Below are 60,948 nucleotides of genomic sequence, written 5' to 3' on the forward strand. Positions count from 1 at the left end.
TCTCACTGCAATAAAGAACAAATCGGCTCATAGCCGCCCAAAGAAATTCCCTCATCGAGGGTTAAAGAGGTAGGTTGGCCTAAGGCGTCCTGGCCTCTCCTCGACGGAGAGCGGGCCGAGTTTATTGACCACTCGAATATTGTAGCACAGCGTGGACAGCGACGTGGCAGAAAACAACAAGCCTAGAATCAAATACAAAATGCTAATAGAGGAAGATGGAGACAGTTCCAGACCGCTTACCTCCCCACTGACCAAGGAGGCAACCGGAGCCTGAGGCCATCTTGTCTCCCCATGGTGGAGAGAGAGATCAACCCCGTGACTACTCAAATAAATTTATGCTAATAGAGGAAGATGAGTATAGTTCCAGACTGCCCAGACAGTTTATCTCTCTGCGGACCAAGGTGACAAGTCAAGCCCAAAACCATCTTGTCTCCCCATGGTAGAGAGCTAGATCAGCCCCGCGGCTACCCGAAGAATAAATTTATGCTAATGCAAGAAGATGGATACAGTTCCAAACTGCCCGGACAGCTTACATCATCTCGGGCCAAGGAGGCAAGCCGAGCCCGAGGCTGCCTTTTCTCATGGCGGCAAAGAGCGGGATCAGCCCAACTAGAAGACTACACCGCAAAGACGGGGTAAAGTAGAAGAATAAAAGAATCAGGTGAGGTAAAGCCCAACTAGAAGACGAATAGAGAAATAAAGCAAATCAACTTAAGGAGAATCCAGGGAAACGTCGGCCTCGCTAAATGAAGTTGCCAAGGTCCTAAGAGAATGGCTACACAATAAAGGCGGACATATGCTGGGCACTGGCGAGGTGGACCGTAAAGTCTTATATGGCGAACCCTTGCGGCCAAACCTCCCAGGCCGGCCACAAAAAAAGGAAGAAGGAAACATCAAAGGAAAAATGCACAAAGATACATTGCCGGACACGGCAAGATGTAAGGCGATATCATTAATTATCACGAGTTACAACATAAAACCATATAGTTGTAAGGAGCAAGATACAACATAGCTAAGTGCGACAAAAAGTTTAAAAGCAAGGCAAACCAAAATCTCATCAAGTAAAATCACATGGAGATCTCGAGATGACGACTAGCCAGTGAAGGTGGACGAACACAGCGTAAAGGAATAAACGGACGGCAAGCAAGGTAGTCAAGAATCCTTCGATTTCCTACACCAAATTCCCCCAGGCCGGCCACACAAAAAAAAAAGGTACAAAAGAAAAGGAAATGCACGAAAGGAAAACATAATAAGGACAAGTAGCCCAACATGACAAACGTGCGAAATACTTTCATTAATTAAAGTTATATACAAGTCAAAGGGCGACACCATGCAGGTACATACATTCAACTAAAAAGAAAAGGAAGAACGAAATAAAAAAGTCGCAGCAACAATGGGGAGCTAGGGTAGGGCGACTTTAGGTCTCGGTGCCGGGAGTACCAATCTCAAGAACGTCGGGAGTAGGGTCACTCAGCTCTAGAGTAACGAGCTCGAGCACGATCATAATGATTGGACTCAGAAAAGCATCAGGGATCTCTTTCCTTCCCACATCACGACTAAACGCAAAGGCCGCCTCGTTGACAAGAATATTGGAAAGGTCGAGGTCCTGCAAATAGTTTGTGAAAGTCTTCGAACGTAGTTGCGAACTCCCCAAGAAGTGGTCCAGTATAGACCTACGCCCTCGACACACCCATGCCTCCACGCTTGATCACAAATGCCCGGGACTAACTTTAGTTGCCTATCCAGGTGGGAGGCGGTCTCCTGCGCTTGAGATAGGTCATCCCGAAGGTCAGCGATAAGCCACTCCAACCACTGGCCATTCTCCCTCGCTTCCCTCGCCTTCTTCTTGAACTTTTTCTGGCAGTAATCAAGTTTCTTATTCTTCCTGCACTCATCCTTCAAGGCATGTTGTACCCTTTTCAGCTCTCACTCAAACTATTCTCTCTCTTCCCTCTCTCTGCAAGCATAGTGAAGGGTGGCTTGGGTCATCGAACGAAGGTCTTGGTTCCCTTGCTCAACGGCCTCCTGGTCGTGCACAATGAAAGTTGCTAGCTGAGAGATACCCTGAAAACAAGAAGGGCCGACATGCAACAATCAATAAAGGAAGATTGGAAAATAGCGAGAGAAAGGAAAATGACAGAAGGAAGTAGCCGAACCTCGTAGAAAAAGCTAGACAAACACTTAACGACTTGGTTGATAGTCTCTGCACGGCTCCCTCCCTTTTCCAGCTGGGACAAAGGAGGGATAACTTCTACTGAGCCCTCGACCTTGGACCTTCGCACCAACCTCCTGGATCAGATTCGTCTACAACATTTAGAAGGGACTCACTTTCCATTGGGCGTTTCGCCTAGATAGGCGGGTCGTTGCACGAACCCCTAGGACCCGAGCCGACTATAACATCCAAAAGGGACTCACCCTCCTCTTGGCGCTCTGCCCAGGTAGGCGGGGTCGTCGCACAGACTCCTAGGACCTGAGCCGACTACAACATCCAAAAGGGAGTCGCCTTCTGCGCTGCACTCCATCTCGACATGGTTGCTGGAAGTAGCAGCGGCCGCCCCTTCATTAGCAGCATTCAAACCTCCCGAGCAAGCCTTGGCCTCGTCCCAAAATGAGTAACTAATGACAACAGAGCGAGTTGAGGAAGGAGGAGAAACCCACGAAGAACGCTACTCCTTTATAGCCAGCCTAGGGACCTCGACCACAAAGATTCCTCGAAGTAGGGCATCTATTTAGACCACGTCCAGGGGCACCTCAGCAACACCAGTCAGCGGTGGCATCACGGAGGGAACATTGGTTGGAGGACCTCTTGCCAGGGCATCCAAGGGCTTCGAGGAAGAAGGCTCTACCAGCACCTCCGCTGGCATCACCAAGATGGCGAACCTCGGGGGTAGCTAGCTCTTGCCCTGGAGGAATCAGGGCTCCAGAAGGGAGCCTGCTATTGGCCTGGATACCTTCTAAGCGAGGTTCCTTCCCCTTGCCTGATGGAAAAGGGTTCGAGGGACGCTTTCGAGCGGGAACAGCCAGGGGCCAGGCAACGGTCATGTCGTCGTCGAAAGGAACGTGGCTAAGGGGAGGCAGAGAATCCCTTAGGCTCTTCTCGAAAAGGAGGATTTTCAAGAAGACGCTATCGGGGTTCTTCTACACCCACACTCAAACAGCTACAATGCGCCGCACCTCGTTAGAAGTAGCTGACGAGCGCACCGCCTTGTCCTTTGGAACCCTCCTCTAGTTCGTCCACATAGGGAACTCGCAGCGGCTCACTTGACCCACTGGGAACTCCCACCCATGGCTAGACACAAAGAAGAACTTCGTAGACTAGTCCTTCACCTTGCGATACCTCGGCTCTAGTTTAACATGGGCATGTATTGCCCTAAAGCTATAGATGTTCCCCTTTTGTTGTAGCACCTTGTGAAGAGGAACTCATGGTCGGTATGGTCGACGTCATCTGGGTCAATTTCCAGCAGAGCATGCCACCAGATAATGCTGCAATGATGAAACGATAAACTAAAGCAGTCTAGCAAGTCGCAAATAGGGCAACAAAAAGGCAACCTCAAGCCGTACAAAAACATGGAATAAAATAGGGTCAGTCGTGAAGAATGACCCTCAACATCGACAGCACCCTCGTTTGGACCAGGGACCTCGAAAAGCACTGATTCCGGCGTCTGGTAAGTGAGGGCTAGCGAAGCCAGCATCGTCACAGAGGCATTGGAACACCAACTGTTGCCCCCGAAAGATAGTCCAGCGTCAGTATCACCCCCACCCGAAGCCCTAGATTGAGTGAATTTCTCAGAAGCCATCAATGTAGAAGTAGAAGGTAATAGGGGAAGGAGAAGAGAAAAGGCAAAGAAAGAAAAAGTTGGAAAAATAGGGATGGCAATAGAGCTACATCACGATGAAAGGAAAGGGAACTCTAACCCCAACCGTGTTTATATAGGGGAAAGGCAACGATTGATCTCCCACATCCCATGACAGAAGGGAGAAGTATGAAACGCTTCGACGCGACGCGAATGCAAAGAGCCACTTGGCACCTTCAACATTAATGAACTTGAAAAGACGCCATCAAAATTATCAAAAGGAGAGCCAACAAGAATGAAGGGGAAGCGTTACCAGGATAACCAAACGACAAGAACCTCTCCGAATTTCGAAATCGTGTACACGTCAGCAGAGGGATCTCGACCTCAGAAACAAAGCAAGCTCAAGTAATAAATAATTCCTACCGTACTCGTCTAGTGGGAATTAGCAGGGTAACTGTGAGAGAATTCCCCTCAGTTCCAAAGGGCTTGAGAATAGCAACTAGGGGAACTAAAACCAAAGGCCCAGCCTAGAACAAATAAAGTCTCCAACCCGACCAATAGGCGGGCTCCTCTGGACGCAACTTGCATGAGGAAGTATGCTGCAGGGGATGAGACTCATCAACCTGGAAACCCCTCAAGTAGTGTCCAGCTCTTAAGTGCTTGTCCATATAGTGGGCATAATATACGGGGAACCCTCGATCTTCTGACAGAAGGGATATCAACGGACCACCAAGGATGCTAGCGGGGAGGGGGAAATCGGAAATCACGCCGCATTAATGACACCATTACCCGAGCTACACCCTACATTAATGACGACGTCGCAGAGCCATTCTGACAAATGGAACAGTACGAAGGACACAGACTTCATGGGGGCAGACATGATCTGTCTCCTATAATTATGGTATAAATAGCAAGTCTCAGGTACGAGAAAACTCTCTCTGATCCTAAGACTCTTTCACTTATTTATAAACTTCTAAAAGAATTCACTAACTTTGGCATCAGAAACTCCCTGGCCCCAAGGCCGCTCTCTCCTAGTTGCTTCATTCCTTGTCTTTTGCAAGCCTATTCTTGAAGACCTGAGTTGTTGAAGTCTGGCCTAAGGGTGTGCGAAACACGACGTTAACACACGACAGCTGTTAGAGATCAAGAAAAGGGCAAAACATCAACTTCTGTTAAAACCACCTTTGTTTACACCTCAAATCTGAATCTTGGAGGAGCTACAACAGCAAAAATTGTAATTGAACAAGAAACATAAAAATAAAAATAACCTTAAAAAGATTGCAGTTGAAGGAGATTCTCAAGTGATCACAAAGAGAATTGCTACAGATACAAAGAAATTACATAAAAGTAGACTCACAAACTGACGTGACTTCACATGATACGTTAGATCTACTTTATACTAAAAGTAACTTTACAATCTAATATACTGTATCAAGCTATATCAGTTTATGAATTTACTTTTGTACAATCCCTTTGTGGCTAAAATCTTTCTCGATCACAAATGCCAAACTCCATCAAACACTTTTTAAACATTATGTAATATGCACCATTAATGTCGGTATGCAGAACGTGCAGAGACGTTGATACAGCACGTTCATTTCGTACTCATACAAAAATATAACAGCTTTAAAGTATATTAGTTTCAGGTATATGTGGGGAACCTTAACAAAGACGTGCTCACATTCTCTAACATTCAAACTTGTACTGTCTTTTCAGTGTCTGTTTGTTCTTTCTACTTTTTTATTTAGTTGACCAGAATACATAATTTCCCACACATTTAAATTGGTTCAAAGAATGTAGAGTTGGAAGGTCTATGTTAAGGCAACATGCAAGGGTCTTATTTCGGAACACAAAAGAAAACAGAACACAAAAAAGTTACAAATTTTCTTGAATCTATTATTAGACGTACGGCTAACTTGAAACCTTCGATTACTTTTCATTCCTTCCTCACCAATTTCAGCTCCCCCACCCATTGTCTGTTTCTCTCTCCTTCGCAAATTGACATTCCAATTGCAACTACTCCTTTCTCTGTCTTCTTCTTCTTCATTGATCCAACTTGTCAATCCTCTCACCAAGCGAAGCCGAAGAGACAAACACATTTATATATTTTGTTTCTTCATGGTGTGCATGAACATCTCAGAAATAGTGGCCGGTGAGAACTCGTCGGAATGGGTTCTTCAAGGCATTGAGATTGATCAAATGGTGGATGTTCCCATAGAAGACGACAGCGACGACGAGACGGAGAGCATAATGTCGAAATCTTCCAATGAAATACTCTTGAAGAGAAGCAACCACAGTGTAAGGAAGAGGAATGGAGTCCAGGGCAGTGTTCCTAGGATGGGAAGGATGGCATCAGGGGCTGCAAGAGGGCTTAAGAGCTTACGTTTCCTTGACAGGACAATAACAGGGAAGGAAACCGATGCATGGAAGTCCATTGAGAGACGCTTCAAACAGCATGCAGTTGATGGGAGGCTCTCCAGAGACAAATTTGGAACCTGCATAGGTAAGTTCATCAGAAACATGATGTACATGTTTGGTATCTTCTTCTTCTTTGTTCTTTGAATAGAGCACAAGGTGGGACTTTCGAGACTTTCTGTTTTGCAGGAATGGGAGCAGAATCAAAGGACTTTGCTGGGGAGTTATACGATGCCTTGGCTAGGCGTCGGAACATTAGTGCAGCTAACGGGATTACTCTGGGAGAATTGAGGATCTATTGGGAAGACATGACTAATCACGACATCGATTGCCGGCTTCAGATATTCTTTGACATGTAAAAGAACTTTTTTTTTCTGTCTTTGACATGGCCACAATTAAGACACACAAAACAGAAGGATTTTAATGTTTATGGGGGTTTTTCAGGTGTGACAAGAATGGAGATGGGAAGCTGTCAGAGGATGAGGTGAAGGAGGTGAGTAAATGCACCATATGAAGTTCTTTGTAGTTTTATTTTTACTCTTCCAATGGTCTCTGTGTTTGATTGCTAAAAGTCCTTATGGAAAAGGTTATAGTTTTGAGCGCCTCAGCAAACAAACTAGCAAATCTTAAAAAGCAGGCGGCAGAATATGCAGCTTTAATCATGGAAGAGCTTGACCCTGACCATCAAGGGTATATAGAGGTATTCAATTCTACTCGAGCCCTTTTTCTTCATGTTCTTCTTGTTATTGGCGATCTTGGTGTGTAGAGGAAAAGAATCTCCCCTAAATATTTGGTATAAACAGATGTGGCAGCTAGAAACTCTACTAAGGGGAATGGTGAGCTCCGAAGAAAACAAACAGCTTGCCAAGAAAACACAAACTCTAACAAGAGCCATGATCCCCAAGAAATACAGAACTCCTGTTAGCAGATTTGTATCCGAAACTACAGAGCTTATCCATGAAAACTGGAGGAGAATATGGGTTATAACATTGTGGTTGACGGTTAACTTAGTCCTTTTTGTCTGGAAGTTCAACGAATACAGGCACAAAGGGGCATTCCAAGTCATGGGTTCTTGTATATGCTTTGCCAAGGGTGCAGCAGAGACCCTAAAGTTCAATATGGCTCTCATCCTCCTTCCTGTTTGCAGGAAAACCCTAACTAAGCTTAGATCAACTTTTCTCAGTAGCTTATTTCCCTTCGACGATAATATAAACTTCCACAAGCTTGTCGCTCTAGCAATAGCAATTGGAACCTTTGTTCACATAATAATGCATGTGAGTTGTGATTTTCCAAGATTGATTTCATGCCCACAAGGGAAATTTATGATAATTCTTGGGTCTGAATTCAATTACAAGCAGCCAAATTATGTAGATTTGGTGAAAAGTATCCCAGGTCTAACCGGCATTCTAATGATCGTTATAATGACTTTCTCCTTCACGCTGGCACTGCATTCGTTTAGGAAAAATGTCATCAAGTTACCATGGCCATTCCACCATTTGGCGGGGTTCAATTCCTTCTGGTATGCACATCACCTGCTGGTTCTGGCCTATATCCTCTTGGTCATACATGGCTATTTCCTCCTCCTCACAAAGGATTGGCACAGTAAGACGGTAAGTAAGGTTTTTCAGTATTAGATTGTCTTGGTATTTTCAATCACGAATTTTTAAGTAACAGAGGACAATCCTTCTATACCGATGACATGCTAAGATTTGATTTGCCATGTTTAAATTTCTCTTACAAATCAAATCATGTAATGTTATCGATGCAGAGGGCATGCTTGTTGATGAATAATCTCATATTGTTTGCGGACAAAGTCTTGGGCATATTTAAAAGGAATGAACAATCCTCTTTTGTTGAACCGATTTTATGAGATGAGTTAGGTCCATGAATTTCTTCATAATATCAGAGTTTGCCACAGGACGAATGAGGCTCATATTACTTACTCCGTGACAAGGATCCAGAAAAATATTGGCCCGCACATGAGGGAGGGTGTTGAGAAATAATCTCACATTGCCTATGGACAAGGTCTTGGGCATGTTTATAAGGAATGAACAATCCTCTCTTTAGAACCGGTTTTATGATATGAGTTAGGTCCATGAATTTCTTCATTTCTACATTGACTTGTAAATAGACATTGTTGTTCCCCTAATCTTTTTCTAGTCTTAATTTGAAATTTATCTTACAAATCAACTTCTACCATGTTATCGGTGCGGAGAGCATGCCCTTGACACCGGCTTTCAAGTATAGAACAACTTTTGCAACATTTCAGGGTTGTTGTTCTCCTAATCACTTCTCAGTCTTAATGTCTCCAAAACTCCTTTTAGATCTCACAAAATGTTGTTTCTTACTTCATACACACAATCCATATTCTAAATTATCCCCAAGAACCACTAATTATCTAGTTTGATACCTATGCCTGATTGCAGGCCATAGCTGAAAAGTGTGCTGAAAACATGCGTATGATCATTTCTTTTCTCTGCAGACATGGATGTATCTCGTTGTACCTGTACTATTCTATGCTAGTGAGAGAGCTTCTACAATAATTAACGAAATCAATCACCGAGTCAACATCATTAAGGTAAGTACCATCAACATCATGACAAAGTTCTCCACTAACTGAGAAAAATACATCGTACTGATCCTGTTTCTTGTACGTTGCAGGCCATTATATACACAGGAAATGTTTTAGCACTATACATTAGCAAGCCTCCAGGATTTAAGTACAAAAGTGGAATGTACCTTTTTGTTAAATGTCCAGATATATCAAGTTTTGAATGGTAATAAATAAGATTTATATATATATATATATATATATATATATATATATATAGTGAAATTAAACATGCTGCAACAACTCTTTAACTCACTCCAGTTCTCATTTGTTACAGGCATCCTTTCTCCATCACTTCAGCTCCAGGAGATGACTACTTGAGTGTCCATATACGGACCTTGGGGGACTGGACTAAAGAGCTCAAAAACAGATTCGCACAGGTGATTTGTGTATATTATCATTCCTAAACCGCAATACCAAGTTATATTTCCTGAGATGTAATCTGAATCATAATCATAGGGTTCCAGTGATTCCTTGTGCTTGATTTCTTCACCTTGTCAAACATTCCTCAAAAAAATGCAGGTCTGTGAGCCCCAAAGTACCCAAGCGAGAAGAGGAAGTCTCGTGAGAATGGAAACTAAAGCACATCCAAACTACGAGCATTCACAAGCAGGGTGAGCAGAGAATCCTAGACAAAACGTTTCACAATTCTTGGTGTGGTATCATAGTTCAAACTTCCTCTGTTCTGTCACAGATATCCAAGGATCCTCATCAAGGGACCATATGGAGCCCCAGCTCAGAATTACAAGAAGTATGACATCCTTTTGCTCATAGGTCTAGGTATCGGGGCTACTCCATTCATCAGCATTATAAAAGATCTCTTAAATCACATCAAGCCAAATGACCTTGAAGATGTAAGTAGAAATGAAAATCCGATATATATATATATATATATATATATATATATATATATATATATATATATATATTGATTCAAGGTGTGTGAACGTATATGGAATTGACATTGAAAAAGAGACTAAACTAATGCAGGATTCAATGCACAGCAATTCTTTGGGAGCAAATAAAAAATGTCCTGAAAGAGCATATTTTTATTGGGTAACAAGGGAACAAGGCTCCTTTGAGTGGTTTAAAGGTGTCATGGATGGTATTGCAGAGTACGATCACAATGTATGTTTCCAACATAGAACACCTCCGGTTCATATTTCCTCCATTTACATTAATCAATTGACTAGAACCTTTGTGTATGTTGCAGCATGTAATAGAAATGCACAACTACCTGACTAGTGTCTACGAAGAAGGAGATGCAAGATCTGCCCTTATTTCCATGGTGCAGCAACTACAACATGCTAAGAATGGAGTTGATGTTCTCTCTGAAAGTCGGGTATTGACTCAGTAAACAAAAACTGTCATGTCAATGTCACGCACTAGCAGTAAATTTCATACATGTTTTTTAACATGTCATTGCCGCAGATACGAACGCATTTTGCAAGACCCAACTGGAAGAAAGTCTTTTCTGACTTGGCAAACACGCACCAATCTTCTCGAATAGGCAAGTATTTTTCGGATGATTTAAGAAAAACTTATAAGAATTTCTCTGGAGCCTCAGTTATAAAATATTACTCCTAATCGGTTACTTAATGATTGGTATTGTTTCAGGTGTGTTCTACTGTGGAAGTCCCACGCTTACCAAACCAATAAAGAAACTTTGCCAAGAATTTAGCCTAAACTCGTCAACTCGCTTCAATTTCCACAAGGAGAACTTCTAGTTTAGCTATTTTCAAGCTGCAAAACATTTAGCAAACAGGACTTTTTTTTTTCAATTTAGTTAAAGATGTTCCGCCTGATCTTGTTATTACTACTTGACATTCGACAAACTAGATGTGTACAAAGCAGAGAAAAATTTTGATTAGGATTTTCTATATGGTTTAGCGCCTTTGTGTTAGCTTCTGCTGCTAAGCTCACATTCATGGCCCTTTAATATTCTCTGAAAGGTTTATGAAATATCTCTTTTGAAAATCATGGTTCATACAGAACAACAGCGGGCCACACTTTTGTGCAACACCGCCATGCGCAATAGTAGTTTGTTAGTCCTATAAATATGTAGTTTTTACTGCACAACTATTCAAGACATTATTACATCAAAGATATTCATATTCAACTCGTTCCTTCAAGCTTCAAACTAAATAAATAAAAAATAAAACAAACCTTCCTTCACGATCTACATGAACCAGAACAGAACCGACTACCCAAAGTCTTCAGATCCAGTCCAAAGCAAAAGAGCCTTTCCTTGTTCTCAACTCACTTTGAGTTAATAAAACTTGCACAAAATTGGCCCAACTCCCCATGCTATTGACTGCTCCAAATTGTTGCAGGTAACCCATTTGAGAAATGAAATTTACAGTCATAAAATGTACAATGCACTCTTTTTAAAAAGAGTGAGTAAATATGAGATTCATATGAAAAAATTATGAGTTCTGCTAAATACAGTCACTTTTGCATACTACTTATACATTCTACTTATGTGATTGGCTGAAATAGTTATTTTATATTAAAAAAAGTGATACAATCAATTACATTAGTGGAGTGCGCAAGGAGTACGAAAAAATGACTATACATAGAATTTCTGAAAAATTAATTTTTTAATGATGGATCCCACTCTTTTTGAAAAAGAGTGTGTGGCACAGCCGGCGCTTGCATAATCCATAATTTTATTTATCATTACTCGACCCGTTTTGACCAGGTTCCACTTCACTTTTCGCCCTCTGCCTGATCAGTTCAAGATTTATTTTTACAATCATTATTAGACGTTACTCTCGAAGTAGTTGATAGTTTTTTTCTCATTTTACACAAATTCTTGGATCGTTTTTCTAATTAATCTGTTTTTGCTCTATCTGAACAAATGATCTCTACTTACAAATTAACATTAATCAAATTAAGTACGTTGAAAGTGCCTAAGTTGCCAATAAGAGGGTTTTTCTTTAGCAACGCCGGCACATGCAAATAATGCTGGCGTGGACGAGAGTGAAAGTTATAGATCGAAGGCAACAATCTTAGTAAGGGAAGTAGGCCGTAACACAATATATAGGCGTTATTAAGAGTTACCACAAGCCGTATTAATGTTGGTTGTGGCAGCTGACCGCAATGCAGAGATCTAGAATATTGATAATTGAAGTGTATGATCTGTCCAAGGGTGGCGATGTGTGAGACTACTCGATTGATCAGTACTACTATATCTCTCCATTAATTCTCCCTTTCGCATGGCCTTTTTTTAGACCTCAATTGATGGAGTGCACTTCATTGTACATAATCAGGATCGAGCTTCAATCTGCTGATCTATCGTTGTTGGAACTAATAAATTAAATAATTAAAATTATCTCTTTCTATTTGTTTAATCTTTTAAAACCAAAGATGGTTTAAGATAAATATTGATTTAATGGCCGTCAACTAAATTTTAGTATATACATGATTTCCCTTTTGAATCTTAATTTTGAAATCGGGTTTGAGTATAATTACTCTTCATAGTTATACCCTATAACAGTAACCAGTAAGGATAATGATAGGCTTACTACTTCCTACCATCTATTTACTACTCATTTTAATTTTTTTTTTACTTAATGATTAACGAAGTGATTATTAGTAGTTGTATATTTTTTTAATTTTTTTAATGATTAAAGATGTTAACAAATTCTTAAAAGAAAATAATAAAAAAGATAAAAATTTCAAATATATTATAAAATAATAAAAAAAAATGTAGGAGATAGTATACCTATATATCTTTAGAGAAATGATAAACTACCAGCTATTGAATAAAATAATATTTTTTTAAATTTGATTTTGCTTTCTGATTTTGATTTGATGTATCTAAAATTTGAAAAAATTATATTTTATAAGAAAGTAGTAGATAAATTGTAAATGGGTTGTTAGTGTATCACTACTCATATCTTTATCCAGCTAGTAATGCGTTGGGCCATTGACTTGTCTTCAACAAAAAGCTGATCTTGACCATGTCTTAAGTGCCAGTTTACAATATATAAGGCAGCTAAGATGCATGAGCTGAAAATCAATATATAGGACAAAAAACAAAAACGAAACGCCATTATCAAGCCCATTAATGCAGATTTCAACTTTTGAAAATACACAGTGCAAATAGGTGGTGCTGCTGGACAAGTACTGAAGTACCCCATTACTAATTTACTCATTAGACAATTGAGATCTTTCTCACCCTAGCTAGCGCCTAGAAGAGAAGCATTACGGAAACCAAGACAAATAAATAAAAGTCAGAGAGAGAGACAGATGCAGGAGGATAATGACCAAGAAATTTTAATACTAGAGACAATCTTGCTTGGATGTGGCACTGCACTCTTCTTTGAGATTGGTGGCTGTAACAGGGAAGAGTTCAAGGGTCTGAAGGGGTCTAGTGCAACAGTAGGAGATTGGACCCATCTCCACCGTAGCATTCCCATCATAGCCGTACGTTGTAATCGTGGATTTCTCTATGATCTCGGCCCTCTGAGGGATGTCTACCTTCCATGTATGATTCATTGGTTGGGTCGATGCACCTGCAACTCCTTCCTATTCCAAAATATAACCCGTAAAAAGAGTTCATGGAAGAAGGAACGCAATCACATGTTCTTTGCCTTTCTATACGAATCTCTTCTTTCAGTCATTGCAATATATCTTTAATATTAAAAAAAAAATCATAAGAAATAAAAAGGAAATGCAGGTGTATGCACTGCGAGTAAATAAACATGAAACACCATGTTACAAGTATCTAAACATACTTCTTGTGGCCATGTGGGTATAGGAGTATTGATAAAAAGATCATGCATAATTAATAATCGGAATGAGCAACAGAAGATTTTATTGATGTTCTCGAGTTGTTCCCATGGATTTCACTTTATAATAATGAAAACATGAAAGAAAAGGCCTTCTGAAAAGAGAATCAACATAAAAAGCACTCAACAGAGTGTTCTTGCATGCCTACGGCCCACAGGAAGAGCATGCAAAAGACTCTGCTCGCATGTCTAACCTAATTCATTATTTGGATGGAGTCAGACGTACTGACAAACGCCAGTACTCTCAAATCAATTTGAAAGAAAAGTTTACCCTTTCCACATTATTCCCCTGCAATAGGTGGCAGTAGCTAATTCAATCGAATGAGAATTATATTGCTTTACCGACCCTCATACAAGATGAACAAGATGTGTAGCTAACTTAGCAACTGAAAGTTGAACAAGTTAAGAACAATAAAAAAAGATTAATACCTGAGGAAGAAAGTTAACAGAGCTGTCAAAGAAGAAAAGTTGGGGAAGAGCAGAAGAACTAGGAGACTCATAGTAGCCAGGAAATCGATCATTTGACTGATTCATGTGGTAATAATGATGGAGTTGCTGTTGCTGCTGTAGTTGCAATTGCCTACTGACTTTCCTTCTGAGCTTCTGTCTATCCCTTGCCTTGTGGTTCTGAAACCAGTAGAAGACATTCTTGCCTTCAATCTTGCCATAGAAAGAGAGGTTGGCTGTGATCTTTTGTATCTGAGAAGCATTGGGAGTTCTAATGCCACTCCTGTACATCTCTTCCAAGATCATGAGTTGCTCTGAGGTTGGGCACCATCTAGATGAAGCTACTGGGGACATCTTAATTTCGTGCTCTTGAATGGTGTTAATTTCTAATTGGGAAGGCCAGGGGTAGTACTGGGGGAGGGTTGAAAGTGATGAATAAATAGATGGCAGAGATAGAAAGGTACAGTAGAATAGGAGCCAGGTGAGAGACAAAAGGGTGGGAGATCTAGAGGTAGAGAAGGGCAGATGATGATCATGGATGAATGTAAAGAGATGTTAAATGAGAGGAAAAGGTGGCAGTAGTACTACTGCATGCTGATGGATGTTTCCCTAGCTAGCTAAGCCAGCCAGCTAGGGAAAACCCATGATGATCAGTGAATTTAGAATTCTTGAATGATTCTGTCATCATCACCTTGTTATTATTTACTGTCTCAACAGAATGAATAAGACGAGATAAATAGGGTTTTCTTTTTCTTAGCACTCGGCAGAAAGTTAGTCGGATTCAGACGAAGGTCTTCTTAAATGCTAGTATATGGTACTTGCTGTTGAAGCGCGTAACCACACGCCTCACATAATATATCCTGCTAATGATTTGACGCCTCGACAAAATTGTGAAAAATGTTCGGCCCTTTATAGAAATATTTTTAAAAACAAACGACTTTTATGGATAGACAAAATCATCTCATCTTATCATTATAATTTTTTTAAATTCTCATACAAAATATAATAAATAATTCAACTTTTTTAAATACTAAAATAAAAATTATATTAAAAAATTATATTCTATAAATATTTTATTTAACTTTCAATAAAACATCTCATTTCATCTCATCTTATCTTAATTGTGTAACCAAATGAGGACTTAATCCTATCAATTTATAAATATAATTTTATAAATTTTTTATGTAAACATGTCACTTCTCTTCTCTACTAAAAAATTAATTCCTATTATGCAGTAGTGCATGACAGTCATGTACATGTGTTAGTTTGTTTTCTATCCAAGAGAATACTCTAGTCACAAAGTGTTTACATAAAAATAATTTCGCAAATTGATATATCTTGCTGTGCTCTGTCAAATTATAAAGTTAATTTTATTATAATGCAGATATGATGACTCACATAAAACCACATCAGTTTGCAGGATTAGTTTTGTGTAATCCCTTTATGAGTGTAGTGCTCCTCTTTACCCAAGGTCCATATGATATTATAAATGAGCAATGCTACGTACAGTCTCCAAATGGAGATTGAATTGCAAGCCTAGTTACTTTTGTCTTTAATTTTTTTTAAAATTACAATAATGTCCTTATCAAAATGGTACTTTTTTTCTATTTAATGAAGGGTTTGCATATGCAGTCTCTAAATAGGGACTGCAAATAGAATTTCTCATTATAAATTATGCTAGTGGATCAAGCTGCTGATCTTAGTGTATTTCTTTTTTTTTTCTTTTAAGTATTTTTTTAATATCTTTATTCATTAAGAAAAAATTTAAAAAATATACAATTTCACAAATAGTTACTTTCTTAACCATTAAGTAAATTTTTTTTTTAAAAAAATTAAAAAATTAAAAAGAATAGTAGAAATGTAGTAGAAGAGTAGTAAGGCTATCTTTACCTCATGCCAGAACTTTCAATTCAAGATAGTCCTACATATTATCTCCCCCTTTATTAATAATTTCTAATTGTTTTGATCTAATTTTTTTTTTGTATTAATTTTTTAGAGTGTTTGATATATTTTCTACGTGTTTAATTGAGCTCCCACATGACACCAATCTGGTACGATATATACTAGTAAAAATTTCACATGTAAGGCACGTATGTCTAGTTGAAGATGGCGTAACTAACCAGTATGTCGGTCGGACATGTCTTGCTTGATAATCCCTGTAAGAGTTATTTATTTGCGATGCTCGAAATTTTCAAGTAGTGTGTCCGTCGCATTGGATTTGCTCAATGATTTGGAGCAATGATTATTTTCTTATAATGTTTAAAATTCTTGAGCAATGTGTCAATTGGACTTGCCTTGCTCAGTGATCTCACACAAGTTAAATTCTTTCCCTACTTGCTCAAGTATCTGTCGTATTGGACTTTCTTAGTGATCTTAAGCAAGAGTTATTTTCTTACAATGCTCAAAATTATCGCGCAATGTGTCGATCGAAATGGCCCTGTTCGGTGATCCCAAACTTGCTTGGTGATATCAAGCAAGGTTTATTTTCTTGTGATGCTTAGAATCTTCAAGCAATATGTCAATTGAACTAATCTTGTTCTGTGATCCCAAGCAAGGGCTAAATTATTGTGCAATGTGTTGGTTGAACTATGATGTGCAATGCATGTACATCCAGTATAGGTGTTGCCCTATTTTTTATATAGGAAAATATAATTTTTAAAATTCAAATCAATTAGCACTAATTATTAAGACCGAGAATTATTGAGAAAAAATAATAATTGTTAATATAATAAGAAACTAAACAATGTGAAAGTATTTTAGAGTTTTGTCAATTATAAAAAGTAATTTTAAATCAATAGTAGCAAAGGTAGCAAACCAATGATGATATGTGAATCAAAACATGGTTTCTGAACAAGCACTATAAGAAAATCTAGTTTTTGCAGCTAGAATTTTTTCTGGTGAATAAAATTTTGACGCAAAAAGGTATTTTAGTCGCTTTATTTCAGACGAAGAAGAGTTGATAGTGAAAAAACTACTTTTTGCAGCGAAAATAGTGTCACTGCAAATAATTTGGACGGAAACAACTTATTGCCACGATTTTTATTTTTTTACGGCAACATTATTCTACCACTAAAAAAGTTTGGTACACTACAATGATATTGTCCTCGCAAAAGATCGCGATTTAAAACCTAACCTGAAATCTCTCTTTTTTCTTCTCTCTCACTCTGTTCCTCTTTCTCTCTTGCGATCTCCTCTCTGCCCTAACCTTTCCCATTTCCAAGAAACCCATGCCCTCACCCAAAAGCTTCTAACCCTCCACCCCCTTTTTTGTTCTCCCTATGTTCCTCTTTCTCTCTCGCGATCTCCTCTTTGTACTAACCTTCCCCATTTCTAGAAAACCCATGCCCTAACCCAAAAGCATGAGCTACCATTCCACCGCCACCTTTCGCACCAGCTATCCCCCTTTTCTCCACACTTTTCCTATGTTCGAAGCCTTCTCCCACAACTCTCGGCCACCCCTGCACTGACAAACACCTCTAACCCATTCTCACTCACCCTCTATGCTGAAATCCCTCACCCATGCCCTAACTCAAAAGTTAAGTCAAGAGGCATATATACAACCATTGTAGAGTTTAGTGCTTGTTAGCTACGTGCATGTATTTGTTTCATATATGATCAGGTTATCAAGGAGATAATTAACTTCTTTGATGAAGATAGAATTTTTTTTTTTTTTTTTTTTGGGTTCATAAAATTGATCTTCCCAACTCATGTATTGTTTTTTTACTATAAGTTTTACTATAAGAGTTGACATTGTTTGTATATATGAAGATGATCTTGAAAGCTGAATGCTTTGAACTAAACTAATGAAAATGTAAAATAGAAATGAACAAGAATAGAACGTCAGTTTGACATTCTTTAGTAAGCTAACTCTTATAATTGGACCACATTTTTTTAAATGTCTACGGACAGAAAAATTATTAGATGGTCTTATTTCTAAATAACTCATACCATATGGTATTATTCATAAAAAAACAATCGCACATGAACCTAACCTAAGCATGTCAAGGGACAAGGGGATGACCAAATTTACCTAAAATTTACTCAAAAGAAATCTCAAAGGTAAAAATGTGATTTTATTTAAGAGACAAAACAATTTAATTAAGGCAAAATAGACAATAAGAAAAAGATTAAAAAAAAAAAAAAAGAAAAGAAACCGGAGGCACTTATCATGTAAATGAAAAACTTGGTAATTTTTCTTGTCAAACAAAAAATATTCAAAAATGCTTGAGTCACCGAATGTTGGGTCTCGACAAATTTATTTATTTATTTTTTTACTTAGTGATTAAGAAAGTATTTTTTTAGTGATGTTGTGATTTTTTTTTAAAAAAAATGTTTAAGAATATAAAAAAATGAATGAAAAAAAATAAAAAAAACTTATTGTTCTTACTGGGACGAGTCTCGTGCTGTAGCACTGCTCAAAAATATTTTAGAACCTCATAGACAAAAAGGTAACCCATCAAACACATTAGAATCTCAAGGACAAAGAGATAATTTTGGTCATCAAACACAAAACTGAAGGATAAAAAGTAATTTTTCTTTGTTTATGCAAACCTCATTGCTCAAGGACAAAGAGGTAATTATACCTATCAAACACGTTAGAATCTCAAGGATAAAGAGGTAATTTTGGTCATCAAACACAAAACTTAAGACAACAAATAATTTTGCTTTGCTCATCAATTAACACAAATAATTTTTCTAGCAAAAACAAATTACGATTCTTATCCGATAGACTCTTTTATATATTAATAGAATATATAGATATATTAGGTCATCTCACTTAATGCGTAAATATTCAATTATTATGGGTAGTGTCATATCAATAATAGAACATATAAAAGCAAGATATAAGTTGTATACTATATTTTTCATTTTTAAAAATACTGTTATGAGATATATATTTTAGTATTGTATATTGAGAATTGCTATAGGAAAAATATATTTAATAAAAATAAATTTTAAACCTAACATAATTTCATATGATACGTTAAACTTATTTTATAATAAAAATAGTTTTATAATTTAGCGTAATGCCGTAACATATCACATATAGTTTTTAAATCCTGCATATTTTGATTACAAGGAAGATAGCTAGCTAGGGAACCCGTTTGGATACAGAAATGATTTCATCTCATCTCATCATTGCAACTTTCTCAATTCTCACACAAAATATAATAAAAAATTCAGCTTTTTCAAATTTCAAAATAATATTAATATTAAAAAATAATATTATAACAATATCTTATTCAACTTTTAACTTTTATCTAAAATCATCTCATCACATTTCATTATTCAAACAGGCTAAGTGTTTTCACTGAACAAATGATGAACATAGCGAGCATTAAACATGTCGCAATCATTCTCTGCGAATCATGCCTAGTCATCTAGTTCCCTAGCCATATAATATTGTTTAAGGTTAACTACACTTTGCCCCCTTGAATTTTCATTCAATTCATAATGTGCCTTTGAAACTACTAATTGCATCAAAGTGGACTCTCAACTTTCAAAACTTCTCAATCACCCCCTTCCATCTACCAGCATCGTTAAATCTAACGGAAATTCATTGCATGTACTGCTCATGTGCATAACATTAACTGTAAAGATGTAATTTTCATCTAATTTATTATCATCAATCATATAAAATATAAAATAACATATGCTATTAATTAATAATAAATCACAAATCATTAAATAATTTTTTTATTAATTTATATATGGTTAATGAATATCAAATAATTTCATTGTGTATATAGATTATTCATACTTGCTTGTAATGTAAGTATAAAATAATTATATATATATATATTTATTAATTAATGATTTATTATTAATTGATATCATATATTATTTTATATTTTATATGGTCAATGATAGTAAATTAGATAGAAATTATATCTTTGCAGTGAATTTTCGTTAGATTTAAAGCTGTTGGTAGACGAAATGGGGGATTGAAAAGTTTTGAAAGTTTGAGGGTCCACTTTGATGCAATTAGTAGTTTTAGAGGCACATTGTGAATTGAGTGAAAGTTTAAGAGGGCAATGTGTAATTAACCCTACTGTTTACCACAACAATTTGCTTTACCACATTGAGTTCCGATTCCATGTATTAATTAACACTTCAACAACTGCACACCATATATTTATGTGAGTTATACTATATACAATCATTTTTACGTATTTTTTATGCATTCTACTGATGTGTTTGGTCAAAACAGTTATTTTATATTAAAAAAAGTGATGCAACCAATCTCATTAGTGGAGTACGTAAGGTGTACGCAAAATTAACTGCACATATAATTTTTGTATTTATGCTGACTTTAGCATTGATTAGTGATATATATATATATATGAGAAATGATATTTGCAATCATTGAGTATACAAGCATCGCACACTTATTTTGAAAAACGTAAATAAATATGGGAACCCTATTTTTTTTCAAAAGAAGTATTCGATGTTTGCACAATTCATGACTGTATTTAACATTATTATATATATATACACACACTATACACACATGATAGTTGAAGCACGTGCGTACTGCGCGCATAGGTATGTGTTTGCCGACTTAGGTGGTAATGTAAAATGTTAGAAAAAGTCTACTCATCATTCTTATATATATCACACATTATGCATTATTTTTTTTATTCTTTTTTTTTTATCAAATATATGGTATATGAATAATGAGTAGAAGAACTCCATTAGTTTAGTAGAAATAAAAAAAATTAAAAAAAAATTAAAACATGTGTGGCCATGTCATGTCGTATATATAGGATGATGTGGAGGAAAACCCAAAACCTAAATATATCTGTCGCCCTCATCCATTCCCTTTCACACACTAAATAAGTTCATGACCAACTACCGTAAGAAACGTAAGCTTTTGGATATGCAGACCTTTCAAAATTCCTAAATGCATGCATGGAGATCCGGTCGATGCCTGCCTTTTGTGACTCTGCATGTTATGTCAACATTCCCTACATATATATTATGTAGATATTTTATCACGTCCAAAACTATCAATTACTGTATATTTTCCTCCTGAAGAATCAACCTTGTTTGGATGCAGGGAGTAGCTCAACTCAACTTATTTTTAAGCTATCTTAAACATCCAAACACAATTTTACCCACAACTGAGTGCAATTCAATTTATAATTTATCTGAACCCCACAACTGACAAACAACACACATCTTACTTTTTCTTTTCTTTTTCATCGGCTAGACCCCACAACATGTAACTCGCTATTTGGGTCGAAAATGATGGCTAGAAGTGCAACCACGTGTTGTACATTTTTTCATAGTTGCAAGTGTAGCTTGTACAATGGCTTTTTTTCTTTACAGGTTTGGCTCGCAGTGACAAGAGAATGTCAGGTGAATGATGTTTTTAATGATGGGACCCACAACATTTTTCAACTCATAAATACATTTAAACTCATCTTAACATTCAAATATATTTAAACTCATCTTAGGTGGATCCCACAAAACTCACTCCACCATCTCAACTGATTATTATTAATAAAGAACTCAACTCAACTCAACACAGCTCAACATCCAAACACAAGCTTTAAAGATTCCTTTTTCTATAATGCATGGCTTTGATTTGCCAGAACTAGAAGGACAACGGAAGTAGACAATCAATAGAAAGTTCTCTATCTCTAGCTCTATCTGTGTGTGTATACATATAGATATATTTTAGGGTAAGAAAAGATTAATTCTCAAGTCCGGTCATGATTAAAATATTAAAGACATTATAGATATATGAAAGCTCCTCACGTGCATGAGTTAGCATAAAACAATATTTATGTTTTAATTTTTGTATAATTGTGATAAGTTCTACAATAAATAATGTAATTATACACTAACTTATAAAATAGTATAACGTATTAGATAATGAAACTCACATGTACATGTTCTTTTAGATTTAGATCCCTTAATAGAAAATGCAGGTTCTCCTTTAATTAAAAAAAACAAAAAAAGATTTAGATCCCTTAAAGTTTTTGTCCAAATTTTAAGGTCTAGAGTAGGAAAGAGAAAGACACATAAAATAAATATCACAGTATTTATGACTGTTCGATTTAATTTATCTGAACAACATTATATACTCAATAAATGTTGGAGGTTACGATAACAAAGGATTGCCACATGCACCATGTGTTAGTCATCAATAGTGTTGTTCACCTACCTGAATGGGTCGGAACATTCAATTTCGACCCTACCCAATTTTCAACTGTTCGAGATGAGTTTCGAACCTGAATAAATATTTGTTCAGAACTTCTGGCTCGAAATATTCTGAAGAAAGTTTTCAAACCGAATCCAACCCGAAAATGGGTTCTCTCCTTTTCCTTTCAATTTCTACCCAAGAAAATGGAAAAACTTGGAAAGCAAAATGATGGAGAAGTAGATTGTAGAAGCAGAAATGAGGGTTTCGTACAAAATAACCACACAACTTCAAAATAACAAAACTCATGCCGTCCTCCTCCAAGAAAAGACTCTTGGCCCTTGGGTACTGAGGTTAGAAAACTACAAGAATTAAGGAAGCAAAAAAATTAGCAAGAAAAAGAGTATCATATCAATTCCAATAGTGGACTCTTAAGTGTTAACGTTGTAGAGTACTCCCTCACATCGATCTCACTCTTGGATGTCAAACTAATCAAGCTCCCTATGTAGGATTCGTCCGATGGACTGCATTATCTAAAAGACTATCAGCAGCCATAATCTTATAATTCCAATATTTTGTACGTCTTGATGAAATGCCTTGTGGCTCACATTAGAAACAACTCAATATATTCTGTACATTTTGATGAAATTCACCGTTAAAAGCTTTGGGCAACACAAAGCAAAGCACTGCAATATATAATATATAAAATAGAGAGAGGGATAGAGAGAAAAAGAGCATCTGATTCGACACCTAGGGTCTGACTGCAAGCAATAGACAGAGAGCGCCCCGGAGAAACTCAAAAGGTTTCATAATTTGTGTAAATAAGTGAGAGCAAGTATTATCGAGCGGCACAAACGAGGCCATTTACCAATTAATTTTCAATTAATTCGGAAAAGCACCTAACTCGGCTATTACCCGATACTCAAATCGAGATTTTTCGGAACACATATGAGTACTTCCGAAGTCTAATCATTTAGAGCACTCTCATTGGATTAGTTAAAATTAAATGATATTTTTATGAATGGAAGAGAAATTTAAATTTTAGCTATTCCATTCACACAAATCTCCACATTGGAATAGCTATTTTTTCATTATATAATAATAAAATAATATAAGATAAATTTAGTTTTAGTTATTCACATCAAATCTCCACATTAGATTATACATTTAGTCATTATATAATAATGAATAACTAATAATTTTAAAAATATTTAATTTTTTAATTATTAATTTATTTTATTTTATCATATTTTACTATTCTACCTATTATATATTAATTAATAGTCATATTCTTATTAAATCAATATATCACTAACTCAAATTAATATATCAATTGTGATAAAATATGTGATAGAAAGAAATAGAGAGAGAAATAATTAATAAAATATGTATTTGATGTATGTACAGTAACCTTCAAATTTGAAAAACTTTTGAAAGTCACTGTAACTAAATTCTAAATATTTGGAATTTGGCTAATCTAATGTGAGCATATTTTATTCTCTAACAGCTAAATACTCATTAGATTTAACTTTTAACTAATCCAATGAGAGTGCTCTAAGTTCGGTTCAGTTAATAGGGGTTGGAACTAATCAAAAATTTTGGGCAGGGTCGGTAAACGGAGATTGATCTTTCATATCATCAATATCCATGTCAACCAATCAAAGACTGACACTGGCCTACTAATATCGTATGCCAATCTAATTGCAAATTTTTAAAATCTTATTTATCAATTTTACGAAAGAAGGCTTCGTTTGGATTCTTAACTCCTCTCAACTTATCTCAACTCATCATTACAACTTTTTCAAATTCTAATACAAAATATAATAAATAATTTAACTTTTTCAAATCTTAAAATAATAATAATATTAAAAAATAATATTTTAACAATATTTTATCTTCTCAATTCAACTCACTTCAATATCCAAACGCAACCTTAAACGTCTGACTTTAAGCAATGTTTTGCAATTAGTCTAGTATCAATCTGAAATTACGTTGAAAGATTTTGATGAATCATAATGACCTGAATTTATTTTGATGGATGTGATGATATTCAATATCTAACATAAAGCACAGTTATGCCAAAAAAAAAAAAAAAAAAATACGCTACAACAAATAAAATTCAAATAGATTGAATTTTCGTCTTAAAATAATTTTTGAAATGAAAAAAAAAGTCTCAAGGCCGTATTTTAATAACTATAATTTAATTTTTATCAGTAAACATTAATGGTCATTGGTCCATCATGTAGGGAACTAGCAGCATTTTTGTATATGAATTGGCAACGTCGACCCACATTTATGAAATTGCCTTCATTGGAATCATCTGATCCACTTTGAAGCTGGAGAAATTATTCAGTAATCTGAAAATTCAAGTACACGTTACTCCCATTAAATCATCTATATTCTAAAAAGGAAAATGATTTACATATAATATTTCTTATAATACTTTATACAATTATATTTTAAATAAGAAGTATTTTTGTAAAATATCTTATAAAAATTCCTTCTTAATTTTCATGGCAAAAACACAGTAAAAGAATTTCAACTACTGTGAAGGATAGAAATAGAGGAAAAATTATAGATATAGGAATTAAGGTTGAGGGGAACACAAGCACCAGGAGTGAAAGGTTTACACACGGCAAAAGAGATGACCAATATGTGCCAAAGATGATTCCATAATTAGGGTGCAGCTAACCTATTTTGTGTAGTCACATTCATGTACCCAAACCCAAATAAAAGAGATAATTTCCATCGCCAGACATAAAGGACGATTAGATTGTCAACTCAAAACTGATGCTGCTGCATGCTGATCTAAAATCTCTCTGTCTTGCATGCTCATACGAACCAGGGGGTGAAGGGAGCTGATTTGACTGATCCTTGTGTACTTTTGTGCAGCAGTATTAGGTCATCTCACACTAGTACTTGTACTTCTTAGCATTAACTTCACATTAGTTTCATTAATTAGAAGAGTGCTTAATTATATAAAAGTAAGGGTAATGATAACCTTGCAACCGACTACTCATTTACTATTTATACATTATATTTAAAATTTTTTTTATCATTTTTTAAAATATTTTTTTAACATTCTTAATATTAAAAAAAATTAAAAAAGTATATAATTTTATTAATAATCACTTTCTTAATTATTAAATAAAATAAAAAATTAAAAAAAATAAATATAAAAATAAGAGTAAATAGATAGTAGAAAAGTAGTAATCTTATCATTTTTCTAAAAGTAATTATATAAATTTATGTGTTTTTTTTGATTTATTAAATTTATTTCACTATAAATATAATTTTACAATTTGATGGACGACATCAAATCATATCAGTTTATGAGATTACTTTTATATAATCACTTTGTGACTAGAATATTTTTTAAAAAAAAAATGAAAGGCACATAATTATTTTTTAAATAAAGAATATTTTTATAATTTATAAAAATATTTTATGTAAATATCTTTATTTTAAAACTTGATTATCTTCACATTTGGATACAGAAATAATTTCATCTCATCTAATCTCATTTAATCATACAATTTTTCTAAATTTTTATACAAAATATAATAATTAATAATTTATTTTTTTAAAATTTTAAAAAAATAATAATAATTTAAAAATAATATTCTAATAATATTTTATTTTATTTATTTATTTATTTATCTAAATCCATCTTTTTTCCATCTCATTATCATACGGGGGGGCCTCTAAAATAATCGTAACAAATTAGATTGTGCCTATATCATTGTTTATATATTAAACGCAATTAGAAAAATTATAAGCAGTACTGGAAAGTGGGTTGTCTTCACATGACCAGCAAGACAAGAAGTTAGTTCGGCTACCGAGAGACGTTCTCAAAGATAAGCGATGTAATTACTACCCAAGCCTATACAAAACCCCACTTTTCAGATGTTGAGAAGGCAAGTCAAGAGCTGGAAGGTGCGATAAAATGGTCCATATATGCATGAACCCATTATAAGAAAAATAAATTTTTGTGATTAATTTATTACAATTAAAAAGTTATTTATAATTAATTTTAATTAAAAATAATCATTTTATTAGAATTAACTAGTCATAAAAATCTATTTTTCTTATAGTGACCATTTCAGAGTGACGGGCGTGTAGTCCGAGACACGCCGAGCTCTTCAGAATTTATAGATTTCATTTACTATATCATATTTGAGTCCTTCTACAGCCACCACCGAAGAAATGACTTGGAGGTGTGTTTCTTCCTTAATCACTAAATAAATAAAAAAATTTCGAGACACTTTCAAGACCCAAATTTTTGTGAATTTAACATTTCTAATCATATTTTGAAAGAAAATACTCAGAATCTGTATTATTCTATCCAAAGATAAAGGAATAGTACTCATGTTTTCAACCTTGACAATTGGGCATATATATATATATCTTAATTAGAGTTATTTTATTATTAAGTTGGTACATCGAGTACATTATTCACATTATTTAAATGATAATATTTTATTTATAAAATTTAAACTTTATTTTTAAATTAAATTATAACATATAAGAATTTTACTAGATACAATATTATCAATATCGACTTACAAATATAAATATTCTTATATTTATGATATTGTATTATTAGTGTAATGGATCATCATATTCATGTCACGCAATTTGTTGTCCCAGTTGATCACATTTAAAGCCTATCGTCAATCAAGAAGCTCAATCTCTTTACTTGTTTGATATAATTAATTATGGCACAAAAAGTAATAATTAGTTCTTTACTAGCCTTTATTAAAAAATAGTCCTTTATTATATGTAGTCTGCAACGTGCAATGTTTTGAATTTGGATAAAATGGTCATTCTGTCAATATTATTGAGTTAACCCTAACTCAATCCCAATAGCTATTGTATATCAGTCGAATTTGAGTCATTCGGGATTGTCACACTCGAGTACTTCATGTCGGATCAGCCAGCTTTTCTTTTTCATTCTTCAAAATTGCAGACATTTTTTCAATTGTGAAAAGCAAAGATGTCGGATACATTCGTGTCGGATCCATCGACATTAATTGCATTTTGTCATTTGCTTCGTACGTCACTCATTTGCACACAATATCAAATACTGATTTGATTATGTATACTAACAGAACTGCTACGTACCGGTACAACCGGTGCGTGTAACCGACTGACTGCCACGTCAGCATCTATCAGAACAATTAAAAAAGAAAAAAGAGAAATTTGAGAAAAATAAATCTCAAATCATTGGGATTCATTAAAGATGGTGCTAAAGCCATACCAAAACTCATATCGAAGGAAAGGACGTCGGTTTCATCCGGTTTTAAGCAATCCACTTTTCTCATGTTTCACCGTATGAAAGTTCATTCGGTCTCCTTTAGTTTTGCTCTTGTGGATATTTCTGGAGAGAGTTGGAGATGAAGATGGTTGACTTTTTTTTTTCTCATTCATTTCCAAACTGTGACTTGCTCCTATTTTCTTTCTCCCGCCTACTGCAATGTAAAATAAAGCACAACATTTCATTTAATGAGGTGGATATTCCCCACCGGTAGCACAGGCCGGTTGCAAGAAGCATTTTTCATATACTAAAGGTTTAGATTTTCAATATTCAAATAATATGGATTGCCTATTTAAAATAAGTCAGGTATTTATGAATTAGCAAATTACTACAAAAACTGAAAAAGAAAATGGAGCATGTATATATATATATATATAGGAAAATGCTAAATAGACCATTGATGGATGCTTTTTTTTTTTTTTTTTGTTTTCTTAAATATTAAGAAAGGAACTGAATTGGTTTTTTTTCCTTAACTTAAATATTAAGAAATATAATATTTAAGGAAAAACATAATGTACTAATCAATAGATTCTATCAGTAGACCTCTCGGTCTCTGAAGTACCTCTCATATATTATTAACAAGGGTGTAAAAATTAACCAGAAAACCGGACCGGACCGGACCGGACCGGCCTGAATCGATGGAACTTGTCTGATTTTGGACCGGTTCCCTTAGTTTCAAAATCGGCCGGTTTCGGTTCTATGCTTTTTAGGATCAGACCAGACCAGTTCGCTATATTATATATTTTAAATTAATATTTTTAATATTATATATAATTTTTATATATAATATATATAATTATATAAATTATAATTATATAAAAGATAATACTATTATAGTTTATAATATAAAATTTTAATCTTAAACATGAAAATTTATTTGATCATATACTTTAAACATAAAATATATATATTAATAACATTTTATGGCCTAATAAATTCTCAATATATTCTTTTTGATAAGTACATTAGTAAATTAGTAATACTAATATACATTAGTATATAATGTATATTAATTATAATTTACATTTTATGGCCTAATACTAATAGTCTAATACTATATTACTATTAGTAATATATTTAAGTCTATAAATAAATTATTATATAAATCACTATACTAAATAATTATATATGAAATAATGATATAGTAATATTAATATTATTAGTATTAGTATATGTACTAATACTATCACTATCAATGATATAATTATAATAAATAAAAATCACTATAACAAATATTAATATATAGTTATTCTGATCACTATAACTGATACTAATATATATACTAATGTTATTAAAATGGAAAACCGGACCGAAACAGATAAAACCAGAGGTATCGGTTTAGGAGCATAACCTGTACGTAATCGATTTTCGAAAATGCAAAACTGGTGCATACTGGTTTAGTCTCAAGTTTTGTCTAAAATCAGACCAAACTGAACTGATTACACCCATATATATATATAAATTAACTAGATCTTGAGTCCTCGTTGATGGATGCAGGACAAACTAGATTTGGCTTTGACTACGCTCTTGCACTAGTTAATGATAGGCCGTCAAGATGGAGGTTCTATGGTAATTTCTTAGAGTTTTGATCTCCAGGGTTTCAATTTTGGTCTATTTTCAATATTCTAAGATTCCTTGCATTCATACAAAGACCATATTATATAGTTGTTTCAAAGCTTTGCTGTAAGAAGAAATCTTTATAAATTAGCAGAAATTAGATTTCCTCGTTGAAAGAGGGTGACAGAAATACTCGATCGATTCTTTCATACTATTTATAATTAAGCTCATTCATAAAATTAAAGGAAGAAAGTTATATGTAATGGTTTCCTGATCTCTAATGCACGCTTCCAAATTAACGAAATTTGATTATAATGGAAAAGTCTTCTTGCAAGTCCGCGCACTAATATTAAACGTAAGACATTCGTTTAATGAAACAATACGAATTGAAGACGAAAATGATTTTCGTGAAACAGAGGACTTTATTTTTCTCTCAAAAAATTTTTTCTTTTATTATTATTTTTTTTGCAATAAAAAAAGTTGTGTGAGTGTCGGTACGCGGTTTGGTGCGCCGATCCACTTGTACCTAGCAAATCCCGATTATAATACATGATGATCAATCTGTTATACATTCTACTCATGTTAATTTATTTGCTAAACATAAACCAGTACTTATATATGGAAGCTTTCAACATTGGTTAGTACTATAAGAAAAATTTGTATTTTAACTATTTTTATTAAAAAAAGAGTATTCTATTCTCAAGCCGATGTGTAGAATACGCCTAGTAAAATGCTTACATGGCATAATTTGATTTGAAAGATAAATTTTGAATTTTCTAAATCAAATCTTACAATTTAAATTATATGGATGGTGTACTGCTCCACACACCAACTTGAGAATATAATAACTCTTTTTTTTTTTTTTTAAACTATAATGGACTCCACAACAAGTGATTAAATATATTTACACATAATTACTGACTTATTGTAAATACGACCAATTAAACTAAACCCAAAATCACAAGACAATCCAAATTAAATATGTATTCATGAGCATGATCAGAAGTGCTACAATCATAAAGAAATTTTACAAAAATAAACTGACATAAATTTACGTGATACTTTATATCGTCAAACATTCCTAATCATTAAACATATATAGTGTCAAGTCACATGCATGTATGCATGCGGTACACGGCGAGCAATAAATCCAGTAGGTAATTGAAATTAATTCAATTAATTACTGATTACATTGTAACCAAACAGTTGGAAACAAGAAAGTCATAGGCCAGAATGATCTGGAAGTGTGTATCCCCATGCATGATCGATTTTTTTTTTTTAATTTATAAAGAGGATGGAACCTCCAAGCTTTATTGACAAGCCCTTACTTATGTTAGAGGAATACTGCAGTTACATGGTATCACTATGAAAAATAAAAATTATTACCAATCAACCACAAGATAACATTCCCACCTCTTAGTAAAGTAAGCTCATAAACTCATCCAAAAATCTTCAAGATATTAAACACCACATCTCTATTGATGAACCCAATTTACACAAACTAAAATCTGATTCCAATTCCACCTCCTAAAACCCCAACGCACGGCAATATTGCAACCCAATCAGTAAGTCCTTTAGCTTAGCAAGGTTATTAGACCCATCCCCAAGATAACATGAGAAAGCAAGCAACATATCCCTATGAACATCCCGAATTATTCCACCTGCCCCTAACCTCCCAGGATTTCCAAAACTGCAACTATCAATGTTCAACTTAACTCTCACATGCTTCGGTTTCACCCAAGACACCAAGTTAACCTTCCTTGGTTTAATCGGCAGAATGGGAATAGGCAAGTCCTTCAACCGATCGTCATCAACAAACGACAGCTTGGAAAACTAAGGTAAACTTTGTTTCACCTTACCGAGCCATACCCGCACCAATTTTCATACCTCTTCAACAGAAAACATCATGCCTTACTTCCAAGTAATGATACAAGGAAGTATACCCAGTATACTACCAACTTGGGAAGAACGTGAAGCACGTCTGAACCACAACATAACCATCTCGTGCCATCTTTGATCAGTACAAAACTGCAAGTGCACAGTATCATAGTTTTATAGTAAAGTGATGAGAAGAGTATTGTCCTCAGAGATTGGTAACTTATTTTTGACAAATAAATAAATTAACAATCTTACTTTTGACTTACAAATAAGTAAGTAAGTCAAAATTATACTAATCTTGACCTTATTTAGAGAAGTAACTAAGATTTTTGTAAATGCAATTAAAAAAAAATCAATTCAAAGAAAATATTCAAAGGAAAATAAAGTTGTTTGAAGATCAAATTAATTAGAAAGAAAACTTCTAGGAAATCGATTTCACCTTATCTCTCACTATGCTTTACTCATCTAACTAATTGAATTTAATTCTCTATTTGATAGCAAATCTCTAAACTCATCCAAAAGTTTCTTTCGATAGTAATTGGAAATATTCTTGTTCATTATTTTACACAAGAGTATGCAAATTAATAAAGTAAGAAAGCATTATAATCCACGATTTTAATACTACATAAGTTCATACAAGTCTTTCGATTTCTATATTTACCTATGCCGAAATATCCAAGATCTATCATATAATTTCCTCTTTCAATAGCAAATCACAAGATCAAAATCATCTAATTAATGGCCAGTCAATTAGAAGCAATAAGCTCAAAATAAATAAGAAAAACATAAAAGAGAATTATTTCAAATTAGCATAGAAAAACAAGCATAGTTTGAAACTAAATTACATCGTTTTCCTATAATAAAGAAAATTTAGTTCATACTAAAAATTAAATTTAATATAAACGAATTTACCATAATTTTTCTGAAAGGAATAGAAGAAAATAAACACTGAAAAATACTCTTGCCGTCCCAGCCTCTCAGTCGAAGCTTCTTCGTGCCCTTTTCTTCCAATTCTTCAAAAGCCTCTCTTTTTTTTTTTCATTTTTAAGTTTCGTAGATGCCACTCTTCATTAATTGTGGTTGGTAGGTAAGTCTCGACAAAATTTGAACTTTTTTTTTTCTTCCTTTTTTCTTGTTTTGAATTTCAACATTCACTTTTTGTCCGTTCTTTTCGTCATTTGCTTTCCTTCTTTCTTTTTCAACTTCTCGTTGTTCCGTCTTTTGTTCCTTTTTGCCTCTTTTAATTTCCGTCTCTTGATATTCTTCTTTTATTTAGTCTTCATCTGCTTCCCTCTTGATATTCTTCTTCTATTTAGTCTTCATCTGCTTCCCCCGAAAATATGCTATCTCTCATATTCAAAATTGTATAATTATCCAATTCAAAAATATGCCATTTGACTGGTTCTAATTTCTTCTGCTCTACAAAATTAACTTGATCTTTATCCCTAAAACAGCTCTGATGACCAACTCTTATATTAGAAACAATCTTCATTTAAATCTGAGAGAGTCCTTAGAAGATAGGCTGCTAAAATTTGAGTCTTCATTTTCTTCAAATCTGAAATAAAATTTAAATGACGATAATGAAGCCTAAAATTAATAAAAATAAATAAAATTGAACTAAAATTTAAAGTTAAGAAGTGATAATATGTACGAAATTATGCAAGGCATCAATCTTCTATTTGGATCATACGGGACTCCCATGATTGCAGAAAACATTTCCATACCGTCGATGCAATATCACCTGCAGCAAGAACATGATTTAAATCCTCATAACTTCCTCCCTCACAATAGTCACATTTAGAAGTTATAGTAATCCCAACTCTTCTCAATCTATCATCAACACTTAAACAATTATGAAAAGCTTTCCACATGAGAATTGAAATCTTTTTCAACAAAGATTCATGCCACACCCAAGAAGACCAGTTCACAATCAGAGCATGCACTCAAACGCACTCTTCGTAAATAAATTGCCATCCTTCATTTGGAGCCAAACTAAGATGTCTTGACCTAATTTATGTGCACCCAAGAACTGGTAGATTTCATCTGCCTTCTCAAGGCCAACCAGCCTATCCAACAAAACAATGTCCCACACAGTCGAGACCTTTAATTCACCCAACTTCAAATTCGGCTCATCAACTATATGAAGAGAATCAGTAAGGGGACCCCCCTCCACCCAGTTATCCAAACAGAATGAAATGTTCCCATCCCTTACTCTCCATTTTGAATTTTCCAAAACAGCCGAAATGCACTTCACCACCATCCTCCAAAACCAAGATCCCTTCTTAGCGTCAGGCAAGGAGACATGCTTATCTCCATTGTATTTCACACGGAAAAACCGAGTCCAGAGATCATCACCAATCATAACCTTCCAAGCAAATTTCATATGAAGAGAAGATTGAACATAAACAAAGTCCCGAAGACCAACTCCACCCTCTTCAATCAGTTTGCACATATTCTTCCAAGCAATCAATTTCTTTTTTTTATTTTCCATCCTTTAGCACCCCAGAAAAAGTACTTAGCAGCCGATTAATACTTTTCAACACCAATTGTGGCAGCTGAGGGATAGACAAAAGATGAATGAGCATGCTTGCCAAAACACGTTTCAATAAAACCAGCTCACCACCAAAAGAGAGACATTTTAATTTTTACCCCTATTTTATCCCTCACCTGATTAATAAAAGGATCCAAATGACAATTGGTGAGCTTGCCAATAACAATAGGAGCCCCTAAATAAGTGAACGGGAAACCACCTTCAACAAAGCCAATGAGATGAAGTAGATCTCTCTTCCTCCCCGGAGAAAATTGCTTAGCAAAATAAACAACAGTTTTCTCCTTACTTACCCTTTGACCAGACCATGCCTCATAAGTGTCAAGAACCTTCATCAATTCCTTAATAGAATTCTTTCCACCATTAGCAAATGACTACATCATCAGCATAAAGAAGATGACAAACAAGTGGTGTACCTCTTGGTTCGGAAAAGTTTTTAATTTTTCCACACAAGAAACTCTTATTTAATAAACGAGAGAGAACTTCTTCCATAATAATAAAAAGGTAAGGCGAAAGGGGGTCCCCCTGCCGCAACCCTTTACCTCCCTGGAAAAAACCCTTGAAGTCTCATTCATCAGATAGAGTACCAAGCAAAAGAGATACAATTCCTGATCAATCCACAAACAAACATGGAAAATCCAAAAGCTTCCAAAACATGCAAAAAAAAGTCACATTCTACTCGATCAAAGGCCTTAGCCATATTAAGTTTGAAGATAATACTACCACCCATAGCCTTCTTATTAAGCAAGAGAATCATTTCTTGCGCTAGACTGATATTATCAAAATACTTATTCTTAGAATAAAAGCATATTGCTCTGAGGAAATCAAGGAAGAGAGAAAAGGAGCAAGCCAATTCACTAAGATCTTGGTACAAATTTTATAGAACACTGAGCATAAATTAATAGGCCTAAACTTGTGAAATCCAGTCCGTTGAAGCATTTTAGGAATAAGAACCACAAAAGAAGCAATGTAAAATCTAGAAAGAGAAACCCCTCGAAAAAAAATCCCTTACTACTTCCACAACCTTCGTATGAACAATATCCCAACAAGCAATACAATAAAAGCCCGTCCAAACCCATCTGGACCTGGACTACTCTCAATAGGTATGCTAAAAACTGCTTGTTTCACCTTTTCTTCCAATGCCAAAGAACAAAGCCTCAAGTTATCCTGATCCGAAATAACATCGTTAACCATGTCCCCTAAGTTTGGAAGCACCACCTGACTAGATTGCCCCAAGAAATCTGTAAAATACTGCACGACACCATCATGAACCTCCTGAAGAGATTTTAAGACCAATTCATTCGGTAGCTTCATCTCCATAATCTGGGACTGTTTCCTTTTATTTAGTAAAGCATGAAAATACCGAGAATTCTAGTCTCCATGATTCCACTAGTGTACCTTAGCAAACTGAGCCAACCGAGCCTCCTCTCTTTGTAGCCAAGTATTAAGTTCAATTTTGAGACAATAAGATCCTGCTCCACATCTCCGATATATTGTTCTTGCAGGCGAGCTTCCAACTCTTCAATTCGACTTTCCAGTTCTAGAATATGTTGACCCATCCATCCAAAAACCAACTTATTCCAAGATTTCAACACCTACTTAAGCCTTGTCAATTTTGCTAACTTCATGAGGCAATTTCTAAAATCTTCTTCCACCAAAGAATCACTCACACATCTATAAAAATCCAGATGATCCACCCACATTTGTTAGAAATGGAATGGCGAAGGACCATATGATGTCACATTATTCGAAAGAGAAATAACCAGAGGCGCATGATTAGAAGTGGTACGTGGTAAATAGTGCATAGCAAAGTCTGGCAAAACGTCCGAACAATTTTGATCCATTAACGTACAATTTAAATGTGCCTAACTACGAGAAAGACCACTATGACCATTAAACAAAGAAAAACTCTTACCCAAATACTTCATCTCAATTAATCCGCAAGAATGAATCCAGGAATTGAAATCTTCCATAGCCACCAAGGGACGAGGCCTCCCTCATTTTCTTTCCAAATCATAAGAAATGATGTTGAAATCACCCGTAATAAACCAGGGACCCCCAGAGTTGCTCTCCCTTTCCAGTTCTAACCATAAGGCATGACGCTGCTCCTAATAACATTTAGCATATACAAAAGAAGCCTTACATTCTATCAAACTATCAGAAATAAGAGCTATAATATGCTAAGAACTCAAACTTTTCACACTAACATTGACCTCGTTCATCCAAAAAAGACACAAATTTCCTTTCGAGACTTCATTCAAAATACCATAATCAAAACCAAGCGATCGTTTTATTCCATCCATCGAATCTTCACATAAAAATGGCTCAGCAATAACAAAAACTTTTGGTTTATACTTTCTTACAATTTTTCCCAACCTTCCTTTAGACGACTCCACCTCCTGACATTCTAATAAAATATTGGACTAATCATAAATTTAGTTTAGAGGACCGGGTAATTACCCATTTGCTGCTACGAACCCTCAAAACCGAATCCTCATCCTTTTTCTTCACATTTTTCGGCACTTCAGAATTAGAGTATACATCCTTGCCACTATGCATATTTTCTACCACTTTTTCATTATCCGACAAACTAGCTAGATTTTCATCTACTTGTCTATACCCAGAGTCAATCTTGTCTCCACTAGAATCCCCAGGGTCCAAAATCACAATCTCCCCCACCACATTTCTCCCACCTGAAATTTCATATGAATAACCTTTCACAATGCAAACCAATCCTTCATGTACCAAAACATCATTAATAGAGTTGAGCAAAAATTGTCCTTCCTCAAAATTCACAACCTGAGTATTCAATTCCATAGCGTTTTCATGATTTTCAGTACAAGGCAATTCATCCTCCTGAAGATTTTCAACAAAACCCAACTCTTCCCCTACCAGATCATCAACATGCGCTTCAACCCGAACCAAAACCTTTGAATCTGAAACTTTATGCGCCAAACCCAGATCCTCTGCTTTTGAGCCCGATGGATCCGACTTAGTCATGACTTTCTGCACCACCCTATATTCTTGTCTCACAATCTGTTTCTCCTTATCTTTTCTTAATCTCCCCTTCTTACACATCTTAACATTATGGCCCTATTGTTTAAAATGGATGCAAAACGCTGGCAAGGTTTCATACACCACCTCCTACAAACAACCTGAACAGCATGAAGGAGCACCAATCCAAAAAGACATTAGAGGAGACTTCACATCATCCAACTCCAAACAAACCCTTGCCCCATCTGTTCTTGTTGCGCATGTTGTAAAGTTATCACTTCTAATAAATCTGTCAATCGGGGCCGTACGAATAGAGGAATGATAAAAATTCAGAACCAACCCAGGAAGAAAAATCCAAACTGGAACCACCGAAGGCTTTTCCTCTTTGTTAAAATCAGGAGACAACGGTTTGTAAGCCACATCGTCGATATCACAAGGTTCCCTAGAGAAAAGTTTTGTTGAAATCCTCCTCCTACATCAGCCGAACAAAAACGTTATGCTGCTTTCTCATGGAGGAAACCACCGCTACACCTGCCAACCCCCATTTGTTCTTGATAAACAAACGGATCGCATCCAGAGAAGGACGTTGTCTCAAAAACTTAAGCAACAATGAAACCCTAAAAGGTTCTGCAGATTTCTGAATTTCCTCCTTAGAGAAGAGAAAATACATTTCACCATGCATAACTTTTGGAGCCCTCAAAGACATCTTAACATCTGAAATCAGATAAGGGACGACATATGCGAGATATGCAAATGAACATGGTCTGGCCGCCGACATGGGGCTGTTAGGGCCCCCACAGCTGCCATGCAAAAAGCACGTAAAACCCTAGCACGAAAAATTGCTAGCCACGTCACTAGAGAAAAGCACGTGACTTCTATACATGATCAATTATCAAGTTACATTATCATGAGTTTTACAGAGAAATCATGTATTGTGATCAGTACTAGTTTTCAAACGACATTCGTTCTCAACTCTTATGATGTCCTCTCTGGCCAATCTAAAAGTTAGCGAAGAATATCATTAAAAACTGGCATGCATGGAACACAACCTGCATGCAAGTTTGTAACTATTAATCCATATGTACATGTGTTGTATGTGATCATGAAAAGAAGTGGCGAGCGAGTTCAGAGTTCTTTAATTTGAAAAAGAGTAGGGTCCATTATTAAAAAATTAATTTTTCTATGTGGATCTTATATTTATTCATTTTTTTCAAATGGATTGCACGGCACTTGAGCACTTCACGACTGCAAATATCATTTCTTTTAAATTTATGATCTCTTAGTATTAATACAAAGCCCCAATTAAGTAATTAATATTAATGGTACAATAATATATATATATATATATGTTGTTTAATGTTTTGGCTTTTTGTCTTATAAAGCTACATTTAATATATTATATAAAATTGATAGAGTTCAAATTGTCCCAAACTTTTGATGAATAGTATTAATGCGATGCAGCTCTAATTTTTTACCCCTTGGGAAAACTAAAGCCCCAAGTAATGGTAATTAAATGGAATTGAATGCTCTGGCTTTTCTCTTATAAATTAAAGCTACATGCATGCAGATAATATATGTTTGGACCACAGCCAGCTTTCAAGTTCTCCCAACCTTTTTTTTTTTTTTTTTTTGGTAATAATTCATAAATAGTAATATTAATGGTACATATAAATTAGCTCTTCTGATTAGCATTCGCGTGAGTACGGGGGGAGAGTGTTTTGTATGCAGCTCAACAGGAAAATTACTTTCTGTTTTATTAATTTTGTTTATGAGTTTAAAAGAAATATACTAGATTATCGAGTGCCTCGATCTGTAGATCAGAGGAAAATAAAGTGGAAGAAATTTTGAATATATGCATAAAAAAATATTTTTTTCAATATTTAGTCCAGATTTTGAGTAAAATTTATATTTTTTTTTAACTCAAATTAAACGTTGACCCCAAAAAGTTTCTAAAGGCCAAAAGATGTATATGTTACCAACAACATATATATGATTTTTTTTTTTTTTTTTTTTTTTTTTTTTTTTTTTTTTTATCTATTATCTCTTAGGGCTAGTTTGGGTAATAGAGTATTATCAGAATACTCAACTACTTTATTATTTTCACCCACTTTTCATTACTATTCACTAGTATTCAATATTTTATTATTACTTTTTCATTTAGTACAGAATATCTGAGATCACCTCACTACTCAAATGCAACCTTAGTCATTCAACCCTTTCTAATTTCTCTTTTTCAAAATCATAATTTGAAATAGAAACATTTAATTTGTGTTGCAGGAGAGTGAGAATCATGATTTATAATTGTAATTTGTTACTATCATGAGACGCATCATGCAGTATATATGGTCGAATTTAAATTATAATAAAAAAATATATATATATTTATATAACTTTTATGTACAATAATTGTATAAAAAGAAACATATATATATATATATATATATATATAAAGATAATTCAAGATAATTTCTGAATCCGTGATTGCCTAGGGTGTGCATGATGTTTATGGGTGAGCTAGATCGAGTAGTATATGTTAAATGACATTCGATATAAAAAGACTTTTGTCTAGATCTTCAGAATATATAAAACAATATTTTTTTTTTTCAACTTTATTCAAATGTTCATGTAACCAAAATATAAATTAGATATTGTTAATAATCAAGGTCCAAACAGAAAGATCGAAGACCAAAGACGTACATCAAATACAAACCTATAGGCATTATATATCTAGCTAGAAACGATCGATGTTCCCGGCCAATAGCTCTAGGTTGAATCGTTAATATGGAACTTGATATGGCTTCTTAACAAAGACCTTCCTGTTGTGCTTGATCCCAAAAGGAGTGACCTCCTTATCGCATACATCAAAACCATGCCATGCATTCCTAGGCAAGTATAAACGAAAATAGAAATAACCCGAGCTGAGATGAGAGCCCCCTAGCACCCTAACCTGTGCAAAACCCGGTCGCCAATCATCGGCTCCAGTGAGTTTCAGGTATAGGTAGCAAATGGGGATTTTACGCATTGACCCTTAACTTGAAATTCGTCTACCACGCATGCTTGAAATGGCTTTCTGGGCACGTCGTCGAGGACATCAGGCTCCAATGGATCAACCCTCCTTACGTGCTTGGAGTTGAGGTGCCGGACCAGTATGTCATTTGAATTTGTGTCACCAAATCTTAGGCTCACATGGTTTGAGGTTTCGGCTCCCTTTGTGCAAGTTGTCTCTATGGTGACTGCGTAGGTGCAGTTGTTCTGCAATTTTTAAAGCTAGTTAGAAAGAAATAATGAGAGATCATTATGTGAAAATAATGGAACTTTTTCTTTTTCTTTTTCTCGGCTGCCCATTACTCATAAAGTGACATACAAAAGTAAGAGAAATACGATTCTTTGAGTCAATACCACTCACTGTTAATTGGATTTTATTTTTTTATCAAGTAACTGATAATAGAAAGGGAAATTTTCTATTTTTCAGCTTTCAAATGTTTTTGTTTCAAGTTTGCATACATCAATAGGCATTATCGTCCGATCTTATAATCATGTATATATTATGTTATCGATCCCCATGCATCATCATATTCCTATTTTCTAAATTATTATCTTTCCATTAGGAGGTATACTACTTACTATTATATAATTAGTAATAATTTTATAAATTGACGTGATTTTATCTTAATCGTTAAATTTATTTTATAATAAAATAAATTTATAATCTGACGAACTACATCAAATTACATCAAATTATATGAGATTATTGTTCTTTTGTATTTAGAGTATTTTTCAAAAAATTATGACCTTTAATTAGGCTTTTAAAAAGGCAGCTTTGACATTACTACTTTAACATACTAATTTCCAACAAGACCTTGATCAAATCGGCCATGGGATTTAGGGAATTAATGTAATTAAATCAGTGGGATGCATGGTGGGTGCGTAGAGCCACACGCGCCCGGCCACGTGCATGTCTGAATCTTTGAAAGAACCCTAGCTCGAAAGCCATACATGACCGATACACGACTGCGACTGTTATTAATTTCATATAATCTTGAAGAGACAGTACGGAACCATGAATGCTCTAAGCTGATTGAATATAATTGGTAGGCAATAAATAGGGTCTCCCTACTCCCCATCCACATTTGTATTTGTCATCAATTTGGTGGGGGCTATGGCTATCTTAATATTACGGACAAAATAAATATGGTAGGAATCGACAGTTGAGAAATGAAAATGGTAGTCGTGAAGTATATATATAAGTACTATATAATTATTTTAAGAAAAGTGAATAAATATAAAATTTATATAAAAAAAAATTAACTTTTTAATAATAGATTATATTATTTAAAAAAAAAATTATATAATACTTATACATTTCACGACTGTATATAATATTACTTTATCCATAAAAGATTAGTTACGTGGTCAAGTCTTTTATATATATATATATATATATTGTGGAATATTTTAGTTTTCGAGTTTTTTGAAAGTGAGTGCGTGATTGATTTAATCAACTGAAATTTAAAGCCTTAACTTTTTAGTTAAGGTATGTGTATATATACATACACGTATAAATGCAGATTTGATCTTCTGAAATTAATGTCTGAACTTAGTCTTAGAGTATGAGAAAGATAAAAACACATGCAAGTGGGTTCTACAACATTTATCATGCATCTAATGCTACCAAAAAAATTTGTGAGACCCAATTTATAATTTATCTATTTCTCTCTCACTTTAGGACCTAAAATTCGGATAATAAATCTAAGGAATCTAAATCTGAAAAACACAATTCATCACTCTTTTAACAATTATCTTTTCATCATCTATCCATATGATATCAAATATATGATTACTAGTAGAAAAACGAAAATGATAAAGAAATTTGGTCGATCATCTGAAACCCAAAAATAATGCTTAAAATGATTATGAATATCTTATATATTTATTTAAAAAAAAAAAAAAAAGAAGATACAAATAGCATGTAATATATATTGGAGAACGGCGCGCGGGACAGCTGGCGGCCTGTCAACACATGGCCGGCCCTGAATCCCAATTAACGGCCATGAATTTGTAAGTTGTTGATCTTGTTAACATGCACAACGTCTCTAGCTCATGACACATATGCATGTATGTATATATGTGTATGTATATATGTGTATATATATATATATATAGTTGAATTAATGTAAATACCTTGGTTTCCGGTGGCAGACTTTGACCTCCGGCAAGTAAAGAAAGCAATAATAACACGCAGCAGTATGAGAAGAACGATCCCCTGCAATTCTTCATCTTCGTCGCGCGTTCTCGTTATAAGTGGCCCAAACACGTACATATGACCCCGGCCAGTACCTACCTACCTGCATATATATATATATAGTAATTTCGAAATATTTAAGAAACATGTCTAGTTCATTCTTTCCTTGATGCTCACAAAAAGTACGTAATGATCTTAATTAAGCTTTATAAATGCTAGACCCTAATTTGTATATATAATATTGTAAGAGGTTCCTTAACATTTACGTACTACTTATGATCCTCGTATGTATATATGCATGGTTTATTAGGGTTACCTGATTTTCTCTTGATTTGGGCAAAGTATCTTTTTGTTAAACCTAGCTAATCCCTTTTTTCTTTTACGTTGATGGTTAAAGCTAGATTCTCTAATAACTTTTTGTCTTTGCTTGATTATAGGGTCACATACATATGAGATAGAAATGGTATACTAAATTTAGTAATTCGATCTTTTATAATATCTATGCCAAGCTAGCTAGCTAGCTAGCTGGGGCCTGTGCCCAAAGCTTTTCTTTTTCTTTTCGGTGGGCTGCCGGGGATGCATGGAGGCTAGCTAGCTAGGATAATAAAATGGATTAATTATATATCAAGCCATTGCATGGGCTGGAATTAATTACATCTCGTCCTTCGTAGGAAAAAGAAGATTCAATTTTTACTGATAAACGTTTAAAAGATAAATTTTTTTTTTAATTAAATAATAAAAATAAAAATAAGTAATAAGATAGATGTAAAAAATAACAGATTACAGTTTAGACTAACTCTGATAGATTTCAAAATTGGTGACGATGCATGAAGGCACCATGCTTGTCTCTTTTCAGCCAGAAAGGTCAGATTTGAAATATCTAATGGTGGTGACTCTAGTGATTCAGTGCATGTGGCGAGAAAAGCTACTAGAATGGGTGACACGTGAGGACCACGCGCAGTTGTGAAAAGTGCGTGAGGACCATGCACTGTCATTTTTGCAAAATCGCCACAATGCTTCGAACGATTTGTGGCCTGGGAGTCTTCTTATGCTGCGTGTGTCTCTCGAGAGTTGACGAAAAATGTTGGAATATACAATCTCAATAGAAGCCTTGGAATTAAAGGCTCGAGAAGCCAAGCAAAAGAGGTCCAAAGATGAGAAGAAATTTGTTGTTGCTGAGATGGATTCTGTTAGACAATTAAGTTAGTTGGAGTTTGATAGTCAATTAAATTAGTTGACCAGCCAGGTGGCAGTCATTGTATAGTGAAGTTAGTTAGCTTAAACCGCCATTATGTGTGTATAAATAGTGGCTTTGTATAGCTATTGTAATTCCTTCGGTCATTAATGAAAAATCACACTAATTCTCTCAAAACTTCTTCTTTAGGTCTCTGCTCTCTAATTTCATATTAGAGAATTTTACATGGTATCAGATATATCAAGGCAACACCAAGCCAAGGCATTTTTCTGTCTGTAGCTTCTTTCTTTACACCTGAAAGCTTACTCAGATAGTAACTAGAGAGGATGCCTCGACACTAGAAGGAGTGTCACTGGTTTCATAGTGTTCATTGGAGATTCTCTCATATCCTGGAAATAAAAAAAACAACCAACTATCAGTCGCTCTTATGCTAAATCTGAATATAGAGCCCTAACTTCTATCACCTGTGAGCTTCAATGGTTGACCTACCTACTGGCTAACTTACACATCACTTATCCTCAAGCTACTTTACTTTATATTGACAGTAAACCTACCTCTGACATTACTTCAAATTATGTCATCATGAAAGGATAAAGCAAATCCATCTAGTGTTTTTTTTTTTAAAGAAAGGCCAAGGTTATATGTCCAATAGTGACCCATTCCCATTTTTATTATAAAACCCTCACATATATGGCAGAGGAATACCTAAAAATAACAAACACCCAGAGTTCCTAAGCCTCAGGCATAAAATCCCAATAAACCAAAAACATTTCCTCAAAACCAATCAAAATCAACATCTAAGAAAAGGAATTCCAAGTTTATCTATAGGTATGATTCCCCGAATAAGCCCGTGCATGGAAGAATCATCATAAAAACCTAAAATGACCCCTCGCGTCCCTTGCTTAGCTAGAAAGTCCACTGCCATGTTCGCTTCTCTAAAAATGTGCCGAAACCAAACATTTAGCTCCCCAACCATAGTTGTAATTTCCTCCCAAAAATTTCAAAGAAACCAATACTTACACACTCCCACACTAAGCATCCAACTATGACCATTGAGTCTGACTCTACCAAAACATCTCTCAACCCCAGTTGCCTGCAAAACCGAAGTCCATCTAGGAGAGCTCTACACTCCTCAATGGTATTAGTAACATGACTGTAATAGTGAGCAAAACCCGCCACTACTCCACCTTGATCATCACTAATAATCCCTCCCCCACCCGAAATACCCAGGTTGTTGCAAGAACCTCCATCAACATTTAACTTAACCCGTCCTCGCTTTGGTGGCTGCCATGCAATTAATTTAACTTTCCTTGTGACAACCGGAATAATTGAACAACCTAGCTCCTCCGAAATCACCCGATCCAATGGGCCTTGGCACCGAAAATGTTTTATCTTGCTTGACATATCAGCAATTAAAATTTTAATAGATCGAATAATAGCATCCGAATTAAAGTTCATACCTTCCATTCTAGCTGCACATCGAGCTCTCCATAAAGCGCAGGAGATAACAATAGGGAGAGCCCCCGAAGCCAGCCAATTTATGTAGAAATAGAAGCTCGCTGCCACCAAAAGCTCATCATGCCCTCCCAGTTTCGAATCTGTGGAACTCTCATTCTACGGGAAGTCGCAAAAAATTACCATATTTCTTGAGCGCCAACTCCCCCACATAAAATGTGATTCAATGTCTCCATTTTTTACTGTTCACAACATTCACACTTAGAAACAATCGGCATGCCTAACCACTGAATGATGCCATCTACCGGAATAGCCCTCTTCTTAGCCCACCAAACAAAGAAAGACATCTACTTTGGAACCCAATTTTTCCACAACCATTTTTTCCATGCACAAACCTCACTTGTTTTCGCACCATATGCCAAGCGGACTTGGTGCTGAATTTTTCGTTAACTGTGGATTGCCATACGCTTACATCCCTCCTTGGTTTCAGCTTAATATCCGCATCATGAACTTTGATTAGATATTCCTATGGAACGAGTCCCAGCAAGACGTGATCAATTGGCCCTGCATCCGAAAACACTTGCGCCACCTGCAAGTCAAGACTCCCCACAATAGGTAAATGAGAAATAAGAGGACCCTCTCCTAACTAGTTATCTTGCCAAAAATTAACATGGCCTGCCCGTATAATCCACCGAGAATTCTGTAACACCTGGGGCACGAGATCCAAAATCCCTTTCCAAAATCGAGACCCAGTCCTACATTGCCTCAGAAAAAATATGAGAATTACCAATATATTTGGAAGCAAAAAAATTAGACCACATCAACTTTTCATTGATAATCTCCCACGCAAATTTCATAATTAGAGAAGCTTGCCCCTCGTGCAATTCCCGAATACCCAATCCACCCTCATCTACCGGCATACAAATTTTGTGCCAAGATATCCACTTCCTTTTTTTATTCTCCAACGCCGAATCCCATAAAAAATTCAAGAAAATTCTCTTAATCTCCGATAACACTCCTTTTGGTAAATTCAAGACGGAAAGCATATGTATAGGCATGCTATTCAAAACATGCTTGATTAGAACAATTTTAACTCCAAAAGAAAGCAACTTACTCTACCACCCTGCCAATTTCTTTTGGATTTTCAGCAAGAGAGGATCAAACGCTCGGATAGTCACACGACCCACAATCAAAGGTACTCCCAAATGCGTACAAGACCAACTACCTTCCACAAAACCCTAAATCGCCTTCAAATCATTTTTGCGGCCAGCCAATATAGAGGAAGAAAAAAAAATTGAAGATTTACTCGGATTAATCAACTGACCAGATATCAATTCATACCTATGCAATACCTCCATAAGAGTACAAATAGACGACTTACCCCCATTAGCAAAAATCAGAATATCATCCGCATATAACAAATGTGAAATCAAGGTACCTCCACTAGGATGAAACGGTTTTATTCGACCCAAACCAAACTCTTTATGAAGCATTCGAGAGAGAATCTCCTCCGATAAAATAAATAAGTAAGGAGAGAGAGGATCACCTTGGTGGAGCCCACGCGATGACTTGAAAAAACCTTTGGCACACCCATTCAGCAAAATCGAATAGTAAGGGAAGGAAATATTATTAAAAATAAAAGTGTGCCACTTCTCTGAAAAACACAACCTACATATAATCTCTAGAAGAAAATTCCAGTTGACTCGATTATAAACTTTGGCCATATCAATTTTCAACAAAACATTACCCTCTATCGCCTTCCTATTGATGCCTTGAACTAGTTCTTGAGCCAACAAGATATTCTCGAAAATACTTCTACCTGGAATAAATGCCGCCTGCTCAGGAGAGATAATTTTATCTAGGATTGGCGCCAACCGAAAAACCATTATTTTCGACATAATTTTATAGACAACAGAACAAAGATTGATCAGTCGAAACTGACCAAAACCCATCGGCTCATCAACTTTTGAGATCAGAGCCAAATTCGTAGCCCCAAAGAAAGTTGTAAACGGTTGTCCTGCAAAAAATCTTTAGCCATTTCCAACAAATCATCTTTAACAATATCCCAAGCAAGCATGAAAAAACTAGCCATAAAATCATCCGAACTCTGGCTACTATCCCCCGGGATAGACCAAAGAGCTTGCTTGAGTTCCAGTGAATTCGGTTCCGCACATAAAGTCTCGTTCTCATCGTTGGACACAATTGGCTGTAATAACTCCAAATCCTCCATGTAACTTTCAACCGACGAACCTATGAGTAACGACTGAAAGAACGTAACAGCACCATCATGAATCTCTTCCGCTGAGGCCAACGTGCTACCATCTTCCATATGCATTTTCTCTATATTTTTACTTCTTTTTATGAGCCGTAAGGTAGCATGGAAAAACCTAGAGTTCTCATCCCCTTCAGCAAGCCATTTGACTCGAGACTTCTGACAGGCCAAGACCTCCTCTTTGTGGACCCATTGCAGGTGCTCTTGTTTACACTTTAACAACTCAGTTTCAGTTTGAACAGCATAAGCACATGACAACGAGACTTCCAGCCCAGTGATTCATTTTTCCAATCTTTTAAGTTCAATTTCCACTCTACCAAAAACCTCTCGGTTCCACGTCCAGAACACATGTTTCAACTTCTTCAATTTTTTTACTTATCCTCACCATGGCACAACCTCCAATTTGCTCATCCCACACCGTCTGCCCTAAAGGTAAAAAGTCTGCATGAGATCCCCACATACGGAGGAACTTGAATGGGTGAATAGCAGGAACTCTGTCTCGTCTGAGCTAAACCAACATTGGTGCATGATCTGAAGAAGTCCTTGGCAAATACGAAACCGTAGCATCTCCAAAAAATTCCATAAAAGGCACATTCACAAGGACACGGTCTAGCCGAGCCCAAATTCTTCTACCCCCTAACCTTCCATTACACCACGATAATCGATTACCTTCACAAGGAAGGTCCACCAGCGCATACACATGAATACAATCATTAAAATCCCGCTTAGTCCGAGGAGCCTGCAAAAGCCCGCCAACCTTTTCACTATCATCTCGAATTATATTAAAATCTCTTCCAATAAACTATGGCAGCCCACAAGCATTTTGAGCCTTTAAAAACTCCCATAAATCGACTATTTTATTTCAAAAGCAACTCGCATAAACAAAGGTGGCAAACACCCAAAAATTACCATGAACAAACCATCCACTAATAGCTTGGTCCAACATTGAAACCAAGTCGAACTCCACATCTGTATTCCAAAATAACCAAATTTTTCCTCCTACCTCTGCATTATTCAAATAGAACGGCATCTTCATCCAACGTGGCCATCCACTACCCTTATTAGAATTTAAAAATGGTTCTAAAATGGCCACCACAGAAGGATGGCTTTTATTCAAAATGCGCTGAAGTCTACTCTTCGACGAACGAATCCTCCTAATTTTCCAAGTGAGAATGCACATAAAAAAGTTAGAGAAGTTTTTTGGAGCGAGTGCGGCGCTCCAAAACCACAATCGATTTTCTTTTCTTACCCCTTTTACTTTTTTCAGAGGAATATTCATATTTGGATCCGAATCAAAAGGTTTAGCCGTTAACTCATTCAATTCCTCTTCGAACCTCTCCTTGGACATAAAATCCATATGATGCAAATCGCCCTCAATAAACAAATCATTGTCTCCCAACCCACCTAATTCAACCTCCAAGGCTTCATCTACTAGCCTCAAGGTGCTTCATGGTGCATAAAGTTCCAAAAATTCCTGGTCATCTTCATCCTCTGTCGCTGTAATTTCGAACCAGTTATCCTGAGGCTTAGACGGCATCCCCACTATCAGTACAGAATCTGTCAGCGCCTCGACAGTCAGAGGAATACTCCCTATACGCAACTCTCCAGACGTAACGTTCTCTGAAGAACCATCACAAGACTCAACCAGGCATTCTTCAAATATTACACATGTGGGCGAAAAAAACCAAATGTCTCGAGGATTGCATTCCACCACGATTACCTACGGCTTTCCACTAAGTATTTGATTCCTATTTCTTCCCTTTAGGATTCCTCACATTTTGTTTATTCTTATTGCCAGCCAATGGACGTTCCTGCCTGGAGCATCTTGCCTCAAGGTGACCATGTTTCTTGCATAGGACACAAAACGACGGCATCGATTCGTATATAGTCTCCTGGAAGTTACTCGACGCAAGACCCGGGGGACCCAACCAAAACGACTTGCGCAAAGGCTGTGAGATATCGACTTCAACACATATACGCACAGCCTCCAGATGAGTCACGCATGCCGTCGCATTATCCCTCTTTAGATAACGACCAATACCATTCCCCATACTACGTAACATTGACTCGTGAAAATAATTTGGCGGCAAACCCGGCAACGTAATCCATATGGGCACCCACGACGAATCCTTTTCTTCCACAAAATTCGGTGACCAATGAAAAACCCAAAAAGAAAATCCATGGATTTCATAATTACCACGCGCCATCACACTAATAAAATCCTCCTCTGCCACCATTCTAACCAGTACATTCCGGGGATTACATAATTGCCCAACCACCGGCATCGATTGTAAACCCTAACGATTTTTTATAAAAGCCCGAATATGAACAAGGGAAGGACGTCTACGAAGGAATTTCAAAACCACTGAAAACCGGAATGGCTCTGAAGATTGTTGAATCTCCGCCTTCGAAAACAAGAAAAACATATTCCCATCCTGGAACCAAAGATGAGAAGAAATCTGTTGCTGCTGAAATGGATTATGTGAGACAGTTAAGTTAGTTGGAATTTGATAGTCAGTTATGTTAGTTGACCAGCTAGGTGGCAGTCATTGTATAGCGAAGTTAGTTAGCTTAAACCGCCATTATGTGTGTATAAATAGTGGCTTTGTATAGATATTGTAATCTATTCAATCATTAATGAGAAATCACACTGATTCTCTCTCAAAACTTCTTCTTTAGCCCACTGCTCTCTAATTTTAGATTAGAGAATTTTCTAGAAAATTGTAAATCTGTCTTTTTCTACCTTAAGGAAACAACAAAAGACTAAGAAAATAGAACTACCTAATTGAGCCAAACTTGAACTATAGTAAATGGACAAAGTACTCTCATGTTTGCTTAATTTTTGTTCGAATATAAATATTTCAGCTCAAACTTATTTATAATAAGTTATATTTTATGTTCATGACGATTAATTTATTATTTATTGTACAAGTTCGGATTTATTCACAAGTTAAAAGTTTTGATAAAACATTTATAAATTTTTTGTAAATATCTTTATATTGTACTTCATATATATATATATATATATAATGTATGGTATGTATATTACTGATTATGTTTGTAATAATATAAATTAACATGTATCATATTAGTTGCATAATTTCTTCTTATCTTCGTAAATGCTAAAGCATTGTAAGGTTAATTCTAGATCTTATTGCGTTTGTCGAGAATATGGAAGGGGGTAATTAATTAAAGAGCCACACGTACGTACAGGTCCAATTAAAAGAATGGTCACGTTCCTTGATTATTATAATTAACAAAGGAGGTAGATGATGCTACGTACTACGTACGTACGACAAGTTGGATTTTCTGAAGTTTTTGTAATTAATTAAGAAGCTTCAAAATGAAACCCCATATGTATGTATATATAGAGCTTTATCCAAATCTAATGAATTTTTGCGCAGTAGTACTCTCCTTCATTAAAAAGCATTTGCAGTTATATATATATATATATATATGCTTGAGAAGAAATAGCGTGAATTGAGGTTCCCAGTTTTTGGTCCATGCATGATCATGATCTATCGATCTGTCCTCATCATGAATATCTTTAAACTCTTTTAAGTCATTATACGTCTGCTTCTTAAAACGACTATATATAGCTACGTACTAGCTGTATAAAAATACTCTTTTAATTTTGCTTTCGTACTAAGAATAACGGTTGAGAAAGTTACATCCATCCTAACATGAATGTCCCTCCACATTCCATGCATGCATATCAATGCTTCAATATTGGTGAAAGAGATCTTTATTAAAAAAAAAAAAAAAAAAGATTACAAATAAATTAGCATCAAAATTAACAGACATTAATTTAAAGAGGAATTTTAAAAAATCTTCCAAAGTACTTACTTGATTTAGATATATTATATATTATTATTATTATCAATTAATGTACGTACTTGTTAGGAGATTTGGATGCCCTTGCAAATGTAATGAATTTATATATGTATATATTAGCAGCACTTGCATATATATAATATGGTTGCATATAATTTACGTACGTTCGATATATATATATATATATATAAATATGTATCATTGTTTTCCCTAATATTTACGTGCGTTCGATGTTCGAAAGAATCACTTTTGTTCGATCGGTTTAAGAACCATGCAGTACAATATCATCGATCACAGAAAGGAAAAGTAATTTTGACTTGAACAGAGATAGGAGGCCAGCCGCGCATCAAAAGAACTTAATTGATTGTCTTTGACATCACTCTAAAGTTGTTCTAACAACTGCATGGTCATGATTTAGTATTAAAATAGTCATCGAAGTAGCTATCTCTTCTGGTAATTTTCTCTTCTGCTTACCCTTTTTGCCCTAGCTACTAAACTTCTGTCACCTACTCGACCAACCTTTTTTATCTTCACCCCTATATAAACACCTAGAAGATTTGCATTGAGGTACGCAGACTTTGTTAGCTAGCACCCAGAGAAGAGAAAACACTTGTGCAGTTTCAGCTTGGACACACAGAAAATGGGTGTTTCTCTTCTCTGCTCACCAGCAATTCCAGGGTTGTTTCTCTTCTCATTGATTGCATGCTGCCTCCTTCCTGAGCTTGCACTTGCAGGATCAGGCATTACCAGACACTACAAGTTTAATGTATGTTCTGCACGTACAACTCAGCGCTGGCCTATATGTGTGTGTATATATAATTATAGAATAATACTACTATGACGCTTTACTTTGTCCCCTCATTTTGACCATTCATGTATTTAATTTTTTTTAATTTTTAATTTATTTACTGGTTAAGGAAGTGACTATTAGTGTATTAATATATTTTTTTATTTTTTAAAAATATTTAAATATGTTAAAAAATGTAAAAAAAAAAATAAAAAGCGAGATTTGTACTGGTGGGCACGCCAAGCTTTGATTGCTGGGCGGCACACTAGCACTAATAATTATATATATATATATATATATGTGAAATTAACCAAATATATTTAGTTGCATATATGTCTAGAAATTTGCATTTTACTAAACTTTTTGTTTCTTATTTTCTTCATTATAATTTAACACTTGTGAATTATTTTATAGGTCAAATTACAAAATGTAACACGATTGTGCCACACGAAGAGCATAGTTACTATAAACGGGCAATTTCCTGGGCCTCGCATTGTAGCTAGGGAGGGTGACCACCTTCTTATAAAAGTGGCTAACCATGTCCAGAACAACATCACCATTCATTGGTAATGAATCTGTACTAAATTTTTAATGCATGCCATCATTATTTAAAGTAGGTCGAAACAACATAATTATAAATTATAAATATATATAGTTCCACGCTTAAATCTAACTCCATAATATGTAATTATGGCAATTTTCTTTTAAATAGGCATGGGATTCGACAGCTTCAAACAGGGTGGGCTGATGGGCCAGCATATGTGACTCAATGTCCCATACAAACTGGCCAGAGCTATCTGTACAACTTCACCATCGTTGGTCAGAGAGGCACTCTTTTCTGGCATGCCCACATATCATGGCTAAGGTCAACAGTCTATGGTCCTCTAATCATTCTTCCCAAGCGTGGTGTCCCTTACCCATTTGCCAAACCCTACAAGGAAGTTCCCCTTATCTTCGGTAAGCTGCTAGACTCTTCTCCAACAGAGATTCCACATGAGCAGGGTAGATCCCACATGAGCATATAATGTCATGTCTATCTCTTTAATATTAATTGAATCATCCAATTCAGTCCGGGGAGGATCTCTTACCCCCTCCCCTCATTACCCACTAATGATTTTCATACAAAAGCAAACTTAATTTGGCACCAAAACATTTCAGGGGAGTGGTGGAATGCAGATCCCGAGGAAGTCATTAGCCAAGCCTTGCAAACAGGAGGTGGTCCAAATGTCTCTGATGCCTATACTATTAATGGACTTCCAGGGCCATTGTATAACTGCTCCATCAGAGGTATCAAATAGTCCTTCTACTTGTTAACTAGTGAGGAAAACATACCCACTACACTGCTGATATGATATGATTTGATTTGTAAGAAATGAATTTGTCTTAGAAATCAAATCTTTTTATTTAAGCGGTGTGTCTAAACATCGACTTGTGAATATGATTTTTCAGTTATTAATGCTACTTTGGAATATTTTTCAGAATTTTGACTTTCGAGGAATGATATATATGTCAACTTTGCATGTATTTGACTCTGTTACGTATGATATGTAAATGCCTATATGGTTCTTGCAGACACATTCAAACTGAAGGTAAAGCCCGGGAAGACATACCTCCTCCGCTTAATCAACGCAGCACTCAATGACGAGCTCTTTTTCAGCATTGCAAACCACAACCTCACAGTCGTCGAAGCCGATGCTGTTTATGTTAAACCTTTTGAGACTGACACCATTCTCATAGCCCCGGGACAGACCACAAATGTTCTTTTGAAGACCAAACCCCACTTCCCAAATGCTACATTCTTCATGACTGCTAGGCCATATGTTACTGGTCTTGGCACTTTCGACAACACTACTGTGGCTGGCATCTTACAATATGACTTATTTCCATCTAAAACTCTCTCAACCATCTCCATTAAAAAGCTTCCACTCTACAAACCAGTTCTTCCGCCCCTCAATGACACTTCATTTGCTGCAAATTTCACAAGCAAACTCCGAAGCTTAGCAAGTTTTCAATTCCCCGCAAATGTCCCCCATAAAGTTGATAAGCGTTTTTTCTTCACAATAGGCCTTGGAACAAGCCCCTGTGCTCAGCAAAACCAGACTTGCCAAGGTCCTAACGGAACAAGGTTTGCAGCTTCTGTTAATAACGTTTCTTTTTCACTCCCAACCACTGCCCTGCTCCAGGCACACTTCTTTGGGCAGTCAAATGGAGTTTATAGCCCCGACTTTCCGAGCAGTCCAAGAATACCTTTTAACTACACCGGCAACCCACCAAACAATACTATGGTGAGCAATGGGACAAAGATGGTGGTTCTGCCTTATAACACTAGCGTGGAGCTTATCATGCAGGATACAAGCATTCTTGGTGCTGAGAGTCACCCTCTCCACCTCCATGGCTTTAATTTCTTTGTGGTTGGGCAAGGTTTTGGGAACTTTGATCCAAATAAGGACCCTGCAAACTTCAATCTTGCCGATCCTGTTGAAAGAAACACTGTGGGTGTACCTTCGGGAGGTTGGGTGGCCATCCGGTTCCAAGCAGATAACCCAGGTGAGGAATTAAGACCAGGACAGAATCTGACAAACTAACAAAGTTGATCACACGGATTCTATACGTAATACTAAATTTGGACACACAATTCCAAAAGTAAAGCTTATTATAAGGATGAGAGTCAGAGATGAATTTTTTCTTTTACAATTTCACAAAAACTAATTTTTTTCCCTCACCAGAAAAACTAATTTTTGTCTCAGAATTTCACAAAAGAAGGATTGATTATTATATGGGGAGAGAGGATTAAATTACTGACTTGTTTGAATGGTGACAATGAAAATGTGACAACAGGTGTATGGTTCATGCATTGCCACCTGGAGATCCACACGAGCTGGGGTTTAAAGATGGGTTGGGTTGTCTTGGATGGAAAACTCCCAAACCAGAAGCTGCTTCCTCCTCCGGCAGATCTTCCCAAGTGTTGACCTCGGATTCACTTCTTGATTCACTGCAACTAGAAATTCTCCTAAATATCTTTTTTAACCCATTTTTTAATTTTTTTTTCACCGGATTTGGCATTGGCAGATTGATCTTCAATAAATTGTATGAGGAGCTACGGATAGAAAAATAGTGAACAATCTTTTTTAATTTGTAACGTTCGGGTTTCAAATGTTAATGCGAAAAGCCACAACTAGATTTTTTTTTTTTTTTTTTTGTCGCATTATTGGAACGATCTTGCCATTGTTATGTTTTTAATGACAGATATCTCGAATTCACTTGATTTATGTTCCCCTTTAAACTGTAATAATTCCCAATCATGCAACGAGCTTCAGGAGGTTATTCAGGACCTAAAAAGGGAAACCTCAGTACATGCAAGTACGAGGGAGGGAGGGAGGGAGGGAGAGTATTGTCAAGGACTCTTGTGGTACTAAGGTAGCACAAACCAATATAATAAACGGTTGCAAACAAATTAAGGCATAAGTCACCAGAAAAATCACACATGATTTAGTATGGCCCTTGCGAAGTTCAAAGCCAGATGGTTATCAGTCAAGTCCAGAGTGATAGTGTCAATTCTTCGTGCCATCTCCAGCAATGCCAAGCTCGAGAGCCAAAACAGTGACAATTCTTCACCCAGCCAATCAGCTCGTCTTTATCCTTTTAGTTTTAGCTTCCTGCTCTGCATCTTCCTCCAATCTCTCAAGATTTTCAGATCTCTTTCACTCATCTTCCTCCGGCACTCTTTGCTTGCAGAATCATGAAGAACCACAGCCTAAAGATAGCCCCGCGCAGAACAAGATTCAAACTGAAAACAGGATGTGAAATAGAAATGGAAGCAGTAGGTAGCTACAAAGTAGTGGTAAACGCAAGGCTCTTGTAACGTACTAATGGAAGATCTAAATCACATGGCCTATACTTTAAAAGGACTAGTCAATGATACAATTGGAGCCCCATCAGAACCTTATAAAATGCAAGAACTTCTCATTCTCAAACAATGGAGGATTTCATACACCATCTACTATTATTCATATCATATGGGGTATCACAATCTACCCTCCATAAATTCCCGACGTCCTCGTCAGGCCTGTCCATTATAGATGGCACGGCTCAAGTCTCACATTTCTGGTTGGGATAGGGTCTGATACTATTTGTAATACCCAAATGAAAGACCCAAACCACATGGCCTATACTCCAAAAGGACTAGTCAATGATACAATTGGAGCCGCATTTGAACCTTATAAGGTGCAAGAACTTCTCCTTCCCAAGCAATGTGGGATCCCATACACCACCTACCCTTATCCATATCGTGTAGGGTATCACAGCTGTTGAATGTCGAGTTTATAACCTGTTCTTGGTATTTTTCTTTTCTGATATTGCCTCAAGCATTATTCTTTTGTTATACTTAAAATGGATATAACACTAACAATCAACTAAATTTCATTGCAATCAATAGCTAATCAAAAAATATCATTCCCTCAATATTACATAAAAAAGATTACCCTTTTGACGAATGGAGTGTATGGATGGCTTATAAAATACAAAATCTTCTCCAGATTCCAAAAACAACAACAACAGAACAGCTTAATTTCCTATGCTAAACTTTCTAAATCATTTTTTCTCTTCTTCTTCTTACCCCACCACTTCTTCCAACCATCCACTCCCTTCTCCTCAACCTCCACAGTCTTCCTCTTCTTGCTCCCTTCCTTTTACCTCTTCAATATTTTACCTGCAGCATATGTGACAGTTTCAGTCCCATTCTAATTCTCAAAACTGCCAACATCAATTTTCTTCTTCTTCTTCTTCTTCTTCTTCTTCTTCTTCTTTTTATTACTATGCGCCTCCACAGACTCTGAATTTGCTAAACCTACCCATTTAGCTTCTTTAATCTCTTCAATAATGTTCTTCCTCATCACCTTCCCATTCTCCTCGCTTTCCATTCTACACCCGGCTCTCTATTTCTAACTAGGGATGTAACTGGTCCGATTTTGAACAAATTTTGGAACCGAGCTGATAATGTAATTAATATATATTTTATATTTAAAACATATGATCAAATAAATGTTCATGTTTAAGATTAAAATTTTATGTTATAAATTATAATATAACATTATTTTATATATAATTATAATTTATAAAAATTATATGTAATATAAACAATATTATATATAATATTAAAAATATATAAATATGGACCCCAAGAAAACATAAAATCGATACCAAACCAGTTTCTAAAATGGAGGAACTGGTCCAAAACTAGACCGAAGCAACTAGACCGAGCCGGTTCGGACCAGTTTTCCTGTTTATTTTTACAACCTTATTCCCAACTTCTGTGCCATCATTTTCAACTTTTCCAATATAATATCACTCATCCTCTCTTTTTTTATGCTTGTTTCTCTCGCTCTCCATTCCCACATTGCCATCATTTTCTTGATCCATTTCTCGAAACGGCTCAACACTCTGGGTCGGATTCTCTTCCGCCTCAATTTTCACTTTACCCTCATTATCTCCATCATCCCTAGATTCACTACCGTTATCCCCAAAATTACAAAACTCGCCCCTCTATTTTTTCTTCCCATGCTTCTGTCTATTACTTTCCACTACCACAATCCCGTGACTCGTTTCCAAACCTGAAACAACACTTCGAAGTGATTTATCACCTTTTTTATCGGGTTTCGCCAGTATATCTATCTAGTAAGTGACTTTTTAGTTTTTGGCTCGATGCTTGAACCACCTCGACACTCCGAGTTGGGTTCTCTTGTACTGCCTCCACCTCCCTAACAATCTCTGAATTGGGCCTTTTGTGCTTCTGCTCAAACCGTCGAATCCCAAGCTCTTTCTTCTTAAATCTCAACTCTTTGAAGGAGGCCAGTGCGCGTCAGAGGTACGCGCAGATAGCTAGCGACGAGCCGTTTTCGATTGAGGAAAAGGTGGAGAGAATGAAAGTCGACTTCTTGAGCGAGATTGGCTTCAAAGAGAGTACCATACCCGAGACCTTCTTCATTCTCCAAGTGTTGTTCCCCAGGGTTTGTGTCACAGCCTCTGGTCTAGGGTTTGGAAATGGGAGATGCAAGGGTTGTAGGACGGTAGAAGCTTCAAGTGGAAGTGGGAAGGTTAAACACGATTTTAACTGAAGTGTATAAGTTTAGAGGGGTTGGATTTTTCATTCTAACAGGCCATTGGGTCCTTACATAGTTTGGGTTTTTTTAGTTTTGTTGTCTTTAGTTGGCCCAGACCAAGTAAGGCCTATAATTGCATTTTATGTTCTGTTTAGGGTTGTTTATTTAGCCTTTGAGTTATAGCCCATGGCCGTAATGTGTACAAAGGGTTCTCTGTAGGGTTTTATACTCATCACAAGTCTAGTGTAAGGCATTCAGAAACCTAATAGAATTTTATCATTCTCTTTTCTTATTCTTCTTTGTCTTCCCTTACCTCATTCTCAAGGAGAGCTCCTCGTTTAGTGAGCAGGTTACCTTGGCATTTCATCAAACACCTGGAGTGTGTGACAAGTTGGTATCAGAGAGATATCGATCTCTGTGATTTTGCTGCAGACATTTACATGATTGAAGGAACAAGGCTCACTCAGTTACAAGATGGGCTTAACGCCCTAAAGAAAGCTATTGATTCTCAATACTAGATGCTAGAAACGGAAATGCAAGGCTTAAGAAGAAATTCAAATTCACAATATAACAATATTGAAACAAAGATGATAGCTATTAGAAGGCAGAATGAGTCCATCGTCCAACAACTAGCTGCTTTAAACACTAAGATGCACAGAAGGAACCAGCACTCTAGCCCAAAAGGAACTTCTTTAGGTGTGCATCCAAGAGTAGACGATATCAATTTAAGACTGGCAGCGGGAGGAGAGCTGCAGACCCGCACCATTCGCTTAGAGTTTCCAATCTTCCATGGTGATGACCCTACAGGCTGGATCTACAAGGTACACCAATTTTTCTCATTTCACAATACCTTGCCACAACACAAGATAAAATTAGCTTCATTTCATATGGAGGGTATGGCCCTAGTGTGGTTTCAAAATCTAGAAGAATCGAGATAGTTAAGTAATTGGGAAAGTTTTGTTAAAACCCTGCTGGTCAGATTTGGCCCAAGTGCTTACAATGACCCAATGGAAGCACTTACTAAACTGAGGCAAGTAGGAACTATGGAAGACTCTAAGGCCAGATTTGAGACCCTATCCAATAGACTAAAGGGGTTTTCTGAGCTCTATAAACTGAGTTGTTTCCTACGTGGCCTTAGAGATGACATTCGATTACCTGTTCATATGTTTAATCCCCCCAAATTTAACCACTGTATACAGCTTGGCAAAGATACAAGAATAAAATGTCAATTTGGCCAAGAGAAGCAACAGATCTGGAGTGGCATACTCACCTAACCCAGGAATCTTGAAAAAACCCAACCAGGTGTTGAATGACACAAGTAAAATGGTACCTAAACCCAATTTACAGATCCAAAAGATTAATCAAAGCTAGATGAAAGAAATGTGAGAAAATGGGTTGTACTATTACTGTGAAATCGAGCCCAGGGCATAGGTGCCAAAACCCTAAGCTACACCTCTTAGAAGAGGTGCTAATGGAAAAGGAAAAGGAACGGGACCAAGAGGAGAAGCCTGATGATGATGAAGGGACTGTGAAGACCAGTGAGGTGGTGGACAGTAGTGGAGAACCAAAGATATCGCTTCATGCACTGATAGGGTCCCTTAACCTCAAGATAATGAGGGTGATAAGAAGGATTGGCTCCCATTGGGTCACTATTATGGTGGACATTGGGTCCACCCACAATTGTTTGGACCCAGCTGTGGTTAAAAAATGAGGACTTTCCTTGGATGATGCTGAAAAGGTGAGAGTCAAAGTGGCAAATGGAAAAATTATTCTTAGCGAAGGCAGGTGCAAGGGGTAAGAATCAACATACAAGGGGCGATTTTCAACACTAATGTGCAAATAATAGCATTGGCTGGATGTGACATGGTGCTTAGAATCCATTGGCTTAGAGATTTGGGGTCTGTACTGTGGAACTTCAAAAAGCCAACTATAGAATTTTCCTACTGTGGCCAAGCTGTGGTACTATGAGGGCTAACAGCAACTACATTGATTGAAGAAGTGTCTGTTAATAAGTTCAATAAGCTGGAAAGAAAAGAGGTGATCTTACAGGTGATGGAAGGGGGCTTAGAAATAGAAACCAACACCCAAAGTGAACCATCCACAGAAATCCAAAAGCTAATGAGACAATTTTCTGATGTATTCAGTGAACCAAAATACCCCACCTAGATCCCATGACCATGCCATTAACTTGGTCCCAAACACACAACTCATATCCATAAGGCCCTATAGGTACCCCTATTATCAAAAAGACAATATAGAGTTATAGTCTAGGAGTTACAGTTAAAGGAGGCTGTCACAAGCCCTCCCATTTTAGCATTATCAGATTTTTCCAAACCTTTTGTTGTTGAGTGTGATGCTTCAAGTACAGCAATGGGGGGCCATGCTAATAAAGCAAAGGAGGCTCATAGCTTTCTACAACTAGGCCTTGAAGGGAAGGGCATTGACTATGTCCACCTACGAGAAAGAGTTGTTTACCCTAGTGTCCGCTGTCCTTAAATGGAGGCCCTACCTTTTGGGATAGAAATTTGTAGTCAAAACAGACCAACAGAGCTTTAAACACCTAGTGGACCAGAAAGTGGGCACCTCCTTACAGCAGAAATGGGTGTCCAATCTCATGGGTATGACTTTGTCAAGGAATACAAGAAAGGGGCTGAAAATAAGGCTGCAGATGCTCTCACTAGAAAAGGGGAGGGAGATGAAGGAACTCTTATGTTGATAACTTTTCCAACAGTGGATTGGATTGAAGAGCTGACGGCAGCCTATGCTTCATACAGCCATTGATATCCCAATTACAGGAAGGCAGATTGAATAGTAACTATGAGCTACGAGCAAGGCTGTTATTGTACAAAAATAGGGTGATTATTCCCCAACAAGGGGAGTTCAAACAGAAGTTGTTGCAACTAATCCACAGAAGCACCTAGGGGGTCACTCAGGTTATGACAAGACAATACGATGGGCTAGATGGGACTTCTACTAGTTTGTACAGAAAAGAGATGTAAAAAAATTTACTCGAGTGTGACACCTACTAAAGAGTAAAAACTCCTAACATTCACCCTAGTGGCTTACTACAGCCCCTCTCTACACCATCTCAGTTATGGACTCACATCACCATGAATTTTGTCTCACATCACCATGAATTTTGTGGAAAGCTTGCCTAGAAGAAGTGCGAGCACTGGGCTATTCGTAATATAAAAAATCTCCTTTCTGTTTCTAATTCTAGGGGATAAAAGTCCATTTGGGTGGTGGTTGATAGGCTCACGAAGTATAGCCACTTCTGCCCCCTCAACCACCCCTACACAGCCAAGGATGTGGCTAAATTATTCCTCAAGAATGTTCTTAAACTACACAGGTTGCCTCAGTCCATGATCTCAAACAGAGACAACATCTTACAAGCCAATTTCTAGCATGAGCTTTTCAATCTCTAGGGGTCCAAATGTCCCACAACACGGCTTATCATCCTCAAACTGATGGTCAAACTGAAGTTGTGAACAAGAAAACTATCTACGCTGCTTCTCAAGAGACAGACCCACTGACTAGTCCTTATGGATACCCTTGGCCG

At 36.1% G+C, this 60,948-nt stretch overlaps 3 protein-coding genes and 1 pseudogene across 3 annotated transcripts; 2 read left to right on the top strand and 2 right to left on the bottom strand.

Annotated features, from left to right (window-relative positions):
* The first annotated feature begins 5,836 nt into the window (after positions 1-5,836).
* LOC121239690 (putative respiratory burst oxidase homolog protein H) lies at positions 5,837-11,141 on the top strand. Its single transcript, XM_041136978.1, has 14 exons — positions 5,837-6,297; positions 6,399-6,564; positions 6,654-6,702; positions 6,796-6,909; positions 7,013-7,819; positions 8,692-8,787; positions 8,871-8,986; positions 9,098-9,200; positions 9,343-9,434; positions 9,515-9,674; positions 9,796-9,948; positions 10,034-10,162; positions 10,252-10,330; positions 10,438-11,141. Exons 1-14 carry the CDS (start codon positions 5,913-5,915, stop codon positions 10,545-10,547), a joined length of 2,559 nt encoding a protein of 852 aa, XP_040992912.1. The 5' UTR covers positions 5,837-5,912; the 3' UTR covers positions 10,548-11,141.
* A 1,732-nt stretch (positions 11,142-12,873) lies between these two features.
* Positions 12,874-14,742, bottom strand: LOC121238395 (WUSCHEL-related homeobox 3-like). Its single transcript, XM_041135241.1, has 2 exons — positions 14,046-14,742; positions 12,874-13,353 (listed from the first exon to the last, which is right to left on the bottom strand). The coding sequence occupies exons 1-2, from the start codon at positions 14,415-14,417 to the stop codon at positions 13,108-13,110; spliced, it is 618 nt and encodes a 205-aa protein (XP_040991175.1). The 5' UTR covers positions 14,418-14,742; the 3' UTR covers positions 12,874-13,107.
* Positions 14,743-39,099: 24,357 nt separating this feature from the next.
* LOC121238393 lies at positions 39,100-41,852 on the bottom strand (annotated as a pseudogene).
* Positions 41,853-51,041: 9,189 nt separating this feature from the next.
* On the top strand, positions 51,042-54,509 carry LOC121238276 (laccase-17-like). Its single transcript, XM_041135104.1, has 6 exons — positions 51,042-51,270; positions 51,706-51,857; positions 52,004-52,248; positions 52,450-52,578; positions 52,864-53,838; positions 54,130-54,509. Exons 1-6 carry the CDS (start codon positions 51,145-51,147, stop codon positions 54,258-54,260), a joined length of 1,758 nt encoding a protein of 585 aa, XP_040991038.1. The 5' UTR covers positions 51,042-51,144; the 3' UTR covers positions 54,261-54,509.
* The last annotated feature ends 6,439 nt before the right edge of the window (positions 54,510-60,948 follow it).

The sequence above is a fragment of the Juglans microcarpa x Juglans regia genome, chromosome 7D (assembly GCF_004785595.1).
Source record: "Juglans microcarpa x Juglans regia isolate MS1-56 chromosome 7D, Jm3101_v1.0, whole genome shotgun sequence".
In the NCBI taxonomy this organism is placed as follows: Eukaryota; Viridiplantae; Streptophyta; class Magnoliopsida; order Fagales; family Juglandaceae; genus Juglans; species Juglans microcarpa x Juglans regia.

Bases quoted from the DNA above. Each gene is read 5' to 3' on its own strand.
- LOC121239690 (XM_041136978.1), top strand. From the start codon at position 5,913: ATGGTGTGCATGAACATCTCAGAAATAGTGGCCGGTGAGAACTCGTCG. The intron at 6,703-6,795 runs GTGAGTAAATGC...CTTATGGAAAAG, and splicing joins CAGAGGATGAGGTGAAGGAG to GTTATAGTTTTGAGCGCCTC. The intron at 8,987-9,097 runs GTAATAAATAAG...CATTTGTTACAG, and splicing joins GATATATCAAGTTTTGAATG to GCATCCTTTCTCCATCACTT.
- LOC121238395 (XM_041135241.1), bottom strand. From the start codon at position 14,417: ATGTCCCCAGTAGCTTCATCTAGATGGTGCCCAACCTCAGAGCAACTC. The intron at 13,354-14,045 runs GTATTAATCTTT...ATTTTGGAATAG, and splicing joins CTGTTAACTTTCTTCCTCAG to GAAGGAGTTGCAGGTGCATC.
- LOC121238276 (XM_041135104.1), top strand. From the start codon at position 51,145: ATGGGTGTTTCTCTTCTCTGCTCACCAGCAATTCCAGGGTTGTTTCTC. The intron at 51,271-51,705 runs GTATGTTCTGCA...ATTATTTTATAG, and splicing joins CCAGACACTACAAGTTTAAT to GTCAAATTACAAAATGTAAC. The intron at 51,858-52,003 runs GTAATGAATCTG...TCTTTTAAATAG, and splicing joins AACAACATCACCATTCATTG to GCATGGGATTCGACAGCTTC.